This window comes from Bos taurus, chromosome 12, assembly GCF_002263795.3.
Source record: "Bos taurus isolate L1 Dominette 01449 registration number 42190680 breed Hereford chromosome 12, ARS-UCD2.0, whole genome shotgun sequence".
NCBI classification, from domain to species: Eukaryota; Metazoa; Chordata; class Mammalia; order Artiodactyla; family Bovidae; genus Bos; species Bos taurus.
The window spans coordinates 53,392,603-53,464,691 of record NC_037339.1 but is presented as its reverse complement, the minus strand read 5'-3'; the positions used below and the strand labels follow the sequence as shown (position 1 = coordinate 53,464,691).

The window sequence follows — 72,089 nt, the reverse complement described above, 5'->3', positions numbered from 1 at the left end:
AATGAATTTCAAATTTGGGCAAAGTTTTTTTGAGTTTTAGATGATTAGCATGTAGTCACAGTGACACTTTGTGTTCACTGCTAGGGAATGCAGCCTAGGAAAGTGCTGGATGAATGGATACCAAAGGCATCACATGGGGAACATTGCTACAAGTCCATCTTTGGGAGATTCAAGGAGAAAATGAGAAACAAAGCAAGTCGAAATGAAACAAGTCAACGTGAAACCTGGGAGCTCAGTCTGACCAGAACAATACAAATATGGCATGTGATTAACGCAGAGAGTGTCTCCAAAGTCAGTAAAATTCTTCATATTGTTTACTAGAGTGGGCTCTTTCTGCTTTTTAAGTTGACCGACCTAAAAACCTCTGTATCTCAAGTACTTATTCTATATCATTTATTTAGTGATGTTACTGCAGGTTATTTCAATTGTTTATTAAAATCTCAGTGGGTAGTGGGACTTATGCTTTGAAATAAAGTCACACAGAAACTTATTTTGTATTCAAAACTGTGTTTTTTCTCTTGAAGTGATACAATTCTACTTATATCTGATGAAGTAAATAGTAATAAATTTCAATGACTCTTAGTAGAAGTGACAACATTTTGAATCTAGATATCCAGATGTATAATTGCACACAATCTAGATAAAGATATTTAATTTTTTTAGTGTAAAAAGAATGTTTTCTTTTAACACTGCAGTTTTCTTTATAAGGATTGTTGTAATGTAGATTTAGAGGAAAAAACACATTTTTTAAGCCAACAAATAAAAGCTGAATTTTCTAGAATATTTATAATAAAGTAGTTTGAAAGAACATTTCAAAATCTTTAAATGATTAAATAAATCACAAAACTAGATTTTAATGCAAGGCATTAATTAGTATACCTAGACATCAGACTCTGAACTAATCTGTGCTGGAAAGGAGTACATCAATTACTTGAGCTGAAAGGCCTAAAGCCAAAGGACCAGTTGGGTATCAAGAGCATCACTCCCAAGTGCCTGATATGATCTTGTCTAAACAACAGACTGGTTCCAAATAGAAAAAGGAGTACGTCAAGGCTGTATATTGTCACCCTGCTTATTCAACTTATATGCAGAGTACTTCATAAGAAACGCTGGGCTGGAGGAAGCACAAGCTGGAATCAAGATTTCCGGGAGAAATATCAATAACCTCAGATATGCAGATGACACCACCCTTATGGCAGACAGTGAAGAGGAACTAAAAAGCCTCTTGATGAAAGTGAAAGAGGAGAGTTAAAAAGTTGGCTTAAAGCTCAACATTCAGAGAACTAAGATCATGGCATCCGGTCCCATCACTTCATGGCAAATAGATGGGGAAACAGTGGAAACAGTGTCAGACTTTATTTTTGGGGTCTCCAAAATCACTGCAGCTGGTGATTGCAGCCATGAAATTAAAAGATGCTTACTCCTTGGAAGGAAAGTTATGACCAACCTAGATAGCATATTGAAAAGCAGAGACATTACTTTGCCAACAAAGATCCGTCTAGTCAAGGCTATGGTTTTTCCAGTGGTCATGTATGGATGTCAGAGTTGGACTGTGAAGAGAGCTGAATGCCAATGAATTGATGCTTTTGAACTGTGGTGTTGGAGAAGACTCTTGAGAGTCCCTTGGACTGCAAGGAGATCCAACCAGTCCATTCTGAAGGAGATCAGTCCTGGGTGTCCTTTGGAAGGACTGATGCTAAAGCTGAAACTCCAATACTTGGGCCACCTCATGCGAAGAGTTGACTCATTGGAAAAGACCCTGATGCTGCAGGGATTGGGGGCCAGGAGGAGAAGGGGACGACAGAGGATGAGATGGCTGGATGGCATCACCGACTCGATGGACATGAGTTTGAGTGAACTCCGGGACTTGGTGATGGACAGGGAGGCCTGGCCTGCTGCAGTCCATGGGGTCATAAAGAGTTGGACATGACTGAGTGACTCAACTGAACTGAACTGAAATACAATTTGGAAACAGCTGGGAAATAAGAACTATTTAAATAGCTCACTAGGGATACTTGCATAGAAGGCGATGGCACCCCATTCCAGTATTCTTGCCTGGAAAATCCCATGGATGGAGGAGCAGGAGCCTCGTAGGCTGTAGTCCATGGGGTCGCGAAGAGTCAGACACGACTGAGCGACTTCACATTCACTTTTCACTTTCATGCATTAGAGAAGGAAATGGCAACCCACTCCAGTGTTCTTGCCTGGAGAATCCCAGGGACAGGGGAGCCTGGTGGGCTGCCATCTCTGGGATCGCACAGAGTCAGACAAAACTGAAGCAACTTAGCAGCAGCAGCAGGGATACTTGGTAACTCTGATAGAAACTTTTAACAATTCAGATGATATATGTATTAATATATATATATTTGTACATATATATGTATATACATAGACATGTATACGCATGTATATATGTATATGCATAGACATGTATGCACATGTATATATGTATATACATGTACATGAAGACAGTATTTGTATAAAAATAGATTTAAATTAATTTGAATTCTTGTGGGTTAAGTCAGTTGTGGAGTTAAGTAGAAAATGTATATTAGAGACAAAGTAGAAAAAGTTCTGGAGTGTGAAAAATATGCAGATTGACCATATTGTTAAAATTATTAGGTGACTTCTTTACTTTCTCTCTTAGCTTACCTTTAGATAATGTTTTTAATAGTAATTTAGGACTTCCCTGGTGGTTCAATGGTTAAGAGTCCATCTGCCAGTGCAGGGGATATGGGTTCAATCCCTCGTCCTGGAAGATCCCACATGCCATGGGACAACTAAGCCTGCAAGATGCAACTATGGAGCCCCCATGCCCTGGAGGCATCCTCTGCAACAAGAGGAGTCACCACCAGGAGAAGCCCTCATACTGCAGCTAGGGAGCAGCCCTCACTTGCTGCAGATAGAGAAAGCCACAGCACGGCAACCCGTTCCAGTATTCTTGCCTGGAGAATCCCCAGGGACAAAGGAGCCTGGTGGGCTACAGTTCATGAGGTCACAAAGAGTTGGACACGACTGAGCGACTAAGCAGCACTTGCAGGAACAAAGATTCAGTGCAGCCCAAAATTAATTAATTAATTAAAATTGCAATTGAAGCTCAGATTATTTAGAAAACTTGCCCCAAAGCTGGCAACTAGTAAGAGGCAGAGCAAGGACTCGAACCCAGAGATTGTTGGCATATTCTTTTCTAGGACTTTACTGACATACTTCCTAATTTACTTATATTTACATCTAAGAAGTTGTGAATTGATAAGTTGTAAATTAAATCTCTCCTCAATGGTGAGTTTGCTTAAATTTGGAAGAATTCTTAAATTATTTAATCTCCAACCTTAAATATTTACAGATTCAATGCAGTTTCCCAAAGAGAGAGATTATTTCTTCTTATATGAATGTATTCCTATGCAGCAAAATAAGTACCAGATTACAGAACAAAAGATAATGAAACTGTGGGTTAAAAAACATTATTCCTAAAACTACAGTTATGTCTTCTTAAACTCAGCAACCTACAACTTCATATTAATAAGTGAGAAGTTAGAAGATTCTATCACTGGTTCACCTGCCATGTTTTGAGGATAAAAGAGATTCTATCAACAATTATATCAGAACAATTGGAGTACGTGGGGACAGTTCCCAAACTGATCACGCTACTTGTGAGAGCAACTCTACTGATGAAAATTCGTTCTGCATTTACATCATTGCATGCAGTCAACTTATATTTGCTTGTATTTTAGGAACGAGTTAGAATTGTGGAAGAATCAAAATAGTTTTGAATTTTGTGAACAAGGCAAAACAGAAATGGTCAAGCATATGACAAAAAATATACGACACTCCGGTCTTGTAAAATAAGAGAAAGTGGTGAAAATGAAAATGACAAGTTTTGTTTTAAAGTATTATTGTTGGTAGGTGAAGGAAGGAAGTGCTAAATAAATATAACGCTAGTAAAACGAAAGCTATTATTACTGTTTTTCTATTGAATACTTACCATGTACTAGAAACTGTTATGTTCTTCACAAATACTATCTCATGCAATTATAAATAAATATACAAGAAAACTATATTATCCATAATTTACATAAAAGGAAACTGAGGCTCAGAGGGATTAAGTAATTTACTAATGTCAACTTGGAAATGGCACAACTGAGATTTGAAACTAGGTCATTTTTTTCTCTAAAGCCCAAGCTTTCTATAAAATGTCCAAGGAAAAAAATCTTGGTATCATAAGTGACAGTTGAGTAATGTACTCAAATGAATTACTCTTAATGTTATTAGTGTGATATCTGATCTATAATTAAATCAGGTGATGTTTAGTAGTAAGATCATTAAATGAGGATTCAGAAAAACCTACCTCTGCTCCTTAGGCTATTTGTATGGAGTTAGGCAAGTCCCTAGGAGAAGGCAATGGCACCCCACTTCAGTACTCTTGCCTAGAAAATCCCATGGATGGAGGAGCCTGCTAGGCTGCAGTCCATGGGGTCGCTAGAGTCGGACACGACTGAGCGGCTTTGCTTTCACTTTTCACTTTCATGCATTGGAGAAGGAAATGGCAACCCACTCCAGTGTTCTTGCCTGGAGAATCCCAGGGACAGGGGAGCCTGGTGGGCTGCCGTCTCTGGGTTCGCACAGAGTCGGACATGACTGAAGCGACTTAGCAGCAGCAGCAGCAGCAGGCAAGTCCCTGGTACTTTCCTCAGTTTCCTTATCCATAAAATTAGTTAATTCACTGAGTACACATTTACTGAGCTCATTTTCAATGCAAGGTCCCATTTCTAAAGTTGTGTGAAACCCAGAAATGAATGAAATATGACTCCAAGTCTGTATTATAATTGCATTTGGAATAGTTGTGACTTTTGCAAAATTATTTGTGGAGTTTTGATGGATGAAACAACATTTTTTAAAAAATCTGCAAATTCTATAAATCAAATCTTAACCCACAAAGCATAGCATTTCTTGACTGCTTAAAATCCGTCATATTACCTAATTAAATCATTATAAATATACTGTGAGATAGGTATTCTTAGTTCTATTTCGTACAATAAATGAAGAAACCAAGGCTCAGAGGTTAAATTATTTTCTCAATTTAGCATAACTTGAAAGTAAGATCAAGGATCGAATTAGGTCTATCTTAATCCCAAATCGATGTTTTCCGTTTACTCATTTATTTATTGAACTAACATTTATTGAGTGCAGAATAATGTGCCAGGCATTGTGCTAAATGCTCACAAAAGAGATAAAATCTCTGCCAAGATGAAATTTATAGTCCACTGGAGAAATTATGCATTCAAAAATATACATAAGAAGTATAACAGTATAAATTGTTAAAATTTTGCAAAGGAAAATTACAGGATACTATGAGAAAGGATAAGAGGGAAAATAAATTAGATTGATTTGTCAAGAAATGAACTGCAAGGAAGAGCTTAAACTCTGGGATAATCTAAATTTCGGTGCTGGCCTCATTTTAGCTTTTTAACAGTGCCAATTAATTTAAGCAAAATCTTGTATAGTATGATCAATTCAATAACATTAGGCCAGTGATAAGGTCTAGTAAATGCAGTGATGTTTATATTAGCATATACTTTCCTATCTGCTCAGTGACAGCCAACAAAATTGATATGCGGAAGGGCGTTGAGTAATATGGGTGTATGTATGGAGGGGGGAGGTAGAGAGGAAAGAAAGAGGGCATAATTCGAGGTAGTCAATTCACTGGTTAACATTCTCTGCTCTCTTCCCTTTCCAAGCAAGAAGTTGCTATCTTCACCTTGTGTTATGAATTGTTATTTTCCTAACGTGGGATTTAGTTTTCTCCTTTTTCCCATCATCACTGCAAATCTGCTTGCCTCATAGCAGGGTTCTGAGGGTTAATCATTTATTCAGTGTCTGGTAAAGTACTTTGGGCATCTCAGAAGCAAGCAGAAGAAATATCTTATAAGGTAGAGAATAAATAATACAACAATAACAAGCCAGTGAATTGTAGTTGGTGTGCATCTCTTATCTGAAGTCTTGCCTGGACCCTACCAGTTATGCCTCCGTAAGCAGGCAGGGTGAATTACTGAACCAAAACACACATATTATTCCTGGCCCAAAGAGTACATCCAATGGATAACAGGAGACGTTCTCCTAAGGAGTTGAACTGAAGAGGGGAAGATAGAAAAGCAAGATAATCCAAAAAGTGGATTCTTAACTTTTTTATTCAAGAAAATATTTCTAGAACTTTCTTAGGGTTGTGCAGGGTATTGTGGGCTCTATTTCTTTTTTTTTTAATGGGTTCTGAACCTCCACCTCAGTTTACTTTTGGGTAAACACTAGTGACCTACGGAATGCATTTAAAAAATGTAAAGTGTAAGCACTTTTCTCTCCAGTGGATTTATAATGGTAATCTCCAAAGACAGAGCCATACACTAGAAAAACATCCACAGTCTGTGCCAACCAATACAAGCAATCTGTTCTCTTCTCCATCATGTAATCATGAATATTGCTACCTCCACTCTTCCCTTATCTGGAAGTAGGAAATCTCGTGACATGAGCATATAACTGTACAAAATGGGTGAATCACCCATGGAACCCAATCAGACATGACCTACAGAGGATGAGATGGTTGGATGGCATCACTGACTCAACGGACATGAGTTTGAGTGAACTCCGGGAGTTAGCAATGGACAAGGAAGCCTGGCGTGCTGCAATCCATGGGGTCGCAAAGAGTCAGACACGACTGAGCGACTGAACTGAACTGAGGCACTTTAGAGGGCTTCCCTAGTAGCTCAGACGGTAAAGAATCTGCCTGCCAATACAGGAGACCTGGGTTCAGTCCCTGAGTTGGGAAGATCTCCTGGAGAAGGGAATGGCAACCCATTCCAGTATTCTGGCCTGGAGAATTCCATGGACAAAGGAGTCTGGCAGGCTATAGTCCATAGTGTTGCAGAGTCAGACAGGACTGAGCGACTAACACTTTCACAGGAGCTTTGGAAGCCTTTTCTTCACTCACAGCTCTGTTTTCTGATTCCATTCAGATTCCACAGAACTAAATCCTGTGGCTAGGTTCATTCACAGAAGTCAAACAGGTGCAAACCCAGAGTCACGAATGACCACCCTTCTGGAGCATAAGCCTCTGTTAAGCTGCCAGTAATCAGGGAAGATCATTCACACTCTTGGAGGAACTAAAGTCAGTCTGCTTGCTTCCTTCCTTCTGGGAACGGGAAAGTTTTAGTCACTCAGTGGTGTTCAATTCTTTGTGACCCCATGGAATGTAGCCCATCAGGTTCCTCTTTCCACAGAATTCTCGAGGCAAGAATACTGAGTGGGTAGCCATTCCCTTCTCCAGGGGATCTTCCTGACTCAGGGATCAAACTCAAGTCTCCAGCATTGCAGGCAGATACTTTATCATCTGAGCCACAGGGAAGCCATAGAGATTCTGTTGGAAGAAAGAGAGAGGAGGAAGAGGTAAGTGTTGGACCAGAGGCAATTTGAAAGGCCAATATAGAAGTCTAGTTCTCTTGAGTGTCTACTGACATAACTATATCCACACCTACTTCTGAGAAAGAGTCTGATCCAAAAACAGCACAAGTATAGGAACTGTCTAGGCAGGGGAGAAATTGTACTGTAACTTCTGGAGAAGGCAGCTAAAGCCTCCAGTGGCAATGTTGGTAGGGCCTGAAATTGGGCTGATGACCAGCACTGACCATGCCTGGTAGCCTAGAACCCACATGGGAGGGCTTGGCTCAAAAGTCCTTCCTTCTCCACCTCCAAATATATACAAGTCACTCCGCTTCTTTGGTAAGGGATTTTTTTCCCCAACATTTTTATTCAACTCTTGCCACACATCTTAGCATGTCCATCTAGCATCCTGATCTGCAGAACAAGAGTTGAGGCTAGTGGCCTAGTGTCCAGGGGGTGGGGGGTGGTGGGGGAAGCAGCAAGAGTTGTGACCCATCCTCTGAGATCCTGGACCCTGAACCTCCTGTGCTCAGAAGCAATCCAGCTTTCACCATATTCTACTGTCTGGTAACCTAGTTTCTCAGGGGCAGGCTCTGGAGAATGGGGTGGCAGCAACCAACAGCCATTCTGAGGAAGGTTTCTTTTTTTTTTTGTAATTAATTAAAAAAATTTTTAATTGGAGGGTATTTTTTTTTACCCTGTGGTAAAGGCAAAAAAACTATGGTTTTTCCAGTAGTCATGTATGGATGTGAGAGTTGGACTATAAAGAAAGCTGAGTACCGAAGAATTGATGCTTTTGAACTGTGGTGTTGGAGAAGACTTTTGAGAGTCCCTTGGACTACAAGGAAATCCAACCAGTCCATCCTGAAGGAAATCAGTCCTGAATATTCATTGGAGGGACTGATGCTGAAGCTCAAACTTCAATACCTTGGCCACCTGATGCGAAGAACTGACATTTGAAAAGACCCTGATGCTGGGAAAGATTGAAGGCAGGAGGAGAAGGGGACGACAGAGGATGAGATGGCATCACCAACTCAATGAACATGAGTTTGAGTAAACTCAAGGAGTTGGTGATGGACAGGGAGGTCTGGTGTGCTGCAGTCCATGGGGTTGCAAAGAGGTGGACATGACGGAGCAACTGAACTGAATTGCTTTAACAAAGTTGTGTTGGCTTCTGTCATATAGCAACATATGTGCATACTTATTCTCTCAGTCATGTCTGACTCTTTGCAACCTCATGAACTGTAGCCAGCCAAGCTTCTCTGTCCATGGGATTCTTCAGGCAAGAATACTAGAGTGGGTTGCCATGCTCTTCTCCAGAGGATCTTCCCAACCCAGGGATCAAACCTGGGTATCCTGCATTGCAGGCAGATTTCTTTACTGGCTGAGCCACAAGGGAAGCCCTACAACAACATGAAAGTGAAAGTGAAGTTGCTCAGTCGTGTCCGACTCTTTGCAACCCCATGGACTGTAGTCTATCAGGCTCCTCCGTCCATGGGATTTTCCAGGAAATAGATGGGGAAACAGTGGAAACAGTGTCAGACTTTATTTTGGGGGGCTCTAAAATCACTGCAGATGGTGACTGCAGCCATGAAATTAAAAGATGCTTACTCCTTGGAAGGAAAGTTATGACCAACCTAGATAGCATATTGAAAAGCAGAGACATTACTTTGCCCACAAAGGTCCATCTAGTCAAGGCTATAGTTTTTCCAGTGGTCATGTATGGATGTGAGAGTTGGACTGTGAAGAAGGCTGAGCGCCAGAGAATTGATGCTTTTGAACTGTGGTGTTGGAGAAGACTCTTGAGAGTCCCTTGGACTGCAAGGAGATCCAACCAGTCCATTCTGAAAGAGATCAGCCCTGGGATTTCTTTGGAAGGAATGATGCTAGAGCTGAAACTCCAGGACTTTGGCCACCTCATGCGAAGAGTTGACTCATTGGAAAAGACTCTGATGCTGGGAGGGATTGGGGGCAGGAGGAGAAGGGGACAACAGAGGGTGAGATGGCTGGATGACATCACTGACTCGATGGATGTGAGTCTGAGTGAATTCCAGGAGTTGGTGATGGACAGGGAGGCCTGGCGTGCTGCGATTCATGGGGTCGCAAAGAGTTGGACATGACTGAGCGACTGAACTGAACTGAACTGACTGAACTGAGTACTGGAGTGGGTTGCCATTTCCTTCTCCAGGGGATCTTCCCAACCCAGGGATCGAAGCCGGGTCTCCCTCATTGTAGACAGATGCTTTACCATCTGAGCCACCAGGGAAGCCATCAATATATATACATCTCCTTCCTCTTGAGCCTCCCTCTCTCCTCCCAAATCCTACCCCTCTAGATCATCACATCCCTGCACTAGGCTCCCTGTATTATACAGTAGCTTCCCGCTAGCTAGGTATTTTACAAACGATAGTGTATATAAGTCAATGCTACTTTCTCAATTCATCCTACCCTCTCCATCCCCTGCTGTGTCCAAGCCTGAGGAGGATTCCTGATGCTGCCAGCCCTTGGGTAGGGATGCTCCTGAAAGGAGAACCAGCTGGGGTGAGGACAGCTGAGTACAGTTCCGCTGGAGGGCAAAGCTGAGGATACATGTTAAGGCAAGGCTCCTGAAAAGATTTGGGAGCAGAGATCGGAATGAGAGGAAGTAAACTTTGCTCCCCGGTGTGCCTGGGAAGGTGACATTGCACATCCCCTGGGCACAGAGAGGAGAGGAACATCTCATCAGGCTATTTCCTACGGAAGGTTGCCTGTCATTGGCCTCTGACCCTCTTGAGCCCCCTAATGAGAGGTAGCACATGAACCTGTGACCATGGACCTCTGGGATCCACCATGAGTCTTTTGTAACAGCAGCATGCTCCTGGCTTATCCCTTTGGGGCCAGAGTGAGCTCTGCAAGAGACTTGGCCCAGACCTAGAGGTCTAGCTGCTCCTTTATCCATCACCTCCCACTTTTCTCAAGCCTTCTTCTCTCCATGTATTCTAGCCATCCATAAAATCATTGGAGTGGATTCTCTTCCATGACACAAAATTATTAATGTTGCTTTTCCTATTTCAAATAGAAAAGAAAGCAGCTTGCTGTTCAATAAGTTAAGTATTTGTGGAAGGGGGTGGGTTGTAACATTTGTCAGTTGAAGAAATCAATCATCCAAATATCAGTAGGCCTCACATCCTCTTAATAGTCTCATGTTCAATATTTTCTTACTCCAGAAAAACTTTCATTTCCTTCAGTGAGAAATCTCCCTGTATAAGGAATATAGATCCCATACCTAAGGCAAGGCCTACATGATTCTAAAAACTAAATAGTTTGTAGTTGTATGAAATAGCCTGTTTAATTCCCAATATTGAAAAATATTGGTTTTTAATAGTACCGTTAACCTCTTAGCATCAACCATCCTTGCTTATTTATTCATTTAATCACTTAAAGCCATGGATCAGTGGGGACGCAATTATAATATTTCAGTGCAATTAATACCTGACTTTTTCAGTCATGTGGATCACAGCAACATACTGGAAATGGAGTGTCCAGGAAAATCAGGTCAAAGCTTCATGAACGTATAAAAGGAAAGGACTTACTTCTTTGTTCTGCACATTTCCTTATTTAGTGACTGAGTTATGTAAATCGAGTTGCACAAACTTTCAGCATAATTCTGATGATATTGACCCCAGTTGACTATCATTTTCTATTCTTGGTTTGAGCAACTTGTAAAGAATGAATAGACCTGGAATGAGACCCTGGTATTTGCATGTCATTTTAGAATTGGCATAGTGCTTTCATAGATTTAATCTTTGGGGGTCCTCAGAGCAACACTCTTAGGTAGATAGAACATCTAAGTAAAACAATTATAACCATTCCCATTTTACAGCTAATGACACAGACCCAGAGAGGAAAGGACAGGCAGACCAAACAAAAGACAGGTGTTACCTCTCCCAAAGTATTGTGAGCATATTTCAAATGACTCTTTTTTTCTTCTTTTTTTTGTCAGTGGTTAATGAACACCATATGAAACAAAGCTTATTTTGGCCATTATTAAAAACAATAACTTTTTAAGGACTCTGACTTCTTCCAATCCTAGCTTTGACCCCATCTAGCCCTGCCCCCTCCCCCTCCTGATCCCTCTTCCCTCCAAGTCACCAGATCCTAATCAGTTAGTACTTCACTTGCTGTCACACATTCCCCAGTGAAGCATCAGCATCCCAGCCACCGATTTCAAAATAACTTTAAAAAACAATGATCAAAAGTAGATTTTTCTACCGGAACTAATAGGTATTCCCGGGCAATTCCTTCCATATTTTTGCAGAGCGTAGGCTATTCATAAATAATGTCAGAAGTGGGCCTTCGCTCCTTTGGTAAGATGGTCATTTAATGTAAGTAAATCCACATTAAATATTGAAGATCAGAAAAAAGCAGCCTCTTCAAAGAGGTCACATTTAAGTGAAAAAAAAAAAAAAAATACAACACCATGTGTGGGAAGAAGACCAGCCCGGTGCTGGGTGGCACAGAGTTAATGGCTCATAGAGAGCATATACATGTTTTTTAAAGATGTTTTATTGCTTACAAAAGGAAGTAGTCTTGAGAGACTGGATACATAAACTGGCTCCAGCCAGCTGCGGCTGTCGGACTAGGAAGGATCCTGTTCAATTAGTGTTGTAAAATAAAATACTTTGTAAAGGAAATAAACACAATGCGAGCTAAGATTCATGCTTTCAAATATACACAAGGTTTGAATTTTTAATTAGGGCTGCTAATTACAGTCATCAGAAAGCAGAACAGAATAGATTTTACCTTACATTTAGCAGACAAGCCTTCAACCCCAGTGTATTTTTCAATTTCATTAATATTTTATGAAAATGGCCCTTGCAGCTTCAGCCTATTCTAGTCTCCTACAAAACTGCCCCACATTATGGATGCCAATGCCTTTAAGCCATGTGCATTAGTGTGATGACAAAATGCAAAACAGCATCTTGTCAACTATCACATCAATTGATTCTATTAGATAGTGTAAAAACAGTTGGGTGTGAGTTATCGTCTCAGCGACACTAATGATGAAGCAAGACACTGGCTGAGAACAGCCATTAGCTATAAGCCAGAAATTAATGATTCTAATATTTTTGAACAAATTAACCTTAATGAACTGGTCTTGCAAATACTGTATTATCTTCAGATAAGTCAGTGAGTGGAACAATGCTGTGACATGCACACATGGTAAACTGATATAACAGGGATATTAAATAAACACAAACCCTATATGTCCGTGTTTTACAGGTTTACCAATTCCTCATGCCTGTTTGTGTCTCAGACACGACATAGATCCAACTAACCACTCCACTGATTCTAGTGAAATTGCTAGTGATTGAGTATTTTATAAAATTGCCTGTAACTTAGTGGAAGCATAAATAAAATATTCCCCCATAGTTATAGGATAACTGATTGTCAGAAAATTAAATTTTATATTTAATATGCAAAGGACTTCCCTAAATGTAAAGTGAATCCTCTTGTAAAATAATTATTTCTTCTGTTATTCTGAAGAATATCACCCTTTTTCATTAGTTGTTCATCTGTTTTGTTAGGTTTGGAGTTTTGTAAAATGGGTTTTCCTAAAATAAGTCACACCTGAAGTACTCCTTGAAATGAAGCATGCATTTCGCCTCTAGAAAGACTTTGGAAAAGTTCATTACAGTGATCCCAAACTAGACATTGAAGCATAGACTTATGCTAGACTTTGAAGCATAAAACAGAGTAAGATAGGAGCACTTTCGTTAATAATTTCTGCATAAGAGCAAAGTACTGTATGGCGCAGTTTTGACTCATTCTTGCATTCCCTGTAATCATTAGTGTGCCAAAGTTAATAGCAATCCGTTAGTGGTAGTACATTTGACAGACAAATGAAATACACCACCCCCCCTGCCCGAGATAGCTCACTGCCAGATTCAACTGCAGCTCAAAAAAAAAAAAAAAAAAAAAAGAAATTAATGATATAACAGTGGTTTTGCTTAGTTTCTTGTATGTTTCTTCCACACAATGCAACTTCAGTTTTCTCTCTTCACCCAGAAAGCTGCATTCAGGGGACCACAATTTTCATCACAAAGGATCTTTATTTTTACTTAAAAGTGTTTAGTGCCTACTCAAATCTGTGGTCCAAAATCCTGGAAATCCATTCACAAATCCCATACAAAACTCAGATGGCTAATTTAAAGAAGAGGAAACAAAGGAAAGGCACTTGCCAACAACAGTTTGTTGGCTTAACTTTGACTTGCTTTCCTGGGAAGGAAGAAAACAGAATTTTCAATGTGAACTGTCAGCCCCAGTTATGACAGAAGCTGACTAGTGAGAGATCCAGAGTCTCCTTTCCATTGGTGAAGCACAGAAACCCTCCAAACAGAATTCTTTCAAGCTTCCTCTACAACTCCACTTAAATAATTTACTTTTTATTTTTTCTCAGACTATTCTTCTTAAAGTTGGCTGACATGTGCATTGACAAGCATGCTTTACTGCATAAGATGACTTGTGTATTTGGAAAGAGAAAAAAGAAAAAAGTCACAAAAATCCCTCCAACTCTGAGAGTAAGAGAACTACTGTATTTACTTTGGGGAAAACCAGTTAGTCTGAACTCTATCTTCAGCTAAGGGGCACTAAATAGAAACTAATATAAGTAAAATAGCTGCTTTGGGGAAAAGTGGTTTACTAACTTAAAAACCAAACCTGCCGCTGTGTGCCTAATCCAGCAAACCTAACTGGGCAAAGAGCTGCTAGCTCCAGGCAGAGAGACTTTAAATCTGTTCATTAGAACATAATACATTGTCATTTAATCCAGGAAAGCATAATTCTAAAGTTTATCCTTTTAAAGTTCTGACAGTTACTGGAGAGTGTAGTAGATGAATAAAATGATGTGGAAATAATGGCGTTAAGTGGAGCTGTTGATATTCTAAATCCTTGTTTTCACACTTCAATATTTATGATAATGCGCAGTGACTGAAACAGAGGCAGGAGAGAAACTAACACAGAAGGTGGAAGGACAACAGGCTACTTAGGTCACTCATGTATACTGGATTATATAATGGAATGAGTGACCTGGGCTTGCTGAATATTTTTACAGTGATAAAATACAAAAGACTCTTTCCTGCAAATCTTACTGTAAAAGAATTCGGAAAACTATTCAGAAAACTCAGTCTTTTTGCTTTGGTTTTTACTAATCTAGAAAACATTCTTCTCTGAAAAGATAATCGTGTGTTTTCTGAAAAGTAATGAAATAGTCTTTCTATAAAAGATAATTTCTCCCCCTCTACCCCTGAAAAAAGTTTTATGTAATGCTTTTTGAATGGTTGACAGAACTCTAGCTGGTATGCAATTTTGTATTATATAAAACATACTTTATTCAGGATGGGGAGCATATGTATACCTGTGATGGATTCATTTTGATATTTGGCAAAACTAATACAATTATGTAAAGTTTAAAAATAAAATAAAATTAAAAAAAAGATAGAGAAAGAAAAAAATAAATAAAACATACTTTATAAGATAACATATTATTATAGATGTCTTTGTATTGTTTTTTCATAAAATCTTCCTCTGTTATAAGTCTTTCAATTTTTACTGGCAGGGCAGGAGGAACCTGGCAGAGGACATTGCTTGGCTATAGTTGTATAACATTAACCACTTCTGTCTACACGTTCTTTACCACTGGGTGGGAAAATGGAACACAATGGTTTATTTACTACCATACCTGGAATTATATTCAGACCAAAGCAATGAGCAGCAGAGTTGCTGTAGAATAAATTGCTCTAAAATGTACTTTCAACTTGCAATGGAAAATGTTCCTAGAATTATTTTGAAGTTATAATAAATAATGAGCTTATGCAAGCCCATTGTTTCATAAAGACCTATGAAGTAGTCTATTTATAGTGACATACTCTCAATTTTATAGTTAATAAATACTTTGAATCTAGATGCAAATAGTTGCTGAAATTTTTTTCAAGTAGCTGATCCTCCAAATAATAAAAGGTACTGTAAAATTAGGTGATTCAAAGTTTGACATATACTGGTCCTCATCATTTCACCCAGCAATTAATGTACAATTTAAAAAATCTTAAATAGTTTATAATCTCGATCTGTGCAATAAAGTCAAAGTGATTACTTTTCTGTTTTGATATTCTTCATTCAGTCATTTACTTGTCCCTCCTTTTATATATCCTCATCAAAGGCATGAACTGAGCATCTGTAGTCATGCTCTCCTATATCCACATGCGTCCCTCTAGCACGTGAGGTGTGATTAGTCTCAGTTGAAGTGTGCTATTTCCCCCCATGACTCAGCAGGTGAAGAATCCACCTCCAAAGCAGGAGATGCAGGAGACACGGGTTCAGTCCCTGGGTTGGGAAGACCCCTGGAGGAGGAAATGGCAACCCACTCCAGTTTTCTTGCCTGAAAAATCCCAAGGACAAAGGAGCCTGATGGGCTACAGTCCATGAGGTCCCAAAAGAGTGGACGCCACTGAGCACTCACATGTCATGGCTGGAAGATAAGCATTTTACACTGATTATCTGTTGAAATGATCATACTTTGGATCTATTGTGTTAAGTAAAATAAACTATTAAATTAATTCCTTTTTTATACATGACTACTAGGAAATTTAAGGTATCTATGGGTCTTACATGCTAACCTACAGGTCACAGTAAGTACTATGGTAGGTTTTGGAGAGTCTAAGATGAAAACTAGAGTGATCTGGTCTTTGAATAACTTAGTTTAGTGCTGAGGAGAAAAATCTGGAGTACTAATTCCAACGATAGTATTTTCCTGTGGCTTGACATTCAAAGCAAATGCCTTTTTTATTGTTCTCTTTGTTGAATCAGTTTTCCTAATATGTGAAAGTCATTTGATACTTGAAATCTACAAGACTCCCTGATTTGTCAGGACAGAGTTTGGATAACTTGGATGCTAAGTCAAGGTGGCCTGTGGTGCTAACCTCTTCTGGAGACCTTGTTACTACTGAGGACCTCAGACTCCTGGAGAGGCATTGGTAGCTGGTTGCCCAGCAATGGTTGCCTTTAAAATCGACATTTAACATCCCTACTCTGCTTCCCAGTCAATGTCAAGGCTGTTCAGGAACAGGGGTACACTCAGTTGTCCGGGAATAGAGTTATTCTCTGTGTGAGCCTAATTGGCCTGCACAGGGAGGGTAGCAGTAACTTTGGGCTCATTAGCACAATACTTCTACCGTTATTGATCTGGTTTAAATTGCTAATAGTGAGTACTCCCTCCTTAAAAAAGACACACCCTATGGAGAGCTCTCACTTTGTAAAAACAGAAATACCTTGCTCATGATAGATCATAACATCACTGGACCACGCTATTTATTTCCTGGAAACCTGAACTAGGTAATTTAGCTTACCAAGAAACAACTTTATTTCAGCCATAGTCACATGCTCTTTTTGTGCCCACCATAAACTATTTCAATTATTATTAGCAGTTTCTTTTTTTCATATGTTCCTCAGAATAGTTGAAAGTTAATTAATATATATTTGCACTTATATAAAACTCAATTTCAAAGACGGGTAAATAAATTTTTGACATTTCTACAATGGCATTGTCTTTATGACAACTCCGAAATGTTTTGCCTTTGGGAAAAAAATGGAGTTGGTACTTGGCAGTCATTAAGTCCAGTGCAGTCTTGTTAGGCTAGTCAAATCCATTTGCTTAGTGTATTACCCTCTTGTCTCCTCTCCCCAGCCAACTGCTTGATTGGCTACTGATTGGGATTGACTGACAAGTGTGACAAAGGCCACAGGGCCATCTCTTTGTGATGGGAATTAATGGCCCTGTAAATACAGCCCTTCACCTTCAATCCCTTTAAACGCCCAATGATTAACCTGAAGTATCTCAGATTTGCTTCTATTTTCATTTATTCCCCCTTTTACCATTGACATAAGGCCCCCACAAACAAGAGTACTTAGTGCTTTTCCTGTTTAGGTGGTCAACTTAAATATTATTTTCTGTAAATTTTGATTGAGAATGCTCATATTATCTTTTACTAAAATGTATACTTGGCTCCACAGTATAGAGTCAATTGTGTCATATTTCTGACATATAACCAACTTAATATGATTAGATTTCCACAGATATACTTACTAAGAATCATTGTTATAATATTAACTAGAAGAAGAAAATAATATTAAGCCCACAATTTACTCTTCTGCCCTTAGTGGATGCAATAATATATTATTTATTCTGGATCACCTTTGTTATTTGAGTGATTTCAAATCTCGTTTGAAGAAATTTTCTCGCAATGGTCAATAAGATAAGGTTTAGTTTCTCAGGATGAAATTTTTTACCAAAGTCTGATGTAAAATATATACAAATTAAATATTATTTATTTGTTTCATTGTAGTAAAAGTTGGTTGAGCTAGCCATTTTTCACAGACAGATAAAGTGAAGTACTTACTGAAAACTTTAGTTAAAACAGGCAAAAGCTCCTCCAAGTATCTTTTATATTCCAGTGGGAATAACATTTATATAACAATTATTTTAGAAATCCTGATCATTTAGAAACTCTATAATTGACTTCAATCAAATCAAAGCCCAATTTAGACTAAAGGTTTTTTAGAAAGTTGAAAATGAAAAATAAAAATTTTATGTATATAAAAATGAATGGGTTATATAAAAGCTTTGTCAAATTGCATCTTGAGAGTATTTTACATATAAATAAACATAATTGTATATAATAACATTTCAATTATAAGCAAAACATGAAGAGTGCAAGACTAAGTTGAAAAGCATGTAAACTGCCATGCTATCGAGGTGGTTAATAAAAGCAAAATTCTCATTAGAACCATGTTAAAACTTAATTAGAAAATAAGCTAAATAGTTAATTACATGAATCCACAAGCACTTATATTGTAGCTATCACTAGGTGAATTAAGAATGAATTACTAATATTTTCTATTGTTAATACATGGTTAATTAATGATTAAATAGTGTTTTACCGCTCACTCATTAATGATTTATTACAGTTACTTAAACAGTTTCCCAGATCTGAGTGTTTTAAATAGACGTTTTAAGATTACTTCCCAGGTTTACCTTCTTTCTAATGTACTGGTTACTACATTTTCTATTGTATTACTCTGATCTCCTTTCAACTATGAATATCAAATATCTTAACTACCTAATGAGTAAGATCTAATTCATTGGCTCACATGAATTCAACCAATAGAACTGAGTATGAAAAGAGGTACAGATCTTCTTGTGTCATTGACACGTTTTCTTAAACTGAGTCGGAGAAGGGACCACAGGATGTTAAACTCATGTAACCCAACTGGCTCCCCATCCTAGACTCTGCTCTCTGCTCCAGCATCTAAGTTGCCCTCATGCTGATGACAGTACTGCCCGAGAAGAGCATGCTGTCTAGATCTGTTTAGGTAAAGAGACCTTCGTTCTTGGTGGTCATTTATGGGACCAAAGCAGCCTTCTCTTGGCCATGTGGCCCAGGTCCAGGTGATGTATGTATGGCAAGGCATCCTGGTGGCAAGAGAAGCTTTCACTGTAAAGTTCATTTAGCGATGGCCCTCACCTTGAGATATAACAGTGATGGAGCTTATACGTGCTGGGGACTGATTCTTTAGATTCTTTATCACAAGTGTGCTTGTCATTGCTTCTGGATTTGCCTAGAGTCTTCCAGAATGTAATTATATCTTCTGATATGTACCTGACAACCAGATTGAGGTGTTTTCCTCCCATTTTGGAAAGCTACATGAAAATAGCTTCTGGGGTGTGACATTGCAATCTTAATGCTTGTCTTTATATAACTATTTGTCCTTATCAGGGGATTCTGTGGCTGCTAGGAGACTGTGTTTAGTCGATTTAGAAATGACAGTAATGCTCTGGAAATGGCTTTCCTCTTCTAAAAAATGACAGGTATGTGATGGGGTGAAACTACTAAAATTAACTCTCTTTCCTCCTCACCTCTCAAAAAAAAAAAAAGAGCTTTAAGAATATAGACTGTCAGAAGGAATGCATTTGTTTTACACTTGCTAAGGAAAGACAAGAGAAATCTAATTCTTACCACAATAGTCTTAGAAATAATGATAAGCCTTACCCGATGCAAACTTGACTATATTCCTGCACTGTGAGCCATTCTGCAATTCGCTGCTAAAAATCTTTTTTTAAAAAATCATGTTGTTTTGAAAACTTTATTTATTTGTGTCTGTCCTTAAAAAATGTAATATAAGTTCATGGAAGGTTGACTCCAGGACTCTAGGAATAGAGAAAAAAAAAAAAAACCTTTTGTGCAAAATTTAAATGGAGAAGTCACGATACTGTAGGATGGTTTATGTCTTCCCTGAAGAGAAAAATGTTAGCGATGGAACTGGAAATAGTTCAGAGTGGAGAAGAAAAATCAGGTTAAATATTGCTGATTAATGCTATTCGTTAATCATAGCCCGAAACTATCAAAGCTAATCCTGCTTACATATTTGGATCAAGAGACAACAATTTTAGAATTATAAAATTTTGTAATATAGATATAACTTTATATATATGTATATATAAATGCATATGGGATCGCAAAGAGTTGGACACGACTGAGCGACTGAACTGAACTGAACTGACATATATGGGCTCCCCTTGTGTCTCAGCTGGTAAAGAATCTGTCTGCAATGCAGGAGACCTGGGTTCAATCCCTGGGTTGGGAAGATCCCCTGAAGAAGAGAAAGGCTACCCACTCCAGTATTCTGGCCTGGAGAATTCCATGGACCACATACTCCACAAGGTCGTGAAGAGTTGGACATGACTGAGCAACTTTCACTTTTGTTTCACTTCATACATATATATACAATATATACACATATACTGAGTAATAAGAATTTAGTCATATGTAATAAAACAAAAAAGTTAATATTGCTGTATATTTCTAGACACTGATAGGAAAGAATCATATTTACCTTTACAATTTAAATGTTGCTTGGGGTTAGGATTTCAAAATGATTTCGCTAGCACCGATTGCCAGCACAGTTTTGCCAGATGTAACTTTAAGGAGATCAAACCAATTAATCCTGAAGGAAATAAACCCTAAATATTCATTGGAAGGACGGATGCTGAAGTTGAAGCTCCAATACTTCGGCCTCCTGATTCGAAGCACCAACTCATTGGAAAAGACCCTGATGCTGGGCAAGATTGAGGGCAGGAGGAGAAGGAAGTGACAGAGGATGAGATGGTTGGATGGCATCACTGACTCAATGGACATGAATTTAAGCAAACTCCAGGAGATAGTGAAGGACAGGGAAGCCTGACATGCTGCAGTTCATGGGGTCACAAAGAGTCAGACATGACTTAGCGACTGAACTACAATGTGAACTTAAAAAAAGTTCTTTGCATCTCATTAACTGTCAACCTCTGATGAAGTAGGGATTGAACATTTGGAAACATAAAGCAACATACAGAAGAGACGGAAAAGAGAAATAAAAGCTAGGATTGTTTAAAATGTTTTGCATTTTAAACTAGCCTGAAGCAAATGGGTATCAGTCTGTGATAACTTTTGAAGATCAATTTAGAAAACTTTGTTTCATGATATCAGTGGACATTTCCATCATTCACTAAGATGGTGTCTTGAGTTGTGGAATCAAGTTTCATTTACTCACTAATTCATTCAGTGATTTTTGTTGGGTATCTGCTACATGATGGGCTCTGGACTGAGCAAAGGCAGGAAAGTCTATTTGAAAATGAAACCAACACTTTCAAGAACAGTGACAATATTGTAGAATTCCAGACAAAGTTAAAATGACTCAGTAGCAAATCAAAAAGTTGAGTTTCCTAGCAAAACATCAGTAGTCAAATGTCTCTTCATATTTTTTCTTCTTTTATTATTATAATGACCTACAATGAATCTGATAAAAGTGATTTCAGGTATTGGCAGGCCCACTATAGGAGATGAGAGTTCGATCGCTGGGTCAGGAAGATCTCCTGGAGAAGGGAATGTCTACCCACTCCAGAATTCTTGCCTGGAGAATTCCATGTACAGAGGAGCCTGGTGGCCTACAGTCCATGGGGTTGCAAAGAGGCAGACATGACTGAAAGACTAAGCATACAAAGGGCGGATAAGGGTAAGGATAAAGATATCCTTATCCTGGCCAAGGATAAGTCCTCCAACAGTAACCTCAGAGAGATGAGGTTCGGCCCGGTTCAAGGGAAAAGTGGACTAGAGTTCTAGGGGATGCAGGTCTCCATTTCAGAAACAAAGACGTTAGATCTCTTGTTTCAAGTATCTAGTCCTTTTTTGTATTGCTCCTCATAGTACTAAACTACTGTGTGCTTTGTGTGAGGGTCTTCTTCTTTGAGAAGAAATGGCACCCTTAAATGCCATCTTCAGAAGAATCAACTATGACCAAGTGACCAGGCATGATGAAAGAGAAAGGGATCAAACATGTTTCTTAGATTCTTATTTGTCTTTAGTCTGAAAAATATAAAGCTTTACAAGTTTGAGGCTAAATTGCATTTTCAATAATAACTAGGTGGGTACAAGTGGAGGATTTTTATCCTGTCATCCCTGGAACCATATAGAACCTATAGATAGGTTTTAAATAATCTGTGGACCCCACTGTATTTATGCAAAATTTTGAATGCATGTGTATTTTTCAAGGAAGGGTCTACAGCTTTCATCAGATTTTAAAGTGTCTGTCCCTCCAAATTTAAGGGCAATTGCCTTTAATGAATCATCTGAGTGACAAGGCTATTACATTAAGATGTAGTTCTCTTAATTCTTGAATTTCAAGCCTTTTAATATGGAAGTGTTTCCTTCAAGTTAAGACTATGCAAAATCTGGTCAATACCTGCTCTGATCCGATGAAGTTGAGAATAGAAAGCTTTCATTTGCACAAATTCATTTCCGTATTCTGCTCTACCTAGGTATGTGGACATGGCCAGAAAGTCTTCCCCATTGAGGGATAAGAAAAGAAAGTTTTAAAGTCCTGTTTCATTTTGCTGATAGGCTCCATGACCTAAGATAATTTCTTTGTTTTTATTTATGTACTTGCCAAGTGGCTCAGTGGGTAAAGAATCTGCCTCCAATGTGGGAGACTTGGGTTCAATTCCTGGATCAGGATGATCCCCTGGAGGAGGACATGGAAACCTACTCCAATATTCTTGCCTGGGAAATCCCATGGACAGAGGAGCTTGGCTGGCTTCAGTCCATGGGGTCCCAAAGAATGGGACATGGCTGAAGTGACTGAGCACACATGCACGCGTAGACCTTTATATCACTTTCTAAACTTAGCACAGTTTTAATGTTTCCTGGGCAACTGATCATGAAAAAATTTCCATCTTCAAGTAGGGGTAAAATAACTTGTCTATTTCTATATCTCTCAGTTATGGATAACTGCAGTTTGTTCTTCTATCAGTGTTTTTAGTGACCTCACCCTCGCTATCTGAAAACTTCACACAGTAATATTTTATTCTATCCCAAAGGCACCATATGTCACCTCCCACCTTCCTAAGATAGACACTAGGTGCCAGCAAATGGCAGGCTCTCAGTAGGTAAAGTTGAATCTAATGATCTTTGGCATGTCTAAATGCAGTTTAAGAAAAAAAAGTTTTTCTATGAATAAAAGATGTGGCAAAGTCAGTCATGTTAAGATATCATTTTTAAGCCCATAATTGTGAGCATAAATGAAGGCTTTCCTATAAGAGTAAGGTACTTGGATTTTACTTAATAAGTGATCTTATGTATAAATTAGTGGATCCAATCAGATTAAAATTATATATAGATATGAAAAACAACAAACAAAATAAAACATTTTACAACCAACACATCATTTCTTGGGCTAGACATGATGGAATGTATTCATTCTGGCACTGAGCTTTGACAAGTGTGGTTATGCGTAAGCATTCTAGAAAAGAAGGCAGAGAGTATATTTATTCCAGTCTAAATTATGTCCCCAGATAGGATGGTGGTGACTGAATTTATCACATCCACCCATGAAATTTCCATTAAAGTTATCAGATATAGGCAAAAAGCTCAAATTACTTGTAGGTACAATACTTTAACAGGGGAAGTCCAGATGGAACTTTTATAGATTCACAAATAGCATGGCTCACTGTACTGGAATGCTGGGTCCAAATGGCACATCCCTTTTGAGGTTACAGTTTAGAGTAAAACAGACTTATTAATAATCAATGCACTCATATGACCAAGAATGTTATCAGCTCGTCCAAGATGGAAAACAACAGGAAACTTAAGCCAAGACTCATTTTATTTTTGCCCTTCTTACTATATGCATTGGAAAAGAACCCCATTGGCCCTTTTTTAGCTAGTAATGTCTAATGCAGGAAGACAGGAATAAGCAGAGTAGAAAGCACCTGTCAGCTCTATTTCCCACTCTCCTTGATTAGCATGAAACATTAATAGGGCTTTCAGAAATTCTGGCCTGAAATGGGCTTTGCCTGAGAACGTGTCTGTCTTTACTGCATAAAAGCCACTGTCATTTAAAAAAGGGCAGATAACTAAAGAAGACTCTTTCTTGAAATTTATATCTTTTTTTCATACAATGACAAATTATTTTAATAATGGGAATCACATACAGTGCCATTTGTATAATGTTTCCCATAAAATTCCCCCATTAAATTTGCTCCTTTACTTGACTCATCTCTTTTTTTAAAAGAATGACACACACAAAATGATACATCAGGCTTTCTGATAAAGAATTGAAAATGAACATACAGTAATGGGTTAACATACATTTTAATAAAATCTTCATTGTTGTGCATTTCACTTTTCGATACTGAAAACGAAGGATGTTCCAATAACCTTGGGCAATGCCTAAGGAGAAAACAAATCATGTGGTGGTGAACTATTTTCACCTATGTGTTCCTCTACAGGAAAAATATTCATAAATACCAAAGAAAATCAGATATGCTCCAAAAAATTGTATTCAGTCTTAATACTTCTTGCTGTATACTGTATATCACTATATACTAAAAATAAAACCAAAAAAAGCTTTAGGGATTTCTAGAATTTTTTGAAAGTTTAAGTGTATTGTTAATTTTCATCAAAGGTGAGCGTCAGATTGCTTTCCATTCTCCAAAATGGCCACAAAAATAAAAAGATATAATGAGATTCAAATAAGAAGGTCATAGACCACAAAATATAGCTTTCAGTCTCTTAATAAAAACTTTGCTCAGATTTGTAATTTGAGACTTGAGTTTTTAGGTTTGGAAACTTTTGATTGGAGTTGAATGCTTGTTATATTTATGGAGTCATTAGTTTACAAAGAAATATGCACGTTAGGGTGGCTGTCCTTACATTATGTGAGTGTGTCAGCCAGCAGCCCCCTACATTCTTGCATCTGATTTCCTAAGAGGGCAAAGACAGGAGAGAACTGCCCTAGGTGAAATGAAGTGTCTACCAGAATTTTATCAAAAAACAACACTTTGTGGAAACATCATGCCGACTGCCCCACTTTCACCACCCAGCTGTAATGGGGCAGCCCCAAATTAAATGAGGTGAAAATCACAGATGTGTTTCCAATTTCTTTCTGGTGATTCTGTAAGTGCGCAACTCCCTCAGCATCTTACAGGCAGATTCAGTAGGCACTGATGACAAGCAAAGTTAAAAAATAATGTACTATCGATTCAGTTAAGGAAAGCTGTTATTTAAAATATTGTGAGCACTTTCCATCCTATTAAGAAACATTGTTTTAATCAGGTCTCAGAAGGAAGCTGCTGATAATATTGCTCTCAAACCAAGATGAGGAGCGAATGCAGGGAAGGAAGGCAGAAAACACACACACACACACACACTAAGAAAGTCAAATCTTATCCAAATGATATTGTACAAGACCCTGTGAACTGAGTCATAAACCTGTGGAGACTATAGAATGCATCCTGGAAGTCTACAGTGCTTTTTTTCCTCTTCCAATCAATCTTTTGTTTCATGCATAAACAAACAAAGTATGTAAAGGGTACCTATCCGATCTCTGTGTATCCTTGTAAAGCAAGTCTGTGCTCAAGACACGTAATTCAGTCTATAAAGCAAGACACACCCTTCAGTGACTCTGACAACTGAAGCTGACTTTCAGAGCTGGGACCCCAAGGAGGAACTCTTCCAATCATAAGTCCCAATAAATCCCTGAGTGACATTACCTAGTGTCCTAATTGTCAGGAAGGCAAGTGAAGATTTTTCAATATAGCATTAAATCCTTTCCTAGTCCTAAGGAGACACATGAAAACCTCATGTATTTAAAATACTAACATGAAAACAGGTTGTGAATAACAACCAACGAACTTCAAATTATTATCACGAAGAGGGAGGGGACCAGGATTGGGCACACGTACATCTCCAGTTAAATGCTAATCAATAGGTCTATAGGAACATAAAGCTTAATTCCAGAACTATTAATGTGGAGCAATAGAATAAAAGGAATAATGCATATTCACTGTCCATGCTGCAGTTTTCTAGTAAAAATGCATTGCACTCTGCTAGCTTGTCAATCTTTAATAGAAACTCATCAATTATTTGTAGGCAGGAGATTGAAATGGCTAATAGCTCAAATATATTCCTCCATTTCATTGCATCAGTAGCTCTAAATTAATGCCTACCTTTTTTCTCCTCAAATTAAGTTTTTCTCAAAAAATAAAATGGAAATGATGCTTTCTTTTAGCATACATTTAGCATACAGGTAAATGAGTAAACATTAGCTATTGTCCCCTGACTGTTAAAAAACAAAAACAGATTTTTTTTTTTTAGCAAGCAGATGAATGTCCAAAAAGAAAAGAAAGAAAACAAAAAAACCATGTTTGTATTTTTTCGACATTAAAATCCTTAGAGCAATCCAGCTTAACAGAAATTTCATAAAAGAAACACAGCAAAGACAAGCCTCCAAACTTACTTGGCTTCCTTCATATGACTGACATCACCTGATAACCTTACTACGCCAAGTATATATCAAAATAACATGTCATTGAAATGCGGAGTGTTCCCCATAAAACAAAGTCGACTCAATTCTACCTAATTAAAAATGAAGCTTCTCTGACATTAATAGGCAGTAAAGCAAATTTATAGGCAGACACAGAACATTTCACTCAAAAAAGTTAGCCTACAACTTGAGAGAAGACAGCTTTTGCCAATCACATGCCAAGTAGCTACCCTCTCTGACCCCAGTCATCTCTTAGATAGCGGATACTGGCATTCTTCGCACATCAGAAATACGCCAGCAGAGACCATTCATGAGGGAAATAGGAAAGCAAGTCACATCTGAGCAGGCAACGAATGCTCCCAAACCTTGACCCATTCCATGCAACAGTCAGTGAACCGCGCGCACCCAGCACCCAGCCCCATGAGAAGCAACGCACGCTGCAGGTAACTCTCATCTACTCCCTGTCCTGCTACAGGGTGCTCTGCGCCCTGCACACAAGCAGGTTTAAAAAATAAATAAATAAAAGGAGATTTGCATTCTCATTACAAGCTAGTACCCGCACAACAGCACAGAACAGATGACACACTTACTGTAATGTCCCATGAAGCAAAGTTCCCATCTAGAGAGAGGCACTGTTTGCATTATTCCACTCCCTGAAAAAGGGTTAACCATTATGAAGAAACATTATGCCAGACATTAGCAGACAGCCTACTTAGAGATTACATTTTTCCATACATGATAAATCCTGGGTAAACCTGTTTTTCTTTTTAAACACCTTGCAGAATGAAGCCTAGCACTGCATCTAGTTGCCAAAGCACAATCAATATGGAAGGAGCGGTATTTTATGATTGGAGAAGTTGTTGTGTTTTTGGTGGTGAAATTCATTATTTAGTATCTGAACCCTCAGCATTTCAGTATCATTTATTCATAAAGTCCCTTTTTGCCAGGAGGAAATGGATACAGCTGTAGAGAGAGAGAGAGAGTGCGTGAGAGAGAGGGAGAGAGAGAGAGAGAGGGAGAGGGGTGAGACGGATTGATGATATTGATCAGGTACCATCTTGAAACAAAGGCTAGGTGCTCTATTTTAGTTGACAACTGTGACACATAAAAAACAAGCAAGAGAGGGGGAAGGCTAGGGCCTTGAACACCACAGGCTTTAAAAAGCGTTTGAAGAAACCATTATGACAAGCAGGTCTAGGGAAGCTGCTGCAAAAATGTATTCAGAAGAGTCATTAAAAAATGATGCTTTGTTTGCCTTGTGAATATGAGGTTTCCAGCTCGCTGCAGCACTCGCTGCTACAGAGGAAATGAGGAGGTCTGTGCACGGCAGTTACCTTACTTTCTTTCTTGGGGGGTAGGGGATGAGAAAGGGGGCAGGAAGGGGCTTATAGAAGGAAGATCCAACATATTCTTCCCTTTGAGCCTAAATATATTTCTCTGGGTCAGAATTCTCTGGGATGTTTCTCATTACCAATGGCTCTCCCAAAAGTTGACTAATTTTTTTTTATCAGAATTATTCATTTCTCATGAAACAGTTGAATAATTTAAACACCTTCGAAGGAGTTAACTAACATCATGGCTTCCTTGTATGGTTTTTAGTATGGAGAGTGTAGAAAGAAATATTATTTGAGTAGCATGCAGCTTCTGGCATCAGATCAGACAGTATTTCCTCTTGTCCAATCATCCACACAGATGGATGCCACAGGGGCTAATCAAAATTAGGCCAGGATTCATTATTTGCTCAATCTGAACAGAAGCCTGGAGATATGAGTGACTTCTGAACTCCAGGAGATGATGTTCGACTGTAGGTTTTGTGGGTATCTGTCCAGACATCGGTGTGTATTTTAACAAAGAAAGCATCTTGGAGGCTGTCCAAATCAACCCAGGAAGGGCCTTCTTTGGAGTTCAGGGGAAAACATCTCATGACATTAACGATCATAGTGATACCAACTGCTTCTGGGCAACTAGACCCAAGGAAGGCATTCCTAGCTCTCCTCCAATGCCCTCCTGCCCAGGACAGATCTAATCGCTGTTGTTGTTTGGTCACTCAGTCGTGTCCTACTCTTGGCGACCCCATGGACTGTAGCCTGCCAGGCTTCGCTGTTCATGAGATTTTTCTAGGCAAGAATACTGGAGTAGGTAGCCATTTTCTGCTCCAGGGGATCATCCCAACCCAGGGATCGAACCTGCATCTCCTGCATTGGCAGGTGGGTTCTTTACTGCTGAGCCACCAGGGAAGCCCAGATAAGATCTAATAGAGGAAGGGAAAAAATTAGTTGGTTTTGAGGGATCAAAATGATTTTGCACAGTGTTCCTTTCCCTGGAATTGGGGTGACCAGGAAGGAGGAGAAAGGTCATTTTTTCACTCTCCTCTTCAGTTACCTTATGGGTATTTACCAAAATCAGAATGCAATAGCTATATGAAGTCCTGTTTTCTAAATTGGCATCTTGGAGAGGGTGTGGAGAAAAGAGAACCCTCCTACATTATTGGTAGGAATGTAAATTGGTACAGCCATTGTGGAAAGCAATATGGAGGTTCCTTAAAAAAAACTAAAAATAGAGTTACCATATGACCCAGCAATCCCACTCCTGGGCATATATCTAGGAAAAACAAAAACTCTAATTCAAAAAGATACATGCACCCCAGTGTTCATTGCAGCAATATTTATAGTAGCAAAGACATGGAAGCAAGCTAAGTGTCCATTGGCAGATGAATGGATAAAGAAGATGTAGAATATATACATATATTTATATATGTATGTGTGTGTATATATATCTATGATGGAATATTACTCGGCCATAAAAAATGAAACTGTAATTTGCAGCAACATGGATGAATCTAGAGATTATCATACTAAGTGAAGTAAGTCAGACAGAGAAAGGTGAATATTATATGATATCACATATGTGGAATCTTTAAAAATGATACAAATGAATTTATTTACAAATCAGAAATAGGCTTACAGACATAGAAAACAAATTTATGGTTACCAAATGGGAAAGCGGCAGGGAAAGTATAAGTTGGGAATTTTGGATTAGCATATACACACTGCTGCTGCTGCTGCTGCTGCTGCTGCTAAGTTGCTTCAGTCGTGTCCGACTCTGTGCGACCCCATAGACGGCAGCCCACCAGGCTCTTCCGTCCATGCGATTTTCCAGGCAAGAGTACTGGAGTGAGTTGCCGTTGCCTTCTCTGATATACACACTACTGTATTTTAAATAGATAAATAACAAGGACCTACTGTATACTGCTGAGGACTATAATCAATATCTCATAAAAACCTATAATGGAAAATAACCTGAAAATCAATATATATATATACACACATACACACATACATATATAACTGAATCACTTTGCTGTATACCTGAAACATTATAAATCAAGTATACTTCAATTAAAAAAGCAAAAAGTAAATAAATTGGCATCTCTGTGTGACCTTGGGAAAGTTCCTTAACTTCTATGAACCTTAGTTCCTCATACCAAAACTGAGAAATAACATCATAGGCTTTGTCGCTGAAACTCAATGAGATGTGTTTAAGAGTCTAGAATGGTACTTTGTATAGACTATCAATATCTGAGAGTTGCTATAAATTCTGTATATTAATACTAGCAAAGAAACATTTTTTGATTATTATTCTTAAAAGATTACTCTTTCCATATTGTTTTCTATTTAAATAAAATATGTAGAAAAGAGAGATGGCATATCTAGCATTTAGTTCAGTGCAGGAGAAGAGATTCCAGGAGGAGAATTAGCAATAAATAAAAACAATGAGATGGTTTCTAAACACAAACTGGTTTCCTGGATTCTACTGTTTCTTCTCAAGTTGTTTTCAGTAAAATCACAGTGATGTGAAATACTCTGTCCAAAGTTTTCCTTTGATTGTAATGTTTTTTCAAAATCAAAATAATTGGAATGAAATCTACAAGTTAATTCCATCCATTTGCATATATTTCCAAAGTTTCTAAGGAATATTTTACTTGTTAGATCCAACTAACACTGGAGCAGGAATGCAAATGCTTTTGTATCCTAATTTTTGAGATAAACCAAATCTCAGGGTGCATGATTTTCTTAAAACAAAAATGAGTTTACTCAAAAATGAATAAAAAAAATTTAGAGCTCAGATGTTTAAAGCTTTTCTGCCACTATGTTCATCCATTCATCTATCCCCACTATCCATGAGGCGTGAATTTATGTTTTCTGGTTGTGAGTTAGACACTGTTATGTATTATGACAATATGAAAGCTAATTGTAATTCCTGAGAATGTCAATAAATTCTGGAGATAGGTGTTATCTCAAGTGATCACTTAGTATTTTTAGGTCTAAGACATCAAAGTGGTTGCTATATTCATGTGGTCAATGAAATCTCCAAGAGAAATGCTATCACCCATTGATATGTTTTAGGTTTCCAAAGGAGTTTCTCTGAATAGCATCTTTCCTTTGATAGGGATTGAAGAGGCCTTACTTTATAACATAAATAAAACTTACAATCTGCAGGAACAGAAGAAAATCTTTCTATCTGAGGACAGACTCACTCCCAAGTAGAACGGAGATGAAGATGCAAAATTGATCAGTCCCAGCAAACCATCAGTTGCTAGGTTTTCCCAGATACAGAATAAGCAAAGAAACACAAGATGGTTTAAGGAAAATCCATTCTGATGGAAAACATGAGTGGGGAAATGAGAGTCCCCTTAAGAACAGTAGGAATCTGAGGCTCCTAAAAATCAATCCTAAAAATTCTTAATGAAAACTCTTTGTCTATCAGTCGTCAACACCTGTTGAAACTTCTGGTCTTAGAAGGCATGTTGAATATATGGTAAAGTCAGTCTATTCTCCAACAAGTCATAAAATGTGTGTTTAAAATGGAATCAATAAATATATGACTGTATCTGAAAACAGTAAAGGCAATTCTGGCTGAAGAATTGAGAGATTAATAAATCCCCCAAAGTGGGAAGTAGATATGCATAGCTAGCAGTAAACCAAGGTTGCAACCACTGACAAAAGCCTTTCCTGTGTACATATACACCAAAGTCTAAGAGCTCACAGGACATATTTGTTGCAGAGGGCAAGTATGTAATGAAGACAGCTAACCTTCCAGGAGGGCCAACACAGCGGAAGAGTGGTAAAAACCCCAACAAATGAAAAAACAAGCACGTAAGCATAGAACATGTGGTGTGAATAGAATACCCAGAGGAAACTTAAAGAAATATGCTTCATATAGTCAGAGATAAAGAAGTAAATCTCATCCGTAACACAAAATAATAGATAATAATAGGCATATCAATGTCCATATAGTATATCGTTGTTGAAATAATATTCAGCAAATAGACAATGAAAATGTTTGCCTTTAAGATTAAAATTAAGTGAAATGAAATTACAAAACAAAAAGTCGTCTAGACTAGAACGCAGGATTTATGAGGACAGGGGTTTTTGTTTCATGTGATCACAGCTGTACCACCAGTGCCGAAGAGGCACACCTCGAATGTAGGTGATTTGTTAAGTGAAATAATGAAGGAACTCCCAGCTTCTTCCATCCTTTTTGTCAGAGAAGGGTCTTCAACTGTGCTCTTCTTGTATCTCCATTCTTTCCATCTGCACTTTCTCTTCCCTGTCCGCTGATAAACAGATTTAACTAACAATCTAACTAATGCTTCTTTCAGCTTGAGTGCCTCCCCCTAATTGTTTCTGGAATTTCATTCATGGAAATGCAAGCTTCATCTGTTGCTTCAATTTGGGGTTCCATTTATCCACAACTCTCTGTAGTCTCTTCCTTCCAGTCAATCATTTTTTTCAGTGCTCTTATTTACTGACATTTTTGCAGCTTTTTACTGTGTTGATTGTTCTTGTTTTAATTGCTGTCTCTGGATCTTGTGTCGTTTCTCTTCACTTCTAACTCTGGGTCTATTCTTCTTTTTGTGACTGGCTTCTGCTTCTCTGACTACTCCTTAAATATCCAAGATGCCATCTTCAATTCTCTTACCTTTCACTCTAAAAGCTCTATTCAGGTGCTCTCAACAAATCCTTAGCTTCAGTCACTAACTACAATACACAGTTCTTAAATTTATGTTCCCTGCCTGAAGCCTTTTCCTGAATTCTGGTATTATATTTCTCACCAGTGTACTGTCCAGTTGAAGAAGAAGAATGTGATACAGACAAGACAAGCTGTGATTATGGCCATTGAAGGAAGAAAACGGTTATGGGTTACTCCACTTACTAGCTATGTGATTTTCAAACGTTATATAGGAAGAATAGTAATACCTATTTGATATGGCTTTTGATTAGATTAAAATTCAATGTAACATTTAGAACAAAGTCTAGAACTGAGTCATCAATAGGCACCTGCTGTTATTATTACTATTAACTTTTTTAGCACATAAGCAAGGACTTGAGATCATATGAAGTTTCAGGTAAGGCTTCCTGGAGGAGGTTATCTGTGTGCTGAATTTTAAAGAATGAAGAGAAGATGAAATCAGTTGAAGGAGGGTAGGAAGGACATTTCAGGCTCTGGAAACAACTTACATAAAACAAAAGATGGAATCATATGCTATGTAGGATAAAATAAAGCAGGTAGATATTTCTACAGTATAAATTTTAAGGCAGAAAATGATCAGAGATAAAACTAGAAATTACATAAATACCAGGTCGTGGTGAGTCTTGCATGCCATACTAAGAAGTGTGGTTGTTTAAAAGTTGATTTTTAAACATGAAAGTGAAAGTGTCAGTCACTCAGTCATGTCCAACTCTTTGTGACCCCATGGGCTGTAGCTCACCAGGCTCCTCTGTCCATGGACTCCTCCAAACAATAATACTGGAGTGGGTAGCCATTTCCTTCACCAGGGGATCTTCCCAACCCAGGAATCAAACTCAGGTCTCCTGCATTGCAGGCAGATTCTCTTTTCTCCTCATTCTAGATGGAATCACTTTAGCAGCACGTGGTAAAATGCCATTAAGACAAAAAAAATTTTAAATCAAAAAGTAAGACATAAATTATGAGAAAACCTGCAAGGACTGTGTTCATAAGTATGGCATCTCCTAGGAACTCCCCTAAAACAATGGGAAGTTTTGAAGGATGATGGAGGTGCCACACCAGTTTACCTGGGGCAAAGTCTGAGACATACTGATGATAACCATTTCTGTGGATGGATCAAATGCAGGTTACACTATTAGCTCTAATGTGTCCAAATGTAATAAATGTGATTATAGAACTGTAAGTACAAAGGGGACAAAAAGAAAGAAAGGATTAGAGGGGCAGAAACAGAACATCAAGCAGGTGTGCAATTCTAAACTGTACTTAATGAACATCTATCGTGGTTAAAACACAGTGAGAAATACAGAGAGGTGGTATAAAATGAAGCTTAAGCACAGCCTGGGAGTCACTGAGAAAGGCATTTACTGTCTGGCCAACAATTTTTAGTTTTCTTCCATATGGGTAACAGAAATTGGTATTTTATCATATTTATTGGTTTCTGAATGTGTTTTATTTATTGTTATGGAATAATGGAATGAAAGAAATGAAATTACTATGGAGATACATAAAATTAAATGCTGGAAATTGTATTTGAATTCATATCTACATTTTCTGATTATATGTATTAGGTAGCAGATTTAAATCTCCTTCACTTCAGGAAATAGGAGAAAGAGAATACCAATCAGATGAGAACTGAGGTCTTAACGTTAAAATGTGTTTTACAATATATTCACTACATTTGTAACTGACCCATGTAATAGGTTGACTGTGTTTATTGCAGTTATTAATTCGGAATGTCTACAACATTAGGGTGAAGTAAGATGTCAAAACCATTTAGTGAAGTCTATATTCTGATTAAGAATATGTGTGCTGAGTTCTGCATTCATTCAAAGTAATCACAAGTAATAATAATCCATCTTATGTTTATACATCATATTTAATCGTGAGAGAGTCCAGAGCTTTTGGTAAACTAAAATTATTTCAGTGTTCAACTATAACAATAATCGTACTGAGTGAAATAGCATAATAGACACTACAGGAACCTGAAAAAATCTTACATATGCATGCGTTCAAAATCTATGTTTCAAAATAAATACTGTGAGTTCAAACTAATGATCTTGTTTATATACAGAATAAAATCTTAGAATCACAGCATCTTAATAAAGCAAGAAGAGACCTTGGTGATCACCTTTTCCAACATTTCATTTTACAGATGAGGAAACTAATTTCTACAATTTTGATTTCTTGCTAGTTCCTACTAAATTGCCAAATTATCTTCATGCCATTGCTTGTAAACATAATATATTGTTCACTAAAGTGATATGAGATGTAGGTACTATTGAATTTGTATTACTACCAATCAGCACCACCAGCACCCAGTTCAGAAAATTCAGATCTTAAAAGCTCCAAGTATAAACTACTCAAGATGGTGCCAAGTTCATTGCCAAGAGGAACCTCTAAATGAGAGGCAGAAATGGGTTAAGGGCTGATGGGAGTAGTATAAAATTTGAGTCCTTTCCCATCTGTGTGCTTCCTCCCTAAAACTGTGCTTGCCATTCTTTATTCCAGGGAAAGAGTTGATGACAAACTCTTTGTCATCCTTTGGAGGGTCCAGAGACTCTCCAAAAGACATAATGCCACATAGGTTATTCCAGCATTTGAATTGGGAATACTTTTTAACACCTGATTTCATCCACCAGCTCTGCCATGTTAAGGGCAGGTTCTGAAATTGGAAGAACTATCCAACTACACTGGCTAATTTTAGGCAACTTCTCCCCCCTGCTTCCTGCCTTACTTTTTTCAATAAAAATGTTGATTCGAAGTCCTTTTATGAACCTCTGGCTACATTTAAGGTTTTATCATCTCTTCCTCAATTTTTTTTTTTTGCATATTTAGATCCTTCCTATTCTAAAGATCCCAACTCACAATCCCTGTTATGTATTGACCACCCCAGCCAGCACCGATGGATCTAGTCTTTCTATAATCTCAGGGTATTTTTTCTCTATCTTACTTTATGTGATCATAATCTGTTGCTTATCTGTGTCCTGGGAATGTTTTTGTCTGTTTAAATTCAGTTATAAACTCCTAAAGGACAAAAACCTGTTTGTCTTTCATATTTCTCCGATGCCTACCAGCATCCAAAGACATTCCTGGCCCTCAATAAATACATTTTGATACTAAACCATGAATTTTGCCTACCCTGCTTAGCTAAAGACTCTATATAGTGACATATTCCTAAGAATCAATATTCCAACATTTTAGACTGGTATAAACATGTCTATCAGTGGTCATTTTGATTAAAATCATTTTCAACTATTAATAATTTTTCTATTGACTGTACAGAGTTAAAGTCATAGATCCACAGTGCTTGAAACTCCTAGAAAAGCGCTTCCTTGAAAGTACATTAAAAGAAAACTTTTTTCTTTAAAAAACAATCAATAAATATTTCATGAATGAAGAAGAACCATTTTATTAATTATTCCCATGAGCCTGCAGAAAGGCAGTGAAGTGAAAAGTCAGAAACACAGGCTTTGCATTTAGATGGACAAGAGAGGAGGTTGCAGTTCTCTTATTTATCATCCTTGGGAATGTTACCTTGCTGGAATATATGTCCTTATAAAATGGGAAGCATTATATGTCTCTCATTGGGTTTAAGAAACTTAAATAAAATTAAAAATGAAATTACTTAGTTCACAGTATCTCAAGTATCTGTTGAGCCAAAATTCAGATTGACACAGTAAAGGAAGGAGAAGGTGAGACGAGTTGAGAGAGTAGCATTGAAATGTATATGTAACCATGTGTAGGTATCCCATTAGATACCTAATGGGAAGTTGCCATGTAGCACAGGGAGCTCAGCTCCATGCTCTGTGATGACCTAGAGGGGCGGGAAGGAGGTTCAAGAGGGAGGGGATATATGTATACTTGGGACTGATTCACATTATGGTATGGCAGAAACCAACAGAGCATTATAAAGCAATTATCCCCCAATTAAAAATAAAAAAAAAACTCAGATTGAATTTCTAGCTCTGCATGCTTAACATGGGAGTTTGTAACACCACTACATCAGCAAAGTCTACATAGAACACAAATGCACTGATATCTCATTTATATTGGTGTCCATGGAGAAAGAGAACTTGGGAAGAGAAAGGTTTGTTTAATGCCTCAGTGGAAGATGAGAAGAGGGGAAGAGGAGTCCAGCAGGCTGTCTGTTTATCACAGAGAGAGAGAGATAGAGTGTGTATGTGTGCAGGAATGCTCTGTCACTCCCTCTTGTCTGGTTCTTTGCAACCCCATGGACTATATAAACTGCCAGGCTCCTCTGTCCATGGGATTTCCAGCAAAATACTAGAGTGGATTGCCATTTCCTTCTCCAGGGGATCTTCCCAGATCAGAGCAGAACCCAGGTCACTTACGTCTCCTGCATTGGTAGCTGGATTCTTTACCACTGGGCTATCTGGGAAGATGGTTACCACGGTGGTGATAAGAAGACAGTTACCACAGTGGTAGTCTCCACATGCAGTCAGCTGACCATTCTTCCTCTCCTGGATGCACTTGGTGTGCCTTACATTTAAGAGGTGGCGTCTCTTTCCCCATCTTTTGGGACTCTCTCCAAGTTCCCCCTAGTACTTGGAAAGGCCCTGGTACAGGAACCACTCAAAAAATATCAGTTCCCTTCCTCTGCACCTGTTGGTAAGTCCATGTCTGTTACTACTCTTGTTTCTAGCAGTAGGGCCATGTGCTCTGGGTTAGTAATAATAATATCTAAGATGTGTTGAGCACTTTAACATTTTTCCAAGTACTTTGATATAGTTATAGAATTATGTCTACACAGTGACAGAGACATAATTTTAACCTCTCAGGAGAAAAGGAAGACTCAGAGAGATTGTATTCCTTGTGTGTGGGCTTTCTAACAGCCGGATGGGCCTGGCTAAGAGTGCAATATCCTTGTCCAACAGTTCAAGTGTACCAGCTAGGGTGTGAAGCAAGACATAATCATATTTGCATGGGGCCTAAGCTGAAACTAAGAAGTTTCTAAGGTGAAAAGTGAGGTAAATAAGCAGCAGATTCAAGGTTTTGAGAGGCAGGGGCAGAACTGGGTACCATGCTGAGTGCTTACAGCAGATCAGTGGTCCCCAACATTTTTGGCACCAGGGGCCAGTTTTGTGGAAAATAATTTTTCCATGGATCAGAGATGGGAGCATGTTTTGGGGATGATTAGAGCACACTACATTTATTGTGCATTTTATATCTATTATTATTACATGAGATCAACCTCAGATCATCAGGCATTTGATCCCAGAGTTTGGGGATCCCTGGAGTAGATGAAGGACTTCTTTATTAACAGGGCTTCCCCCTTTAAATGCTCCCAAAAAGAGTTTTAAAGAAATAAATGCATGGCTGCTTAAGGAAGTCCGGAAGCGTCTAGCACGGTGCCTGAAACTCAGCAGGCCCTCTAACTTGTTGTTCAGTTACTGAGTCATGTGCAACTCTTTGAGACCCCATGGACTGCAGCATGCCAGCCTTCCCTGTCCTCTGGAGTCTTCTCAAACCCATGTCCATTGAGTCGGTGATGCCATCTAACCATCTCACTCCCTGCTGCCCTCTTCTCTTCCTGCCCTCAGTCTTTCCCAGAATCAAGGTCTTTTCCAGTGAGTCAGCTCTTCAGGTCAGGTGGCCAAAGTACTGGAGCTTCAGCTTGTCTTCCAAATCCCCATGCTTATCTCAGTTCATGTGCTTATCTCTAACATCCTGCTAGAGCTGCAGATGGGCCTTTCTTCTGTATCCCAGGCTGCCACTTGCTAACTGTGACCATGGTTAACTCCTCTGATCTTAGCTTCGTCCCTGGTCAAGTGAGATCAGACCATCTCATATGGAGAGAGTGAATAAGAAAACAAATAATGCACTGAGCCTAATGCCTGGTGAGAGAAGGTCCTCCTACATTTTAGCTCCCCTAATTCCTTCAGTGGCAGCAGGAAAGACTCTGAATCCCCTTTAACCATGCTACACTATTAATAATGGAAAACTTTTAAGTAGGAAATGGATTACTTTTTCCCTCCAGTATCCACACAGTCCTAAAGACTCTGAGCCTCTTGGAATACAGACTCTGCTGCTGCTGCTGCTAAGTCGCTTCAGTCGTGTCCGACTCTGTGCAACCCCATAGATGGCAGCCCACCAGGCTCCCCCATCCCTGGGATTCTCCAGGCAAGAACACTGGAGTGGGTTGTCATTTCCTTCTCCAATGCATGAAAGTGAAAAATGAAAGTGAAGTCGCTCAGTCGTGTCCAACTCTTCGAGACCCCATGGACTACAGCCTACCAGGCTCCTCCGTCCATGGGATTTTCCAGGCAAGAGTACTGGAGTGGGGTGCCAATACAGACTCTAGAATGACCTTTTTGCAGCAATACATTGTACACATCCCGTCTGAACTTCAGAAAGTTACTTAGTTCTTTAAGCCACAGTTCCCTCATCTTTAAAATGGGTATCCTTTTAGCATATCCTTCTCAGAGTTGTTGTCAGTATTCAATGTGTAGTTAGAAATGTAAATGTAAAGCTTTCAGCACAGAACTCATCATGTAGTAAGTGCTTAATAAATGTTAGCTAATGTTATGATTATTTAGGCCTCTATTTACCCCATGACATAAATTTAGTCATGGCTAAGATGGTAAAGAATCTGCTTGCAGTGCAGGAGACCCAGATTTGAGCACTGGGTCAGAAAGATTCCTTGGAGAAGGGAATGGCTACTCACTCCAGTATTCTTGCCTGGAGAATTCCATGAACAGAGGAGCCTGGTGGGATACAGTCCATGGGGTTCCAAAGAGTTGGACACGACTGAGCGACTAACAGTTCCACTTTTCACTTTACTACCTTATAGATTGAGCATTACGATATCTATTTTTAAAGGTATTTTGATAATTAAAATAAAGATTTATATGTAGATGAGTAATTGGTACATGGAAAGCACACAGCCAATGCTGTTTTATTCCTTCTTTATATAGATCATTGCATATTAAGATAGGGACTGAAACAAGTGCTAGCCTTTAGGATTCAGAAGTACTTGCTATTCATTCCAAAACTGATTAGTAGGAGGCATTCGAGTTGAAAGAATCGGTAGTTATTTAAACATGTTTGTCAGTGGACAGGGTAGAGAAAGTGAAGAAGGAAAGACTGGAGATACAAGAAGAACACATTCTTGATACCAAGAGGTTAGAAGATGTGGATCTCTGGTTGTTTTTTGGGAGCAAGATGTGGATGATTTTAGGAAAAGTAAGTCAATTTAATTTGTAAGACCTTATCTTCAACTGCCCGAGCCCCGAAGAATTAATGCCTTCAAACTCTGGTGCTGGAGAAGACTCCAGAGAGTCCCTTGGACAGCAAAGAGATCAATCCAGTCAATCTTAAGGGAAATCAACCCTAAATACTCATTGGAAGGAGTATTCAATGATGCGAAGCTGAAACTCCAGTATTTTGGTCATCTGATGCAAACAGCTGTCTCACTGGAAAAATCCCTGATGCTGGGTAAGACTGAGAAGCAGAAGAGGGCATCAGAGGATGAGATGGCTGGATGGCATCACCGATGCAATGGACATGAATTTGGGCAAACTTTGGGAGATGGGGAAGGACAGAGTAGCCTGGTGTGCTGCAGTATATGGGGTCTCAAAAAGTCAGACACAACCAGGTAACTGAACAACAGCATCATCTTCAACTGCAAAAAGAAACTGAAAGTTAAAAACTGCCAATAAATATGAAATAGTACTTAAGGTGACATTGACAGAGTAACTATCATAGGCTCCAGTGTCCTAGCCATACACGTGTTGAGTGCACACCTGCAAAGCAATTCAAACCATCCAAAGGAGATGGTGGCAATGTTACCTCAACCCCCTACATCTCTGAGAACAAAGGAATCATTAAATATTGTTTACTATAATCCTTCACTATATATATATATATATAAGCTAGGCCATCCAATTCATTCTGGTGTGAGTTGAGATTGATGTAAATAATATTCCAAATTGACTTAAGTGCTTTCAGCGTGATTTTCTGCCAAATCAGCAATATAAGAACTATATGTATGGCAAAACCAATAGAATATTGTAAAGTAATTAACCTCCAATTAAAATAAATAAATTTATATTAAAAAAAAAAAAGAACTATATGACAGGATGACAGAAATCACTGAGAAAACATACCTCCTGGTTAAACCTGGATGGTCAACCTTGTGGATTCGGGGGCTGGATTCTCATCACTAGACTGTAACAAAGGCTTGCCAATACTCAAGGCTCTAACTTTATCACATACTCGAGTTCTTACTTTTGTGTTCTTATCATATCACCTAGGTTGCAAACTTGGCCATGCACAGCCTGCCAAAAAATGTCATCATCCACTTTGTAGCACAGCAGCTTATATAAGACTTTGATCATCAGTTTGTAATAATTTTTAAATAGTTACTCACCTGTATATAAAGAATTGCAGAATAAGTATTATTCTTGTTGTGGATCTTATGCATAGAAAGTACCCAAGAGTAAAGTGTTGGCATTTAAAATTAAAGGAATAAAAGATGCATAAGTTGTTTAATGTATAGATAAAAGGAGAATTCAAAGTTTTCTTCACAAGGAATTCATCTTCTAAGAAACAACTTCAATTAAAAATATCTGATAAATAAAAACACAGAGAATTTTAAAACATTTTGACAAAAGAGTTAATAATTTAACAACATTTTTTATTCTTTTCCTTTGAAAGAATGTAAAAATGTAAATCTCATTTACTTAAATATGGTAATGCAGCCCTATAGAATTGTTTTTAAGAAGAAAAAGATTCCTAAAGTTATTTTTAGACAAGTCTAGAGACTGAATACAACAAAGAAAAACAAAATTGAAAGTATTGTGGAATGAAATCAGGTGGATGATTGACAGATAAATTTATAATCAGATAGCCTAATGCTAGTGAAGAATTCAGAAAAAAAAAAAAAAGATACATGTATAACCTTAGGAATTTTGTAACTTGTGTGGAAGTTTAGGGAAATACTGAAAATGATAAGCCTTAAACCAAGAGATAACAGCTTGGACAAACTTGAAACAATTCAAATTAAGAATATTTCCTTTGAAAGAAGTATCTGTGAATCTGACATCTTGATTGGTGGTAAAGTTGTGCAAAAGTAGTCACAGATTCCCATTCAAGTCATTCAAACTCCCTAGTAAACAGATATCTCCCTAGATTAATCCCATGGTCTCCCTTGATCCCTAGATCAAGTAGATATCTCACCCTTGTTTCACTCTATGACCAAAGGGAAGCTTGAAGTCTATGAACACTTGCTCTCATCTGTACTTGGAAATGGGGAAAGAGAATAGGAAGGGACTTTGGCTCTCTCTTTCTGCTGCTATGACTTTTATTACTGTCCCCGATTGTGTTACATGGAACAAGTAATCTATTATATCAGAAAAGAGGCTCGAGCAACAGGTGAGCACTTGATGGTAGTGGATAAATATCTACCAGCATATTCGTCATGCACCTTGGTCCTGGTGGCTGAGACACTAAAGAATCTGCCTGCAACACAGGAGACCTAGGTTCAATCCCTGGGTTGGGGAAGATCCCCTGGAGAAAGGAATGGCAACCCACTCCAGTATTCTTGCCTGGAGAATTCCATGGACAGAGGAGTCTGGTGGGCTATAGTTATGGAAACTCAAAGAGTTGGACATGACTGAGGGACTAACGCTTTCACTTTTTTCTGGGTCTACTAAGATTAAAGAATTTCCATGAGACAGTCCTGGCTCCCGGAAGTGCTTAATTACTTACAAGTGCTTCCTTTAGCCACATGAGTTTGAATCACCATCATCGTCATAGATAGTCAATAATCAAAAAATTGTTCCAAAAATATTTACCTGTTTATTAACTCTTGCATCAAGAATCTGAGTTTCTACTATAATTTCATTTACTGTGCTTAAAAAATTAAAACAAGACATATCGAACATTTATTTATTGCAAAACTATTTGTTAGGACAAAACCACTTTAGCATTAAGTTTTAAGAATATGCAGAAGACAAAAGATTAAAACAAGAGAACTTAAAAAAATTTATCTTAATTTTGTCTCCCTTCTTTATTCTGTATGCATATAATATCTCCTGAAGACAGAAGAAGTAGTACCTTGTTGCATAAACAAAATCTTAGTCTTAGATTGACCTCAAAATAGCCAAGACAATTGCTCCAAATGTCTTGACTGAATCACTTTGCTGTACATCTGAAACTGACACAACACTGTAAATTAATTATACTTGAGTAAAAGGTTGTTTGAAAAAAGCAGCACTGAACATGGTGTCCATGTATTAATACTATTTCCCATGAAAATGATGAGAGATTCTCGGAGAAATAGTTGATTTTAGGTCTGGGAAAGAAAAGGTACAAGGTGAATCTGGAACATCTTATATCAAAAAGGGAAAAAGATATCAAACTTCTAGGAACGTGTCAAAGAGAGGCAGGAACCCACTTAAAGAGATCCCACTAACCATAGATTAGACAACTGCAGCATGAGAAATGATAATTGCAGTAGATTAAAACGTATCAAATATTTTCAAAGCCCATGAACTTATAATTAACAACAACAACAACAAAACCCAAAACACTCGCTGATCACCACTAGAGGTTGCTGGGGTACCAACTTATTAGCCTAAACAGTGTTTTTAAAAAAAGCTGGAGTAGGAGGAAGAACTAAGCATGTATACCAAATTTCCTGTATGAACTGTATTTTATGGTAAATAAAGAGATGAAAGAAAATGTTTCTATATTGAAGAATTTTAGATAGTGAAAACAAAAGATACGCTAGAATTAAAAACACCATTTTGCAACTTTGAATGAAATAATGTATCAAGTCAGTAGTAATCAATGACTGTTAAGACTCTTACCAGAAAAGCCAATGAGGAATTTTGAAATTGAAGAACCAGGCTGCCAATATCCAACCTAATTTCAACAGTACTGCAAGCAGGACAGCTAGACATTATATGTTTCCCCAAGTGATATGAAGGAAATATATAACATCACTTAAGACATTTTCTTGTCCCCTCAAATAACATAAACCCAATATTCCCCTGAAGAAGGAAATGGCAACCCACTCCAATATTCTTGCCTAGAGAATCCCATGGACAGAGGAGCCTGGAAGGCCACAGTCCACGGGGTCACAAGAGTCGGACATGACTTAGAGACTAAATGATGATGATACAGGGAAAATGACCCAGACACTCTGACAAATCAGTAACATGAAAAAATGGAGATAGGAGGACATATGACTGGGTAAAAGAGACATCAAACAGAGGCAAAACTTAAGTGTATTCTAGTTTGGACAAAGTAATTGTAAAAAAAGATCTTTCAGTTCAGTCGCTCAGTCATGTCCGACTCTTTGCGACCCCATGGACTGCAGCACGCCAGCCCTCCCTGTCCATCACCAACTCCTGGAGCTTATTCAAACTCATGTCCATAGAATAGGTGATGCCATCCAACCATCTCAACCTCTGTCATTCCCTTCTCCTCCTGCCTTCAATATTTCCTGGGATCAAGGTCTTTTCCAATGAGTCAGTTCTTCGCAACAGGTAAACAAAATATTAGAGTTTCAGCTTCAGCATCATTCCTTCCAATGAATATTCAGGACTGACTTCCTTTAGGATTGACGGGTTGGATCTCCTTGCAGTCCAAGGGACTCTCAAGAGTCTTCTCCAACACCACAGTTCGAAGGCATCAATTCTTCAGTGCTCAGCCTTTTTTACTGTCCAACTCTCACATCTGTACATGACTATTGGAATAAACATAGATTTGACTAGACAGACTTTTGTCAGCAAAGTAATGTCTCTGCTTTTTAATATGCTGTCTAGGTTGGTCATAGCTTTTCTTCCAAGGAGCAACCATCTTTTAATTTCATGGCTGCAGTCACCATCGGCAGTGATTTTGGAGTCCAAAAAACTAAAACTAAAGTCTGTCACTGTTTCCATTGTTTCCCCATCTATTCACCATGAAGTGATGGGGCCAGATGCCATGATCTTAGTTTTCTGAATGTTGAGTTTTAAGTCAACTTTTTCACTCTCCTCTTTCACTTTCATCAAGAGGCTCTTTAGTTCTTCTTCACTTTCTTGCATAAGGGTGGTGTCATCTGAGTATCTGAGGTTATTGATTCAGTCCTTCCAATGAATATTCAGGGCTGATTGTTTTTATTCAGCCCTGAATTCAATATTCAGATTGACTGGTCTGATCTCCTTTCAGTCCAAGGGACTCTCAAGAGTCCTTGAGAGGGGCCAGTTTCCACGTTCTTAGTTTTCTGAATGTTAAGTTTTAAACTAGCTTTTTCACTCTCCTCTTCCAATTTCATCAACAGGTTCTTTAATTCCTTTTCACTTTCTACCATAAGCCTGATGTCAACTGTATATCTGAGGTTATCGATATTTCTCCCTGAAATCTTGATTCCAGCTTGTGTTTCATCCAGCCTGGCATTTCCCCTGATGTACTCTGCATATAAGTTAAATAAGCAGAATGAAAACACACAGCTTTGACATACTCCTTTCCCAAATTGGAACCAGTCCATTGTTCCATGTCCAGTTCTAACTGTTGCTTCTTGACCTGAATGCAGGTTCCTCAGGAGGAAGGTAAGGTGGTCTGGTATTCCCATCTCTTTAACAGTTTTCCACAGTTCATTGTGATCCACACAGTCAAAAGCTTCAATGTAGTCAATGAAGCAGAAGTAGATGGTTTTAAAATAATTTTAAAATAAAACAAATAAAAGGGTAATGGAACCACTTCAGAGACCATGCCTTCCTCATATGGATTCTTTTTTCATTTAATTTTTACAGGTTCCAAAGTTGACATATCTGGGAGTTTGGACTTTTCCTTGAGTCAGTGTCTTTTCCAAAACTTTCTGGTTCTCATATTTCATAACCTTCTTACCTGATACCTGGCTAATCTCAGAGTATACTAGTTTCTGAATACTGAGAGTCAAGATATGCCTATGGACTGCCTATATCCTTATTATCCAATGGCTTTTTAAGGAATGTTTGGACTGTGGTTCCTTGACCTTCAGACAACCTGAATTTCCTCATCATGAGATGCCATCATCTTGACTCTGAAAGCAGGACCAGCTATGTACTTTGGGGGTCCTGGTGGAAAATGAAAATGTGATGCCCCTCATTAAAAATTTTCTAAGACTTTCCAGACAATGATGACAGAGCATTAAGCCAAGAGTGGGTTTCTCCTGAGTGTGAGGCATTGTGAAATGACACAGGTTGCACACCCATGATGCCAGTCTTTTCTGAGAGTAGCTGCAGTCTAGCTTGATGCGTCTGCAGAGCATCAAACGATACCCAGAACATTAATTTCTGCATGGAACAGATCAGGGAGTAAATGAAGGGATGAAAGTCAGCTCTTGATAAATATGTTAATTAACGAATGAAAACATTAGCAAAATACTTGTTTCTGACATCTCTATATGTATACTAGCAACAAATCTAAGAATTTAAAAAAGTTATCTTCAAAATTGGTCTTTACATATTTAATAGGGAATTTATACAATCTGGACATATTTCAATCAGTGATTCCATGTATCTGGCTAGAGGTTCATATCTAGCAAATATAAATACACTGCTCGTTGTCATTTGAAATATTTATCTACTAGGCTTCAAGGCACTGACTTCTCATCCCTTCTAGCCATTCTGTTAGTGTTCACTGATCTGGGTTCATTTAATTTCCTAACCCAACAAATGAGTGTGATCAGTGACCCCAGCTTCTGATCAATATGGCCCCGCCATGCTGTGAACTAAACACAGAAGCAACATTTTGGCTGATGGGGACGAGAGAGAGAAAGACAGTAATGGGGAAGGTGGGCAGAGGGGTGGGAATATCTCACTTCCCTAAGCAGGATGCAGTAATTGCAAATACAAATAAGAAATGGTTCCTGTTCTCAAGGAGCTTTCCTCTGTAGAGTCAAACAGAGATATAAACAAAGTATTGCCAAAGTGGATATATCACTCCAGTTTACCTGCCCTACTGCCTTCCTCTTGTTCTTTTTTTTTTTTTAATGTTATTTATTTTTATTTTTGGTGGTGCCCAGTCTTCGTTGATGCAAGTTTTTCTCTAGTCGCAGTGAGTAGAGGCTACTGTATCATTGCGGTGCACAGAGTTCTCATTGTGGTGGCTTCTCTTGTTGCAGAGCACGAGCCCTAGGGTGCAGGGGCTTCGGGAGCTGTGGCACACTGGCTGAGTTGCTCCATGGGATCTTCCTGAACCAGGGATCAATTCCCTGAATTGGCAGGTGGATCCTTATCCACTGTACCATTGGGGAAGTCCCCCTTGTTCCTTTGCATGCTTTGCACTGCTACCTTGCCCTCTACCCCATACTCACTCCTTTATCATGACCAATTTCAAACAGTGATTCTGAATTTTGTGAAAATAAAACAGACACCCTTCTATAGATTTGTTAAGAGAGCCCTATTCTGATCACTGCTGAAGATGCAAAATCCAGACAAACCAGCGGAAGTTCTTCTGGCAAAAAAATGGGTATTGAAGGCTCAACCAGACTTTCTCGTGGATGAAAATGGCAGAGTTTTGTCACCTTCTGTGGAAGCAGACAGAGCGGCCTGATGCTGTCCCTGCATTTCTGCCAACTTTTCTGCGTCCTTAGAAGGAGGAGTGTTTTGAAAGCTCTGACCCACCCTAATATGTCAGACTGCCTAGCTCTATGCTATTGTGGCAACAGCTTCTTGATAGACACTAGATAAAACAGAGGAGTTGCTTGTGAAACTCAGAGCTTTGGAAGGAAAGCTCTGCAAAACTGACAGTTTCTGGAAAGTCAAGTTTCCACCTGAGAACAACATTCACTGACGTGTTCAAAACACAACACAGGGTCTGACTCTGAGAACTGCTTTTGCAGTTCTTTTCATTGTCATATTAAACAATTTCCTTCCTGCTGTTTTCCACCAATAATTTCGCATCAGTTTTTTCTCTTGTATAGCTACTTTCTCTTTCTAGCTACTAAATAGATTTATTAAAAGAAGCAGTAATAGAGATAAGTAGAAGGACAAAGATTTTAAAATGGTGGCCTACAGGATCTTGATAATATCCTTCATGCTGTGCTATGCTACGCTTGGTCATTTAGTCATGTCCGGCTCTTTGAGACCCCATGGACTGGCTTCTCTGTCCACGAGGATTCTCCAAGTAGTAGTTGGCAGTAGTTGGAGTGGGTGGCCATGCCCTCCTCCAGGGGATCTTCCCAGCCCAGGGATTGAGCCCAGGTCTTCTTCATTGCTGGCAGATTTTTTTTATCGTCTGAGCCACCAGGGAAGCCTGAGAATACTGGAGTGGGTAGTCTATCCCATGCCAGGGGGTCCTCCCAATCCAGGAGTCAAACCAGGGTCTCTTGTCCTGCAAGTGGATTCTTTACCACCTGAGCTACCAGGGAAGCCCAATATACTTCATGCTGCTACTGCTGCTAAGTCGCTTCAGTCGTGTCCAACTCTATGTGATGCCATAGACAGCAGCCCACCAGGCTCCCCCATCCCTGGGATTCTCCAAGCAAGAACACTGGAGTGGGTTGCCATTTCCTTCTCCAATGCATGCAAGTAAAGAGTAAAAGTGAAGTCGCTCAGTCATGTCCGACTCTTAGCTACCCCATGGACTGCAGCCTACCAGGCTCCTCTGTCCATGGGATTTTCCAGGCAAGAGTACTGGAGTGGGGTGCCATTGCCTTCTCCGAATATACTTCATAGCTAAGAGCAATTCCCAGTGGAAAATAGAGGCAGTATATTTGGAATTAAGAGGTGGTGCTCTATTTACTTGTTTTGTAGCATAATTTTCTTGGTTGTCAAATTTGATTACTAAAAAAAATACTACCTATTATAGAAGTGAATTGAAATAAAAATTGGTACAATTAAAAAGTAAATAAATAAAATAAAATGGTGGCCTAAATCTTGAATGCCATTCTGTTACCTCCTTCTCAGTTCAGTTCAGTTCAGTTGCTAAGTTGTGTCTCTTTGTGACCCCATGGACTGCAGCACTCTAGGCTTCCCTGTCCTTTACAATCTCCCTGAATTTGCTCAAACTCATGTCCATTGAGTCAGAGATACCATCAAATAATTTCATCCTCTGTTGCCCCCTTCTCCTCTTCCTTTTTCAGCATCAGGGTCTTTTCCAATCAGCCTGCTCTTTGGCATCAGGTAGCCAAAGCTTCTTATAATTAAAAGTTGACCTATTTCGGGGGAATGTCCTCGTAAAGAAAACCATTCAATTTCCCCAAGTAGAGAGTGTCCCTGCCTTCTGTGTAACAGTATCACCAGGTGCTCAATAACCTAATTGGATAAAATCACAGGAAATTAACTTTCCTAAGTGCCAATTTCTCTTGCACACTGTCCATACCAAAGGCAGAAAGGGAGAATACAAAAATGGAGGCAAAGAGAAACACCATGTTTAAGCAGAGGCCAGGAATTTGAATAATCTCTGTTTTGACTAAATCCACCTAATTTCACATAATCAGATTGAAACAACCATCTGAATTAAGATAAAAACCAAAGAGGTATTTTCTCCTCTTTGGTTCCATACTTAGCAGTAAAGTAGAGACATCATAATTATCTGGCAAATTGGCTTCCTCTCTACTAGCAAATTGGACCATTCAGGGATAGGACGGCTTCTGAATTATCTGGATGGCTTACCCACACTAATCATGAATATTTATGAAATCTGAACCTCACTTTGGGCTCTGTAAACACAGCCTGAATTATTCAGATTGTTTGTCTATACTGTAATAAATGGAGAATTCTCCTTGTACCTTAATTTTACTATTAAAAGAATGGGTGCTATAATGTTTTGGGTATAAGAACAAAATAAGACAAAGGTATTTACCTCCCCTTATGTTAGCGCCCCATTAGCCATGTTAGTATCTGCAAAATGATCTGTTTATGTTAAACATATATTTCGTGTTTGAGGACTCAACAGTGTTTAACCTATGACTATGCTTCAAATTAGTTAAGCCTTTAAAACATATCAGTGATAGTGTAATTCAGTCAGAGAGCCTGGCAGGGGATTAATTGGAAACATGTGTGACACAGTGGCATCTTCAGTGTCTGCCATAGAATAAGAAGGGATTGGTGCTGAACAGCTCCAAAGCTCCATGAGTTGAGCCGTGGTCAGCAGCTAAATGGTCCCATTGTCAGAGACCCCAAAAACAGGCTTCCACTGAACACTTTCAAAACTAGGCTTAATCACACATGATTTCATAATTCAAGCAGCAAGACAATAAGACTAAATGGCCTGTGTTATTTTATTCCGAAGGCTGTTTATGTGTGTGTGTGTATCAGACACGGTTTTGCACACTCTGCAAACAGCTGGATTGAAGTTCATCCTGTGTGAACTGTCTCACTTCAGGTTTTGCTAGACCATGAGGTTAATTGTTTGGTGCATGCTCTGGCACTCAGTGGAGTTAGACTCTCTGAGACACTGTGGACCGTGGGATTCTTCCAGCAAGAATACTGGAGTGGGTTGCCGTTTCCTCCTTCAGGGGATCTTCCCGACCCAGGGATCAAACCCATGTTTCCTCTGGGTCCTGCATTGGCAGGCGGTTTCTTTACCACCGAGTCACCTGGGAAGCCTGAGATTGATTGTTTAGATGGTATAAATTCAAAGGATGCCCACTTCTTGAGCAGTTGTAGACTATATTGTGTCAATAGTTTAAGATTAAGAGAGGAGTATTGGGCTGCCCTGGTGGCTCAGTGGTAAAGAATCCACCTGTCAATGAGGGAGACATGGTTTCAATCCGTGAGTCAGGAAGATCCCCTGGAGAAGGAAATGGAAACCCACTTCAGTATTCTTGCCTGGAGAATCTAATGGACAGAGGAGTCCATGGAGTTGCCAAAGAGTCAGACACAACTTAGCAACTAAAACAACAACAAAGAGAGGGCTGTAGTAAGCAGATTCTTTGGAATCTTTACAGTAACACTGAAACCATGAGACTTGGGTTTTAAATAAATAGAGAATAGAGCCAGGCCTATTCAAAAGAGATGCGTATTCAAAAGCTATGTGCTCTATGCCTTTTTCCTTGCTATATGTGGTGGTGTTTAGCTATGGTATTGTGTTATAATCATTTATATTATTTATATAGGGATTAAAAGAAGAAAAACTTATTTTATGTCTTTTGCTGCAGACCTTCCATGCATAACTATCCCTGTGCGATATTTCCCTGTTTGTCAGCCATACAGCATCTAGGCTGGAAAGGCAGATCCTCCTTAGCTGTGGAAGCAATGGGTCCCACACGTCACTTGGCGATATGATTTACAGACAGAATCTGGGGGAGACATAACCATACCCTTTTTTTTTTCTTTTCAAGTTTTTGGCTGCACAGGTTGCTATGTGTGGGCTTTCTCGAGTTTTGGCACACGGGCTTCTCTAGTTACAGCACATGAGCCTACCTGCTCCACAGCTTTTGGGATCTTAGTTCCCAGATCAGGGATCGAACCCATATCCCCTGCATTGGAAGGGGGATTCTTAACCACTGGACCATCAGGGAGGTCCCTAACTATACTCTGCTAAATTTACCCCCTTAAATGCCAATTTGGCACCAGACTATCATAGTAATATATGGAAAACTTTTCAGAAAAGAGACAACTACTCTGAAAATATGGAAAAATGCACTCAGGTTATTAGGAATTGGAAATATACTGTCAAAGATATTCATCCCCCTCCCTCAACACTATTAAAATGTTCAATAGAGTAAACACACACACATACACACATACGATAGTAATCTATCTTCCTCTTGATTTACTTCTAGGATAAACTGGTACCTTTACTGAACTGCCTAGATCCCAAGGCAGTGCAGACCATCAAATCTATATCATGGGGATTCAACCAAGGTTCAAGCAGGTGCCTGGTCAGCACTTGCTGAAGGAGCTGCTGTGCCCTGGAAGAGCGCTCATTAGACTTGTAAGGAGCCCGTTCCACCAACGGTGGATGAGCCAAACCCCTTTTTGTTTCCTCACTGTCTTAGTTCAGGCTGCCATCACAAAACACTAGTGAAAGTGAAAATATTAGTCGTTCACTCGTGTCCTACTCTTCGCGACACCATGGGCTGTAGCCCACCAGGCTCCTCTGTCCATGGGATTCTCCAAGTAAGAAGACAAGGGTGGGTTGCCATTTCCTTCTCCAGGGGAATCTTCCTGATCCAGGGATTGAACCTGGGTTTCCCACATGGCAGGCAGATTCTTTACCATCTGAGCCACCGCTGGATAGTTAATCACTAGAAATTAATTTTTCACAGTTCTGGCGGCTGGAATCCCAAGATCAGGGTGCTGTCAGGGTCAGGGTCTGCTGAGGGAAGTCTTCCTGTTTTATAGATATCTGCCTATTCTGTGTCTTCACATGGTCAAGAAAGAGCAAGGCTGCAGAGGTCACATTTGAGTAACAAAGGGCAAGAGGGAGCATACCCAGGCGGTCTTCATCTAAGGTTCATGTACTGTCAAGATCAAAGAAATTGGAATCATCTGAATTGTTAAGTCATTGTCAAGGACCTGACGACAAAACTCCAACAGGTCTGGTCTGGAGATCTTGGGAAAGCTTTCTTATCAGAGGTTGTTGGTTCATTTCAGAGAACTCTTTACTTTCAGGTCACCAGATCATGTTCAAAAGTTCCCCATAATTCCCATATTCTTAACTGCCTTTTCTCAGGTGGCGCTAGTGGTAAAGAACCCGCCTGGGGCAAAGTTTTAAGTCTCAAGGAAACGGAATAGCTACTCTTCATGAAGGAACTTCAAATTCGTATCTCACTTCCTGCTTCAGAGTGGTGAAAGATATATTTATTTTATCGCATGTTAAGGCATGTTACGTTGTAACCACTCCTCTTTCCCTCCTTTTATTTAAATCAGATGCAATTTCTTTTGGATTGTTTGTGTAGATATTTCAACTCGTGACCTTAAGACCATGAGATAATTTTAAATAAATTTGAATAGTTCTTTAAAAAGTTATTTTAACCAAATCTTTAACATTTTTAAGTTTAAAAAATCACAATAAACTTTTAACATACACGTATTTCTCTGGGAATGGGGTGGGGGAGGTCCCTAGTGGCTCAGATGGTAAAGAATCTACCTGCAATGGAGGAGACCCGAGTTTGGTCTTTAGGTTGTGAAGAAACCTGAAGAAGGGAATAGCAACCCACTCCAGTATTTTTGTCTGGAGAATTCCATGGATAGAGGAGCCTGGCAGGCTACAGTCCACGGGGTCACAAAGAGTCAGACATGACTGAGCAACTAAGACTCACTATTCCACTGGATTTTAAATTTCAGAGTAACTTAATGCAAGAGTGAATGCTGCTTATTTAAAATGTAGCCTTGAAAATAGTAAGCCATTTGTATGATTCTCTTTAGAGGCAGCTTTATATTTTTCAGTTCTTTTTGGTGAGTGGAGACTATAAATATACTTGAAAATAAATGATTGGTTCAGGCATAGATTACACAGATCACCAAATCTGGGTACAAAGTATTTATGAGTCATATAGGAAAATTCACCACATCTTAAATAACCCCTTCAGAGGAATCTTTTGGTTTTGAGCTCGCTGGCTAGGCTTGAGGATGGGCAGGAGTGGCCCCTTAGGGTATGCAAGATACAGGCAGAGTTCTAGAAAAGATGTGCTCCCACCATGTATCGGAGACTGGGGCAAAGATTTCCTCATCATTACAGGCCTTCAGCTCTTCTCACAGACTTCCTGCAGAGACCACAAACATACTTCTGACAAATTCTCGACAGTTTATTTGTCAGATATTTTATTCAAATTGCTTCCTTCTCCTTGCAGAGTACGCAAAAGAACAGCAATATCACGCCCCCCTGTACCTTCTAACTGCTATTTCAAGGGATAATGAGCAAATTTAGATCTTCATTACAATGTTAGTTTGTACAGCAGCCCCTAGTTATTTTCTCTACCTTGCTATTGTAATCACCAGAACAAGAAGACTGACTCTGGATAAAAGTAGTTATTTGGGGCCAGCGTTGCAAAAATATTCATCTGTTGAAATGGTAGGGACTGTTTACCACTGTCCTGTAGGGAGAGGGCTGAACACTTGTTATGTCTCCACCATACTGAGCAGCAATGATTATCCATGCTCAGGTGGCATCGAAATGAAGAGTATTTTTAAGTAAATTTTTTTCTCCTTCAACGTTTTCAAACAGGCAACAATTATCTCAATTTTTTTTTCCTTTTTGGAGTTGGAATCTCAGTTTCAAATATCACCTTCCTAGGATCTTGTATGGAGAAGGCAGTGGCACCCCACTCCAGTACTTTTGCCTAGAAAATCCCATGGATGGAGGAGCCTGGTAGGCTGCAGTCCATGGGTTCACTAGAGTCGGACACGACTGAGTGACTTCACTTTCACTTTTCACTTTCATGCATTGGAGAAGGAAATGGCAACCCACTCCAGTGTTCTTGCCTGGAGAATCCCAGGGACGGGGTGCCTGGTGGTCTGCCATCCATGGGGTCGCACAGAGTCGGACACGACTGAAGTGACTTAGCAGCAGCAGCCGCAGGACCTTGTATAAATCTTATTGATAGGGTACACAGTAAATATTTAAGATATGATGTAACCAAAGTACTAAGGCAAGTGAAAGTAGGGAGAAAAAAAAAAAAAGACCTGGGATAATTGAGGCTTAATTTGACTCATAAGAAATACTGGTTCTAAGGAACAGAGTGGTGACGATAGTTAATAATATGATAGTGTAGACTTGAAAGTTGCTAAGAGAGTAGATCTTGAGCATCCTCAACACACACATGCACATCAAAACACAAACACAAGTTAACTATGTGAGGTGTTGGGTGTGTTAATTATCATGATTGTGATAATCGTTCCACAATGTATATTTATATCACATCATCACAGTACACTTTGAATGAATACAGTTGTATTTGTCTATTATTCCTCAATAATGTTAAAAAACAGAAACGTTATTATCTATAGAAAGAATGAAAGCATCTGAGATAATAGCAATCACATTAACATTCTGGCACTTTATAGTTTACAGAGCAGTTGCAAACTATGCAATCTTAAAAAATTCCTTTTATCAGATCAGGGAAAAGTATATATTTCTTAAAAATGAAGTATAATTCTAAAACTCAAAGGGAGAACTGGGTATTTGTGGGGACAGGAATTCCACCAGAATCAATTTCCTGTTTAATGTTGCCCTTTCACAAGATAACTGGCCCTTTCTTCCCTTTCCTCTGTTTAACCTTAAATTGAAGTGTTCTTGGTTTCTTCCTTGGGTTTTTATCTCTTCATAATATATTCACATTCTGTTTCTTTATGCTCCTGACAGCCAAATCTATATGCCCAACTTAAACATTTCTCAATCACATCAATATTTACTAAGTGCAATAGTTACTAAGACCTAATTCTGGATATGAAAAGTAGAATAATCACTCATTCAAAAAATTCTACACAAAAATACTGCTGGAAAAAAAAAATACCCTGACATAAAGAAAGACCTGAGAAGTCTAACTGCTGGGACCTTCTGATGACCAAAAGGAGGAACTTAAAAAAAAAAAAAGACCACAACTAGATACTGAGGATGTTAGAATGACAAGCATGAGGATAGACTCCTACATCTTCCAGAGAGATAAGAAATTACCAGCAGGGGAATAAAAAGAAAATCAACATGAAATTCTCTATCAATAACACTCAACTATGGAAGGAAAAAGAGCAGTGTCTTTAAATTTCTAAGGGCTGCTGCTTCTAAACCTAGGCAAAACAGTGGCCCCTAAAGATGTTCACAAGCTAATCTCCAAAACCTGTGAATATATTACTTTACACAGCAAAGGGGTCTTTGTAGATGTGCTTACATTCATGGACCTTGAAATGGGGAGGATTATCCTGGAATGTCCATACAGGACAAAGGGTAAAAAGGTTCCACTTTTTTAGAAGACCATTTTCTCTGGCTGAGTCAGAGGCAGATGTCATAGAAGAAAGATCAGAGAGATGTGACATGACATGCAGCCCACCACTGCTGCCTTTAAAGATGGAACCAGGGGGCCAAGAGCCGACAGGAATGCAGTGGTTTCTGGAAACCAGGAATGGCCCTCCGTTTACTAACAACCAGCAAGAAAATGGAGACCTTGGTCCTAAATGCACAGAAACTGATTTCTGCCAACAACCTAAATGATCAGGAAACAAATTCTCCAATAGAGTCTACAGAATGGAACCTAGCCTGGCCAACACCTTGATTTTAGTGCAATGAGAACTGTTTCAGACTTCTGACCTACAAAACTGTAAGATAAATAAATTCATGTTGTTTCAGGCCAGGTTTTGTCACTTGTTACATTACAAGTTAATACAAAATTTATGTCTGAAGTGTGAATTGGTGTGAAGGACAAGCAAAGCATATTCAGACAAATACAGAATCAGGATAGTCACCTTCCAATTGCCCTTTCTGAAATCATCACTTGATATATACTCCAGAAAAAACACAAAAAGACAAATAACAAGGTTTGGTAAACAGCAGAACTAACTCAGCATATACAGGGGAAAAAACAAGCAAACAAACAAACCCAGGATAACAATTGTGCATCAAGCTTGGAAAGCCATATTCAGGTCATGTGAAAGCCTTGACAGTGATTCCCAAGAAACTGTTAGGGCAAACAGAATGTGTATCTTACAAAAGAGAATAAAGATTTGGGTAATAGTGTGAAAAAAATATATGATTAGAAACTGCAAGAATAAAATACTCCAGAGGAGATGTCATAGCTCATATTAGAAGTAAACTAGGACAACGCCATGATACAAAGCAATCCATGAGGCATAAGGAAACGCACAGAACCATCCTTCCCTTAGAGCGGCCAGGGGTGTCCTGAAATCAGTGCTCACCATTTGGCTTAGACGTGAACAATATTTAACTTAATCCTGATGATGTGCTCACATGTGTCCTCTGTCTTCAGTCCTGTGACCCTGTGGACTGTAGCCCGCCGGGCTCCTCTGTCCATGGGATTCTCCAGGCAAGAATACGGGAGTGGGTTGCCAGTTCACGCTCCAGGGGATCTTCCCCACCCAGGGATTGAACCCGCATCTCCTGTGTCTCATTCGTTACAGGTGGATTCTTTACCTGATGAGCCACCAGGGAAGCCTTGGGTCGGGGAGATCCCTTGGAGAAGGGAATGGCTACCCACTCCAGTGTTCTTGCCTGGAGAATTTCATGGACAGAGGAACTTGGCAGGCTACAGTCCATGGGGTTTCAAAGGGTCAAACATAATCAAGTGACTAACAACAACAACCTAGACCAGTTGAAGGAGACTTCATTATGCTCCCAGAACGATATTGAAATATTATCCAACTTGACATAAGAGGGAAATGTATGTCTGACAAAACTAAGAATGTGGGGATGTAGGTGGAGTAAGAGAAGAAAGAAAGGAATTGGTAATATCTCTCCTCCTACATAGGGGTCAGGGCAGGGTCAGTACTAAATGAATATATAAAAAGAATATGGCAATAGAGAAATACTTAAAGACAGACATAAACAGTTACATCTGCAAGGTGAGATGAATACAGGGGTTAGAGAAGATTTTTGTTTTTGTTGTTGACAACTTCAGCCCCATCTTTTTTATTTATTTAATATTATTTTGTCTCTTGAGGGTACCACCTACATATTTTGTAAACCACCGCTTCATCATTGCAGGCTCTGTTTAGGGTCATCTTCTGTGTGAATCTTCTGTTATCTGGACAGAGTAAATAGTCTCACTTCTCTACTCCCTTTGCACCAAACCGTGTTACAACTGGACTTAATACCCTCACAATTTTTTGTTTACACAAGTCTTCCCTATAAACTTTAAGTTTATAGAAGACAGAATTTGTGTTTAAATTAGTGCACAGCCTGGCTCATAAGAGTTCTTCATCCCTCCTACTCTCCTTCTTCCTTTTTCTTTCTTTCTTTTAAATAAATAAGCAGATAAAATAAGTTAGCAAGCATTAAATGAGCAAATGCCAAGAGAAGCCCCAGTGTTCATGTCATCTGCAAAACTGAATTCCCCAAAGCATATGCAGCAGATAACATAATAAAATCAGAGATTGCCTTATGTTTAACAGTTTTTTGTTTAATCTGAAAATCTTAACTTTGGAAGATATCTCCAGTAAGTATGGCTAATTGACTAATATTTTTTTTCCAGATTTCAGAGTTTCACTCACATTTAGATTTGCATGTTCTCATTTTCAAGTGACCCAAAATATTCACCACTAATATTCTTGCGTTTCATATTGCCTAAAAATCCACCTTAATAAAGTGAATCCAGTTATAGTCCTAGAATGCTTACTAGGAGTATTTTGATCTAAAAGGAGACAATTTTCATCTGAAATTGCTTTCCTCTACAGCTTGTGCCTCAGTATTCAAACAGTAAATTTTGAAATGACTATGAACAGGTGGCTGTCCCCACAACAGTCCAGAACATTCTATGAATTTTCTAATATGTGAAAAGTGAATAAATATGGTTTTAAGTGAAACATCAAATCCAATCACAAGGAGTAACTTACAGTAAAGATCCCCTCAGCTGTCTTTGCAGTGAATCAAACACTAGACAGAGTAGAGAAAGATGTATTTCCTTTCTGGCTCCAAACAAATCAAAAGTGTCCTTGAGAAGAGAAGGGAGGATGGAAACCCAGTAGACATCATACTAGTGACACTTCCGCCCGACTAGTTATCATTGAGAAAGTAGGATCCTTCCGAGAGGTCGCTGACATGATGTCACACAAAGCTCCACTTCTTATGAAGATTATCTCTAGGTGCAGAAGGTGCCAAGGTACATTCTGCCTCTTGACATCTGGCTCAGCCTTTTTTTGTTTATTAAATGTTTTTTTTTTTTTTAACATCATCTGTTAGTGGAGCCAAATTGTATTTTTGACTGGAAATAACTCTCTTTCGGAGAACATCATTGGTTTAATGAAGACACGCTTGCAAGTGTTCTACAGTGCAGCTGAAATTTCACTTACCTTTTAGCTTGAGGCCATTGGTTTAAGTCCAAGTTGACAATCTCAGCTTGTTAGGTCCCTGGTGGACGGACGTCCACAACATAAACCCATTGTACCTAATCTTGTAATTTTGGCAGTCGGTGCACGGGAGAGCCTGAAAAGGATACTAATGTAGAATACATTACTCTGAACAAAAGACAAGGGGGCAGGTGAGAAGGATGGAAAACCCCTTAAGAGCAGCACAGAAAATGTAATGAATCTGGTCTCTATCCCACAATTGTCTCTATCCCACAATTACTGTATTTTCTTTTAAATATTGACATGTTTTTAATTAAGAGAAAGAAGAAAACTACCTTAATTCTAATTTATACCATAAATATTTAAAATATAAGGAGTCTACACATTGTATACACATATGTTTATAAATCATCTGATGGAAAATTATACTACATCAGTAAAACTATCATTTTCATATGAATAACACTTGTCAAGAAAATACTGAAAAATCACCAGCTACAAATTACTACACCAACTAAATTACAGATTGGAGGAAATTATAAATTTAACTCCAATGCATTTGTAAAATCAGCAAAATGCTTAAAGTAGAAAAATAACTTTTTTTTCCTAAATAAATTCACTGCAGATTTATCAATCAATTTATATAACATTTTGCCAAATGGTGAAATGTTTATTTTAAAAATTTAGAAATCTCATTAAAATAGAGAACTAAAAATGGTTGTATTTATTCTTCAGCAAAATATTTCATGGAGAACCAATCAACAATTTTGAAAAGTTTGATAAATTTCCTATTTTAAAATCTAGACACCTCATTAAAATAGGGAAGTGATATTAATGAATTTTTATTCTTTAGCAAAATGTTTAATGGAGAACCAAGTGGTCTCCCGTTTCCAGCAATCATTAAGTCTAGTTTTGTCCTTTAGTGCGGGATACTGGCTTTGATGGTAAGAAACAGCTATTACCAATTGTCAGAGAAACCGCTCACATATAACATCATTTCATACCTTGAGCTGAGATTTGATTGAAAGATATAATGAAAACAGTATACACACTCCCGTGTGTAAAATAGATAGCTTGTGAGAACCTGCTCTCTAAGCACAGGGAGCTCAGCCTGGTGCTCTGTGATGACCAAGAGAGGTGGAATGGTGGTAAGGGGTTGCGGGAGTGGGGGTGGGGGGAGGAGGAGGCACAGGAGGGAGGTACATGAGGGAGCGGGTACATGTATACATACATAGCTGAGTCACCCCATTGTACAGCAGAAACTAACACCACGTTGTAAAGCAATTATATTATAATTAAAAAACAAAAAAAAAGAAAGAAAAAACAATACTACAGCCCCATGAATCAATTACCTCCAGTCACAAGCTCTCTGACAGATGATTTTGAGCAAATCAGTCAGCCTCACTAGGCTTCAGTCTCCTTCTCAACAATATGTAAGCTTCACGCAAAATCCAACTGCCAATGCAGGAGACAAAATAGATCTGGTTCCATCCCTTGGGTTGGGAAGATCCCCTGGAATAGGAAATGGCAACCCACCCCAGGATTCTTGCCTGGAAAATTCCATGGACAGAGGAGCCTGGTAGGCTACAGTCCATGAGGTCACAATGAGTGACTGAGCAACAGAGTGGGCGCACACATACACCAGTGGAAATGAAACAGCTGGAGAAGGCTTCCTGCACCATCACTTAAAGGGCAGAGGGCTCCATTAGAGCCCAGGTTCTCCTGAGTCTGGTAGAAAGATGAAAGAAATGAAGGTGTTAGTCACTCCATCGGGTCTGACTCTCCAAGCTATAATACTGGAGCAGATAACCATTCCCTTCTTCAGGGGATATTCCTGACCCAGGGATCGGACCCAGGTCTCCTACATTGCAGGCAGATTCTTTACCATCTGAACCACCAGGGATGCTCAATAGGAAGGTGTCCTTTACTAAATGTTTTCTCCTTCCTTCCTCTGCTTTCCTCTCAGATTACCTTCTACAACTTCTCTCCTGACACACAGCTTTACCTGCAGAATATCCAACAGGAGAACCCAAGACTTCTCATCCTCTTGCAGATCTGGGGGACTAAGAAACAAGTGCAATGTCTCCAATAATTGTCAATTTCATTTCCTTTATATCAACAGCTTCCCATCTACTTATCATTTTCCTTGATAAAGGACATACAACAAGAAATGGGGAACAAATTTACTAGTTTCTTTTGCAAGATGAGCATTTTCCAGGGTTCACTCTTGTATATGATTTTCTTTTTTAAGTCAGGTCCATCATTCCTCATTTGGCAAAAGCCCCTCCAAAGACACAGCTCAAACCCTACTTTCTAGGTCATTTCTTCCTAGGCATCCTCATATAGAGTGATGTGTCCTTGCTGAAACCATGCCCAGAAGACCTTTCCAAACCTTCTAACACCTGTGAGTAGTTTATCATTTAGTTTGCTGTCTCCAAAACCTGCAAAGACTTGGTACAAAGTAGAGATCTTAAAACATGCTTTAAAAGTAATATTGAATAATGAACATTCAATATGCATTGTTTGAATGAATGAATGAATGCTTTATGTTCAATACAACTTGCTTATAGAAAGTAGAATCATTTTGTTTTTCATTGAAGGCTTATGATTAGTAACTGAGAAAACACTAACTGAAGACATTTATGTAAACAATCTCTCTGTCCCTCTGTACTATAAGACCCATGAGGCCAGCCATCATCTCTGCTTTGTTCACTAGGAAAACCCTACAATACACTAAAGTGTTCAGTAATAACTAATCACAATAGATTAAATGAGAGTTTTATATCCTTTAAGTGTGACCAGCATATTCATTCCTGTGCTGCACTCAGTTATATCTGATTGTTCACAGCCCCATGGACTATAGCCCACCAGGCCCTCTGTACATGGGATTTCCCAAGCAAGAATACTGGAGTGGATTGCCATTTCCTTCTCCAGGGGATCTTCCCAATCCAGGGATCGAACCCACATCCCTTGCATCTCCTGCATTGGCAGGCAGATTCTTTGCCACTATGCCACCTGGGAAGCCCGTATTCATTAGTAAGTTTAGAAACCTCTGATAAAATACACACAGAGACCAGTCTAAATGATCTACTTAATTGATTTAGCCTAAATGGCAACCCATTCCAGTATTCTTGCCTGGAGAATTCCAAGGACAGCGGAGCCTGGCAGGCTACAGTCCATTGGGTCACAAAGAGTCAGACATGACTGAGCGACTCACACACCAAAGGTGCATAAGATCCTTCACTAAAGGAGAAAGGTGTTGGAATGGTCAGTATGGTGTGTCCATTCTAGGCTACTGGTACCCAGTTATTCAATCAAACCTCAATCTAGATGTTACTCTGAAATTATTTTATGGCTGTGATTAGCATTTATCATTAAAGTTGACTTTATGTAAAGAAGATTATCCTGAAAAATCTCAGAGGCCTGATCCAATCAGTTGAGAGGTCTTAGGAACAGAACTGAAGTTTTAGCTCCTACCTAAGAGTTTCCAGTCTGCCCTTCCAGATGACCTTATGGACAACTTTCAGACTAGTCTAGCCTCAATTGTGCTAGACAATGCCTTGTAATAAATCTCTCTCTCTCTCTCTCTCTCTCTCTCTCTATATATATATATATATATTGTATATATATATAGATAGATAGATATATATATCTCTCTCTCTCTCAAACTGATTCTGTTTCTCTAGTGAAACCCTCATAGATACAAATATATTGTCTGTTGATTTTGACAAACTTTGTCACATCAGAATTTCATGCACTAATTCTTCAGGGTTTTTCTACTCTCAAATGAAAGTTTTGCTTTTTCCTTCACTTCCCCTCATCTCTTGGAGGAAGCCCCTTAATTAATCTTCCAGTTAACAGAACACTTAAGAAGCTTTTCTCAAAAGCTCTTTGCTGGTCTGTTGTATATGTGCCTATGTGTAAATATACATTCCTCTTCCTTGTTGAATAAAAATTGGTAATGATAGCTTTGATAGTTTCTATGTGCAAACATTTTTTACTAAGGAATTAAGAGACTTAAATGGCTATCACAGCTGAGAAGTAACTTCCTGTTACACCATGCTCTTCATTCAGGCAGCCCCTTGTGTTGCTATGAATAAGCTTTTATTTTTAATGTCTACTCATGTTCCTTATTTCTTCAGTAGGTTTCAGAGAACCTGCTTTTCATAGCAGAGTTATTACCTTAGCGTTATGTTGACATTGCTAAATGCCTATTTAAGTGATGTCTGTGGTTTTAGAAACTTTCAGGAGAGGAATTCTTAATGCCTTTCAATCTGATTGCAAAGCCCCAAGAGGAGCTAAGTACCAGAGTGAACCAGGCTCTGAGAATTTCTTTCCTAAAAAAAGTTCTTGTTCTTCTATACAGCTCAATGACAGTCTTTTAAAATCCAACTTTGGTACAATTACCAGACTTGAGTAAGTGTTTTATTCAAAACAGCAGTTATAATAAACACACTGAAAAAAATAGCTTAACTGATTTTAATTCATCATTGCATAGAATGCAAAGACTCTTACTTGCTCCATTGTCATCTTTATTGATTGGAAGTTATTATTATCACACTTCTGTTCTGCTTATTTTCCTTTGCTTCTAAATAAGTTTCATTTTTGCTATAGGTGGTCATTCAATATTTATTAATTATGTTAAAACTTAAAGCAACTCATCATTTTATGGATTCTGGTGAGAAAATTGTGTCAAACATTAAACTTTATGATAATTTATCACACTGGATAGTGTGTGAAAACAATAAAATCTAGTGATCCCATTGTTGAAATGGTGAACACTAGCGAACAACCCATGAAGCACAAATTGGACTGCCTGCACCTCCCAATCTCTGTTTCATTGGACAGAGGTTATTTGAATTTATGCAACTTTCATATTTGTATAAAAAAAGAAATTCCCATTTAAAAAATGAAATTCTCATGTTTCTATTTAGAAGACTATTGCTCTCTTCTGCAGAAATGCCCAAATTTTATTCTGAGAAATATTCTGCATTGGAATAGATGTCAAGAACGTTAGGCAAAATGGAAACTTTTTTAGATTTTAAATGGTGAGAAGAGGGCACATTATACATGGTGAGATGACATTTTTAATAGTAGATCTTGGAGTGTTTAACATGGTAGTGTGCAGATAGGCCTCCAGGAAGAGTCTAGGATTGACAGATCTCTATTCCTAACAGGATTTTAAGAGACGCTTGATCTATAGGAACCAAATCCATAGTTTCTTGTTGGCATTCAAGGTCTGCTTCTTTTGCTTTAAAATTAACTTCAGTTGCTTCTTTACTGAATCTTTGTTGGAGCCAGATTAGCCAAATCATGGTTCCTCAAATGCAGTTCATTTATTGCCAATTATAAGTCTTTGTAGATGTTAAAGCCTAGCCTAAAAGGCTTCTCTTTTCTCTACCTACAAAAAACTTAATATCTTTTCAAGACCTATCCACTTTCGGACTTCCTTTAGTGACTGATATTTATGACATACCTAATTTCAATCACTGCAGATGGTGATTGCAGCCATGAAATTAAAAGATGCTTACTCCTTGGAAGGAAAGTTATGACCAACCTAGATAGCATATTCAAAAGCAGAGACATTACTTTGCCAACAAAGGTCCATCTAGTCAAGGCTATGATTTTTCCAGTGGTCATGTATGGATGTGAGAGGTAGACTGTGAAGAAGTTTGAGTGCCGAAGAATTGATGCTTTTGAACTGTGGTGTTGGAGAAGACTCTTGAGAGTCCCTTGGACTGCAAGGAGAGCCAACCAGTCCATTCTAAAGGAGATCAGTCCTGGGTGTTCTTTGAAAGGAATGATGCTAAAGCTGAAACTCCAGTACTTTGGCCACCTCATGCGAAGAGTTGACTCATTGGAAAAGACTCTGATGCTGGGAGGGATTGGGGGCAGGAGGAGAAGGGGGCAACAGAGGATGAGATGGCTGGATGGCATCACTGACTCAATGGATGTGAGTCTGAGTGAACTCCGGGAGTTGGTGATGGACAGCGAGGCCTGCCATACTGCAATTCATGGGGTTGCAAAGAGTCAGACACGACTGAGCGACTAAACTGAACTGAACTGAATTTCAGTCATATCTCAGTTTTACTGCTTTTCAACTTGAATTTTTGTGTGTATGTGTGTGTTTTTCTTAAAGACAGTTAATTCTTAGAGGCAAAGGACCATACTTGATATTTTGTTTAGAGCTCTACTTGAATTTGATGCAACATTTTATGAATATAGCCATTATCTAGTTTCTCCATGAATGATTAGATGAACATTTGAACAGAGACATTCTTCACAGATAGAAAGAACTAACCCATTCTCTAGAGATGATTGTCAAATCTGAGGGTCCCAGACATGTATCTTAGTTCGAATTATTTAGATTTTCTGACCTTTCCGAAGATATCTTATTATTCCTCATTACTTTGTTTATTTGTCCAAGAAAAATATAGAATAAGAGGAATTTCAAAGATGCTGAAGAAGAGATAGGTCTAAAACTATAAATTTCAACATGAAATAAAAGAGAACAATTTATCCTTTCATATATAATCTAATCTACACTGGATTTCAAATGGCTTGATTCCTCTTAACTCTCATGGAATGGTTCCTCTAAAGTAGGAAATCTATCAAAACAATGGAATGAACATAGATTTGGGAAGCATTTGTTAATTCTCTCTGTATAACAGAAAGTGGCAATTGAAGTAATAGAAAAAAATCCTTTTCTGCTAAAAGATTACTTGGGAGTGAATCTGTAAAAATAAATAACAATTCAGAGTGATGTAAAAGGAAATACTGAATCAATGTTAGGAACTGGATGCTATAGAAATATTTCTTTCTTCTCATATAGCTCAGTGATCTTAGACAAGCATGATGGTCACTGAGGACTGGATTCCTTTATGAACTCTAAAGATGCTTTCTGGTGCTAAAATTCTATGACTTAATGAATAACAGGAATTGTTGCTTCTATTTATTGGAGGGCACACTCCTGCACAACTTTTAAAAATGATACTATCATTCAAAAACAAGAGGAAAATTAACCTTTCTAGAAGGAAGTGGCAACCCACTCCAGTGTTCTTGCCTGGAGAATCCCAGGGACAGGGGAGCCTGGTGGGCTGCCATCTATGGGGTCACACAGAGTTGGACATGACTGAAGTGACTTAGCAGCAGTAGCAGTCTGATGGTAGTATAGAGTAAATAGTGGATAACATGGGCACATGGTATTGCAGGGCTTCCCAGGTGGCTCAGGGGTGAAGAATCTGCCTGCCGATCCTGTGTCAGAGACACAGGAGACGTGGGTTCGATCCCTGGGTCAGGAAGATTCCCTGGAGGAGGAAATAGCAACCCACTCCAGTATTTTTGCCTGGAAAATTCTATGGACAGAGGATCCTGGAAACCACCGTCCATAGGATCGCAAAGAGCTGGATACGACATAACGACTGAGCACGTAGGCACAGTATGGCAGATCTTCTTACCACTTCCGCTCTGTACTTACATGTGGTACCTCAATGGTGGGCACATGCACATCTGGTCAAAGAGCTACAGAAAAGGAGAGCAACCTTTTATTTCACAAAATACCCACATGAATGTAAGGGGCTTGAGTAACATTGGCTGTGTTCCTATCTCCATTGATAAATGAAACCTAATTAGTGCTGTTTTGAATTTTACCATTCTGAAACATTTTACATGGATACAAATGAATCGTGGCTTATTTATTTTAAAATAAACCTTTCTTATGTGTTTTTAAAAATCAGCCTGTAGTGTGATCTCATAGATCAAGGCAAAACCCCACACTCCCCTCTAGTGATCAAAGTTTGATGACCTCCAAATAACAGAAAACACAATAAGTGGACTTCAGATCACAAGAACAAAAAAATGCCCAGAAGCTACACAAGTCACTGCTGGTGTTCTTTACTTAGGATCCTTTTTATGAGAGAAGAATAAAGCACAGGCTGTCAGGAGGCAGCAACTTCCAATTCCTTGGTCTGAAGTCTCTGTCTCAGTAAGCAAACAAATAGGTTATATATATACTCAGGAGAAACGACATAAAACTACAGAGGGTGGGGGCAAGCCTCAAGAAATAAGATTTGAAGAAGAAAATAAAACAAGGTCAGGAGCAGAAATTTAAACTCAAAATTTGTAATCATGTAGCTCATCCAATTCAGCTGTACTGAAGAACTTCAGAGTCTGGAGGAGGTTTTCTTTCGTAAGTATTTGTTTCAGTAATAGAGGGAGAATATTTTTATAGATAATGCAATTTGTGAATTATGAGAGATGACTTTTATTCTTATCCTTGAAAAAATTATTGTTTCGTTTCCAGAATAATGTGATTACTGCAGATCAAGACAGTTTTCACTGAAGTCCCCAGTCACTCACAAATATACCAAAATCTTCTGCAAAACTGAAAGGCATCAGATTAATTTAAAATTTGCTAATTTAAGAATGATTGATGTCTTATGTACACAGTGTTTAGACTTCAAGTTATCTCTGCCTGCAATTCAAAATACAAACAGGGCAGTTATTTGTCTAAAGAAAGTACTCTTTTAAAAAGCACTTTAAAGTTGCTCTTAAGAAGCAACTATGTCAATCTGTTTTTTCACAAAAGTATGTCCATGTAATAAAACCTCCCTACACTTCCCAAACATGGGTTTAGTTACATGTCTCACTACCCCCAACATTACCATTAATGTTACCTGCTCTTTATAAAGACTGAAAGACTTCAGGTTGTTTAATTCCTGATCATTATCAAATCTGGGGCTGGTGTCCCCTGATCCAAGTGTGGCTCCCACTTTGGCCCACGTTGCACAATTCTGACGTGGTCATCTCTCTCACGTGTAGCCCATATAACATTACTCTCCAATTCATAAGCATTCAGCGTTGTATATAGGATAAATTATAAAAGCTGGTTATGGTAGTTGGTCTGTTTCTCCCTCTACTCTCCTAACATGCCCTTTAGCCAGTCAAACCTACTCATATTTCCCAATTCATCTGTACTCTTTTCATATGCTTTCTTTGACTCATCTCTTTTTCTGAAATGCTGAACTTTTGAATTCTTACTCGTTCATTAAGGTTCATATGTTATTTTTTCCAGGCAGCTTTTCAAGCTCTTCCTCTCTCCAGACCGTTCACCCCCATGCCATCCTCCTGCTTGATCTTCTCATCACATTGCATGTAACTTCAGGAGCTTACCCACACCTGGCTTGGCCATGTGCTACCTGGTAGATGATGGATGTCTTGAGGGCAAGCCTCCAGACCTCGTTTATTTAGACACTGGTACATACAGGCAATGGCACCCCACTCCAGTACTCTTGCCTGGAAAATCCCATGGGTGGAGGAGCCTGGTAGGCTGCAGTCCATGGGGTCGTTAAGAGTCGGACACGACTGAGCAACTTCCCTTTCACTTTTCACTTTCATGCACTGGAGAAGGAAATGGCAACCCACTCCAGTGTTCTTGCCTGGAGAATCCCAGGGACGGGGGAGGCGGGTGGGCTGCTGTCTCTGGGGTCGCACAGAGTTGGACACGACTGAAGCGACTTAGCAGCAGCAGCAGCACACACTCAAGTCATAGTGCCTTCTGACACATGTATATCAATTTAATTAGATAAAAAATATTTCATTGTATTAATGTATTTATACATTAATACAATGTATTACCATGTATTCTTGGTATTACCAAGTTTCAATGTATTACCATGAAATTCTAGGTTCATATATCAAGTATTTAAAAATAATGACATTAACTTGTGATATAAAAAAAAAAATCCTGCCCACCCAAAGCTATGTTTTAGTTCCTGATGATCAAAAAAAAAAAAAAAAGTTTTTTAATCCTCCTTTAAAAAATCATTATAAATGATAGAATTAATTCTTCCAAGTGAAAATGTCTGTAAATTATTGGTGTTTCATATTTCTCTTTTACCAAAAATAAAAAAGAAAGTGAAAAGGAGTTCAGATAAATAATCTGATCCTGCTTTGGAAGCAGTTTAAGAGTTTTCAGGATAAGACTCTATAAATCTGACATTATTATTGGTATTTTACCCCCTTATGAAGTTTCTTGTGTGCACATTGAAATATTCAAGATGCTAAAGGAATGCCACCACAATGAAAAAGGATCCAGGCACCAACTTCTCATTCTGTAGTTCTCTAACAGAAAACTCCTCTCTTCTCACAAAAATAGGAGCACCTCAAATGTGGAGGCATAATACCAGTGAACACTTATTGCTTCTCACCAGGGCTATAATGTGAGGTACTGTGCCACCAGAAGGGAGAACTAGATGCATTTTCAGCCTCTGCTCTAAAGTATTATTTACAAAAATCCCTTGGGAATAATGAGGATTATATGCATAACCCCCTGAAAATACAAATTAATAATTAGTGCTGAATTGTGAAAACAGCACCCATCAATAAGCACATACGAACACCAAATTGCTTATAAAGGTGAAGGAATCGTTCTTCTTTTGGAATAAATCTTTTGCTTGCAAGCAGACAAATCGGAATTGCTTTCTGTAAATATATTATATTCATGGCTGATAATTTTCTTCCAGACACATGGACTCATGTGCATATGGAAGTTTGGGAAATAAAAATTTATGTTTATTTATATACTCATCTTAAATTAACATATTTTATTGACGGTAAAATTTTTCTTTGCCTGATATTTATATAGTATACTAGCTAATCTTTAATGTTAAGAAATAAATACTATTTTAATATCTATGGCAAATTCAATGTAGATTTCTAAATATTCCTTTCCTCCAGCAGATAGTTACTGAAATTGGCTATTGACGCCCGTATTATTTATTGATGTGAAATGTTTAGTTTTAAAATATTAAATTACACTTACAAAATGAATTAATTTGCAGATAAACTTTACTTTTTAGCACAAAATTCAGAGTACATTACTATTACCTAAAGCAGGAAAAAAACATATGTTCTGTATTAAACTGTAGGGCTCATCCAATAAGGCCAATATACATTTACACAGTTTTTCCCAAAGAACATAATGCTTGAATATGTTATTGCTATTTTTGTTATTGTTATTATTGCTACTATAGTTATTTACTCCACAATAATTATACCTTGAAAAGTGGAAGTATTAGTCACTCAGTCATGTCCAAGTCTTTGTGACTCCACAGACTGTAGCCCACCAGGCTCTCCTGTGCATGGGATTCTCCAGGCAAGAATATTGGAGTGTGTTGCCATTCCCTTCTCCGGGGAATCCTCCTGACCAGGGATTAAGCCTGTGTCTCCTGCATTGCAGGCAGATTCTTTACTGTCTGAGACACCAGGGAAGCCCAATTACATCTTAGCTGTGTATAACAGTTTGTGATTTAAAAAAAAATTACAGTCTTTTTTCATACTTTGTTTACAACTTCACTTCAAAACAGATCGTATAGGAATTATTAGCTTCTTTTTACAGGTAAGCAAGTCAAAGTTAGAAGAGGTGTGATGCTTGCCCAAGTTTGCTGTGAGAGTGGCATTACTGGGATTCTAACCCAGGTCTTCTGATAGCTTATTTTGTGGCTTACTCATCTTTTTTCCTATTCCCACATTTATTGGTGTAGAGAAATTGATTCCCTTTTTTCCTAATGGTGAAGTCTCAACAGCCACCATTGTTTTTTCAAGAGTAGATTTCTCAGAATCTTCCACCCCAGAGTAAACGTTTATACCAACTTCATACTGTCATCAGTAAAGCATGATTCACTGCTATATCATGCTAGGAATCAGAGCTATCTTCATGAACATAAAACCTGTGTGGCTACACAGTGCCTTGCTCTTGATTTAATGTTCTAATGTTACAGATTTGTTTCTTAGTAATGTTTGATTATTAAGTGTATCTTGCACTGGACTTCAAAATAATGTAACTGATCCTGCCAAGAAGCTGTCATCCACTTCCCTAAAACCAAAGTAAAATAAAATAGAATGCAAATGACATAAAACTGTGTCATAGTACTGTTCTAATGACTTTACTAAATTCTTCCTCGCACCCCACTTGTTTGAGAAGTACCAGTTGTGGCTTTCCTCGAACAGGAGTTTACTGAAGAGCAGCTAATACCAAAGTTAGCAGGCAATGGAGGGGTGATGTTGAGATAAGAGATGTGTGTCTGGTATTGGAGCCCCTCCAGGGATTAAGAGAATCTCACTGTCAATTACATCATCCTAGAATATATATTATCTCTGTGTTTATTTTCTATTACCAAATTGATAGGCAGGATCAAAGAATAGTTATATTTACTATAAAGGTTTGACATCTATCCCCAGGAACACAGAGAACCAGAGTTAAGAAAAAGTTTTTTCCCTCATTTCACACTGAGTATCAAATTTCTGTGGATGTTCTTGACTGACCTAAGACCATAAAGTAAACTATCACCATAACATTATAAACCTATGATTTGACCTTAATTTTAATGTTTTTGTGATACCACTTTTTAATCTTACACACTTTAGAAGAGGATTGTTTGTTGTTTGCTGACTTTTAAAGTTGTAAATTGTCATCTGTTGTGTCCTTTCAAATATCATTTTTTGATTATGCATATTTTTTATTATTTTCTTTAGCTATAATCATATCTGGTCAACTCAAAATATATAGAACACTAAATTCCTGTAAAATCATGAAACTTTTCTGTATCACTTTTATTTATTCATAGTTTTAATTCATGAGCTTTCTCTCCATTGGTGGCTTCATAATTATCAGATTTATGTAAGGTTTCAAGTGACATTTTATTTCATATGGTGGCATTATTTAATGACTTTCAGGCCTTTGAATTATATGCTCCCTTGTACATATTGTTCCTACTGTCTGGGTCGCCTTTTGCCATCTTATACCGTGAACTGTCGTCTTGTCCATTGGCTTTCCTATGTTCCTCCAATCTAGGCTCAGTTTACATGTCTTCATCACTTAAAGGCCATCCTTGACATCAAGGACCAGATTAGGTGTGTTTAAATGCCCTGGGCTTTCTCTTATCATTGCACTTAGCATACTGCATTTAATTGTTTATTTTTCTTCCTGGGTACAGCCATTCACCTATGCATTTTTAAAAGTCAAGCATCTTACTTTGCCCTACAGTAAGTATGTTTCAGAACACAGTTGTTGCACAGATGAGTGAATATGAAGGTATGAGTAAACAAATCTTTATATTTCCCAGAAAACTAGTCCATTGCTTACCAGATAATACTATCTAATTAGAAGCAAAAAAAAAAAATCAACTGTATTCCTCATATAACTCGTTTTGACTCAATTATCTGTTCATTCATTATTAATTTATCCAAAAATACATGGATTAAGTACCTACTGTGAGCTGGGCTTCCCAGGTGGCATAGTGGTAAAGAACCCACCTACCAATGCAGGAGACATGAGAGACGGAGATTCCATCCCTGGGTCGGGAAGATCCCCTGGAGGAGGGCATGGCAATCCACTCAAGTATTCTTGCCCGGAGAATCCCATGCACAGAGGAGCCTTGTGGTCTACAGTCCACAGGGTGGCACAGAGTTGAACACAACTGAAGTGACTTAGCACACACGTGTGCTAGATGTGTGGCTAAACACTGAATTCATGAGGCATGATCTCTACCCTGGGACACTTCAAATAAATTGCATGATCCTTTCTAAAGGCTTTACAAATCACAATCCATCCACTTAGTGAAAAGAACAAGATAAATGAATACAAAGACTTTTTTTAACCTTTGGCTAGGTTGCATAGTTCAATGTCATGTGTCTACCTTATGTCACATTTCATTTCTCAAACGACTTATGAGAACCTGCCATACTTTTGATACTTTGAATTTAACTATCCATGCCAATTTATGCATATGTCCTACTCATAAAATGTTACCAGAGGAAATGCTTGCATTTTTGGAAGAAATGGTC

At 38.6% G+C, this 72,089-nt stretch overlaps 1 long non-coding RNA gene across 1 annotated transcript; it reads right to left on the bottom strand.

The window, feature by feature from the left end:
- Positions 1–19,539: 19,539 nt before the first annotated feature.
- Positions 19,540–59,775, bottom strand: LOC132346782 (uncharacterized). The gene is made up of 4 exons (XR_009496734.1): positions 59,597–59,775; positions 58,248–58,380; positions 40,739–40,937; positions 19,540–19,669 (listed from the first exon to the last, which is right to left on the bottom strand). It is a non-coding gene; the product is annotated as an uncharacterized lncRNA (long non-coding RNA).
- Between the last annotated feature and the right edge of the window lie 12,314 nt (positions 59,776–72,089).